Raw genomic sequence first — 59,784 nt, 5'->3', positions numbered from 1 at the left:
AAGAGTTAACGTAAAGATATACAAATAAACCGATTAATTAAAAACGATATTTACTTGCCTGAATCGAAATGTGCGCTGTATATCCTAGAGTTGCTTGTTGTTATCCAGCCTTCTCCTTCACTGCCGCAACACGGGTACGTTTCGCGGAAATCTACCGTTAAACACGTCTCAGAATGTTAGTACCGCCCCAGAGGGAGCACACAACCACCGAACGACAAGGATCTAATTTGAATTTAGACATTTAAGCAGGATGTTTGTATATATATGACCGCAATCCCACTGTTCATAAAGCGCTTCTCGCCATTGTTTTGAATGCGCTGGATCACTAACCGGAAACGTCCTGGGACCAACGACATCACTTCCTTAAGCCGCCGAATAGCGCTTGAAATGGTCTATAAAACTATGTGAATACTTTTTGTGCACAAAAAGGAAAAAATAATGAGTTTATTCAACGATTCTTCTCCCGCTTCTGGGCCTTGAACGTGGTAAGACCCTTGCTTTTTATGGAGAGTCAGAAAGCTCTCGAATTTCATCAAAAATATCCTTATTTGTGTTCCGAAGATGAACGAAGGTCTTACGGGTTTGGAATGACATGAGGGTGAGTAATTCATGACAGAATTTTCATTTTTGGGTGAACTTACCCTTTAATGCTCCATCACGTTTGAAAATAATGTACCACCTATAGTGGTATATCATAGAACTGTAGTAAAAAAATTCACCTTACTAGATGTTTTAACCTGAACCATAATTCGAATTTTGTGAATAAAAATGTATTGATAAATAAATATATTATTGCAAATAGGGATGTAACGATGCACCCCAAGCCAGTTGAAAACTGATACAAATATGTGACGATTTAAGTTGGTTGAGATGTTAAACAAATTGCGATACGAATTGGAGTTAAGAGTTTATATGAATGTATCTCTGAGAGGAACTGACTGTCTTTAGAAAAGTTTAGGTGATATTTTCTTTTCATCTTGCCTCCGTATAATGCATATTAAAGTAGTGTTCATAAGTGAGCCTGATCTAATGATGAAAACGTACATGTGAGAATGTTTTCGCAAGATGCAAATCCGCTATGTACGTTTCGTGACATATTTGTGACCCTGGACCACAAAACCAGTCTTAAGTCGCTGGGGTATATTTGTAGCAATAGCCAAAAATACATAGTGTGGGTCAAAATTATTGATTTTTTTTTTATGCCAAAAATCATTAGGAAATTAAGTAAAGATCATGTTCCATGAAGATTTTTTGTAAAATTCCTACTATAAATATATCAAAATGTAATTTTTGATTAGTAATATGCATTGTTAAGGACTTAATTTTGAGAACTTTAAAGGTGATTTTCTCAGTATTTGGATTTTTTTGCACCCTCAGATTCCAGATTTTCAAATAGATGTATCTCGGCCAAACATTGTCCTATCCTAACAAACCATACATCAATAGAAAGCTTATTTATTGAGCTTTCATATGATGTATATACATCTCAGTTTTGTAAAATTTAACTTTATGACTGGTTTTGTGGTCCAGGGTCACATTTGATGAGAACTGTCCACTTAGTGGTGCTAAAAGATACCTACCAGATAGTATTAACTTTTGTTCATACCTACCAGATGTGAACAAAAGCGAATGTGACGTAAAAACGCAATCATTCCGTTTTAGCTTGTTTTTCGATCTCTCATTTTTCAGCTCTTTCATCGCAAAATGAAATTTGTATTTCTACTTAAGTCCAAATCCGTGCCGGCTAAGCTACCGAGCAAGCTTGTTAAATCCTGAAAGCAAAAAACATAGAGCTATAATCATAACTGTATACGAAAACGTTTCAGTGCTTGCTGTTTTACCGCCTCTAGTGTTCATTTCTGTTGGAAACTGCAGTGATGTGTACTTATTAGTATGTATTTTCAGTCTTGTGAAAAAGTCACCACAGGTACGTTTTCGTCATGAGATCAGGTTGTTGTAAGCGTAACTCTGCTTTGTTTACAGCAGTAATCAAGAAAATGCTATATTGCCGCTGTTCTATAAGCGCCATCTGCTGTCAAAGAATGAGTTTGCATTCTTATTTAGCTCATCGGATGTTTTTGTTTCATTCAGATGTTTTATGTAGCAAAGTTTCATAAAGCTAAAGTCAGATAATTCTGTTTGCATTGTGAGTTGAGTGAATTTTTACATCCCTATTGCAAAGCAATGTTAACGTAATGGATATAAACCCATAAATTTAAATTGTCACTATTTTCATTTGTAAGTTAATCATTTGTTATTTACACTAGTCACTCTCCATTTAAAGCAACCACACAGAAAACAGTTTCCGGTTTGAGTTGAGTAAATGTTCATTTTAAACATGCCTTTTATGACTTTCATTCATGTAGGTTGATTACTGATAAATATAGGATCTTTTACCTTTTGTGTGTATTAACAAACATGATTATGATTGATCTTCATTCAACCAATCCCTTTTTATGTTACATAAAATAACACACAGACACACATCACGCTATACAGTGTGTATGAGTAATTTTAAATTATTTGCAGATTCAGTTTGCTTCTTAGCTCTCAAAGAAATTACAGCATTCAGCCTCACTTCATTCTCTATTACTGCACTACATGTTGCAGATAAAAAGCTTTTAATAACCCTGAAGTATCTAAAACTGAAATAATCTGACCCTGTAATCATAATTTTTTATAAAAAGGAAAGTTGTTGCTGTTTTACTGCCACTAGTGTTAATTTCAGCCGGAAACTGCTGAGAATTTTTAGGAGTTGTAAAAGTAAATTTTTGGAGTTGTGTAAAAATGTAAATAGAGGCACGTATTTCCAGTGAGCCTGTTGCACATTCTATCATTGCAATCTGAAGACTCCCCCCTCTCTCTCTGCAAATTGCAGTACAAGGCAGTGTTTAAATGAAGCTACTTTAGAATGAGAGAATCATTTATGCTCGTCATCCTGCATTCTTCTCCAGTTTGCACACAAGAGCGCTGACTTTTTTTGCACATTGCACTGTTGCTAAGGCGACAGAATGGCCACAATGTCTCGGTGTGTTGCGAGCAAAAGTCACTTCGTTGACAATGTGGCAGCCTCAGCTTTGAAAGCCCCTGTTGTGCACCAGTGAATGAAATAAAATTCAGAATGGTGTATGTCCTTGTGTTCACAGTTATTCCAGTGTTGGTAAATTACATAAACTGGATATAAAGACTGTGTACACAACAGCAACTGTCTGCAGTCGGTTCCCTTAATTATATTTTTGTCTCTTTTCACTCTTTTAGCTGCACAACATAGATGTATATATTTTATACTTGAAATGAGAAACAATAAACATCTGGATATATTCGATTTTTTTTTTTGTATTTGCATTGTTTCGGCACATTTCTTTCCACATGTATTTTGTGCTACATTTCCTCCCACAAACATTTTTTAAGTGTCTCTGGTGCCAGTTCTGCACTGTTTAAAAGCTCCATATGGCGATTCAGTAGAATGGGCATAATGAATTCTTGTAATAATAACTCAATATGAAAACATTCTTCGCTTCAGCGGTTTCTCCTTGGCTGAGTGAAATAGAGGAATGTAATGGCTGAATCTTGACAGCATTCAGTAAACGGTTTCTTTGATGACATTGGTGGAGAAGGTCTGGTTGCTGCAGATGCTGATGGAGTGTCTGGTGAGAACGCGCTTCTGTTTTTTATGGCGGCATGGCAGGATTAGGTAGCGAAGCGTGGAAAAAAAAATTTGCCGGTAATTGGCCGAGACCAGGTTGTAGAGGATGGGGTTGATGGCCGAGCTGACATAGAAGAGCACATTGGTGACCATGTAGAAGTAATGGTAGAAATCGAAGAGGTCACTGTGGAAGAGAAAAAAATGCAGTTTGTTTGTGCAGCATTATCATGCATATAATTTTTTTAATTATTTTTTTTAATCTGAACCATAATCAGAATTTCTGAGTAAAATGTGTATATATGGTTTATCCGAAAATTAAAATTTCTGTTACAGATTCAGTTTGCAATTTTATAATGTATTTACTCTTTTTGAAGTCTGAAAGCTTTTGTTCCCAGTCATAGTAACTACATTGAAAAGAAATGTCATTAAGAAGGCGAGTTTTATCATGTCTTTCATCTATGTAGTTTAATTGCTGATAAAAATAGTAATTTTTACATCACCTTCTGTGGGGCTTCTTTCAACCTATTGTTTCTTTCCCTTTACATACATTAACACACAGACACACATCATGCTATATGGTGTGCATGAGCAATTTCAGCTTTCAAAGAAATCAGTGTTCAGCTTTACTTCTCTCTCCATTACTGCTCTACATGTTGCAGATAAAAAGCTGTTATTAAACTGGAAACACTTTTTGCTAATGGCTGTAAATGACTCACGGTTAGTTCATATCTGTTCATATCTTTCCCCTAAAACATGGTCTTTTTCTCTCTTGGTCTCAATTTCCCTACAATATTCAGAAATACCTATCTATTATATCATATAATATTTTTTTTAAAGAAATGAATACTTTTTTTTTCAGCAATGATGCATAGCATTGATCAAATGTTACAGTAAACACATTTTCAATGTGCGAAAAGACTTCTATTTCAAATATACTGCATGCTGTTCGTTTGATCTTTCATCAGACAATCCTGAAAAAAATGATCATGCTTTCCATAAAATATAAGCACACTGTTAAAAGTGCAACAAACAGTTGCAATTAAAATTATTCAACCTCATTGACCTGCAAGACATTTTGCTGCAGAGAACACAATTTTGTAGAAGCAATTCAACAAAGGCTACAGTACACTATTAGAGAAAGTTTATTAATACATTTGAGTAATTCTGAGAACATAAGTTGATGAATAATGAAAGAAAAAATCAAATTGGCTCTAAATGTTCATGTTCAAAATTATTCAACCCCCAAAGTAAAATTTGCTGCAGAATCTTTTATTCTTTAAAACCACAAATAAATGCTGCTCGGAAGTGCTTAGAAGCTTCTGTCACCTCTACTGCATTCTTGGCCCTCACCTAAAAAAGCTTTCAGATCGCTAATAATCTTTGCTTTTCAATTTTCCACTGCTTTATTCAAATTCAACCAAATATTTTCAATGAGAATTAAATTTGGAGACTGAACAGCCCACTCAAGAACATTCTATGACTGATCCCTAAAGCAATCATAAGTAGATATGGATGTTTACTTTGGAATGGCTGTCCTGCAGGAAAGTCCATTGATCATTAGCTTGAGTAATTGCCAAAATGGCCTGATACTTCAAAGAATCCATGAAGTCCTTCAAACAGTCATGATTTTCACTTCCTACAACAGTAAAACACCACTGTAACAGCACTGGTCCACCTCAGTGTTTGATGATGGAGATGGTGTTCTTCTGCTCATAAGTTTAGCTTTTTTTGCACCAGACATACTGCTGATGATCCATGGGTCTAAAAAGTTCCAGTTTGGTCACATCACTTCATAAAACACTCTTCCAGAACTCCACAGGTCTATCTAAATGAATTTTAGCATATTTATATCAGTGTTTTATGTTCTTCTTGGTCAAGAGTGGTATTCGGCAAGATGCCTCAACATGAAAGCCATGCTTGTCTTGTGTTCATCTTATACTCTGCATTGAAATGTTTTTCCACCTTTCATTGGGTCATCTTGCAAGTCTTTGGCTGTACATTGCAGTTTTTTTTTCTCAGTTGTTCTGATCAAACATTTTATGATATTGTGCTTTTTCTTCAACCCCTTAAAGGTTTTCTGGTAAAACGCATTTTAAACTAAGGAACTTTTAACGTCTTGGAAATCTTCATATAGCCTTAAACTTTCTAGGCCCGGTTTTACAGACAGGGCTTAGACTAAGCCAGGCTTTAGGCCATAGTTCAATTGGGACATTTAAGGATTTTTTATAAACTTGCTTAGAAAAAATAATTACTGTTGTGCACCTTGAGACAAAACAAAGGCACTGATATATTTTAAGATCAGTCAGTGCAAGTTTCTTTTAGTTGAAACAGCTCAAACTTACATTTTAGTCTAGGACTAGGCTTAAGCCTTGTCTATGAAACCGGGGGCTAAGTAATACAATTATTTCTTCTCTATATCTTCTCTCTAGCTTGAGATCTCTGTTGACTTTTTCATATTAGCAACTCAAACTTCAGCACATGCATGGGCTAACTATGTAACAGCTCAAGCTATATCTGTTTTCTTATAGTTTCTGAAGGCTTAATTGTGTTTTAAGACAATTTTGTTCCCCACCAGTGTTATTAGAAAATATTACATTATATATTGACATTATTACTCTTAATATGCCAGTAATCTATTATAGATGCAATTTTAAAAACTCCTGGATCTTCAAAAAAGCTTAAATTTGTAAAGTACTGCATTTTCTGGGAGGTTGAATAATTTCGATTGCAACTGTAGATAATAATAATAAATGTACCTTGAGCAGCATTTACAATGAAAGACAGGCGAATGATGCTGAAAATATAGTTTTCATCATATATATGTTAAAAAATATTTCACAATATTACCCTTTTACTGTTTTTCATCAAATAAATGCATCCTTTGTTAGCATAAGTGATTTTCTTTCAAAAGCATTACACTCAAAATGTTTCAGTTTAATTAATTCAGTTGATCTTTTTTTACCCCATTTTAACATGGATTTCTATGGAGACCGGATCACAAGAGCACCTTAACGAAGTCAGAATCCATCATGGCAGTGCTCATGGGTTAGTCAGGAAAAATGTGGATATACATAAAATGTTTATGTATATGCTATGCCCCATGTAAATTGAAATCTGCTTGTTTGTGATGACTTTGATGCACTGTATGTAATTATTTTGAATGTTTTGTTCTGCTGAGGGAGAGAGCCATTTTTTCCAAGAGCGACTGAGAGTGAAAAAGATTTTGCATAGTGATTTCAGTGTTTGTGGGTAATATTAATGTGAAATGCTTCAAATGAAGGTTATGTTTGACCTGCCTCAGTGCAATCTCATGAACAATCTTATATCCCTTGGGTTCATGTCTCGTCATAGCACACAAAAAAGGAAATTGGGTTTTGACTACACTGGGCAGATGTCATATTCGTAATCCATTATCCCTGTGATATTTGATCAGGATTATGATATGTAGCATATCCACAGAAAACAGAATCACTATGAATCTCTCTGAGGTCAGCAAGGGTATTAACATTCAATGTCACAGTCCTTATATAAAAACTTATATGACAAATAAATATACGTTTTTGGTAACACTTTTTTTTTTACTTTTCCCTTAATAAATTCCTAATTTGCTGCTTATTAATAGTTAGTAAGGTAGTTGTTAGGTTTAGGTATTGGGTAGGATTAGGAATGTAGAATAAGGCATTAATATGTGCTTAATTAGTACTAATAAATGGCTAATATTCTAGTAATATGCATGCTAATAAGTCGTAGTTAATAGTGAATAAGTGTTACCTATTCTAAAGTGTTACCATTTTTTTTTCCTTAATAGCGCTTATTGTAGCAGCGTGGGACCTTGTAAAACAAAACTGTCAACTTTCGCTTGGGGCTGATAAAAATCTGTATGCCAGCCAATCAGATTAGAGCTTGAGGTTTTCAAAAAGCTATTTTGCTGGCAATCTTTGTGTGCAACATACATCAGGCATTTTGTAACCAGCCTGTGGCCATGCCATCTAAGCCAGTAACAGTGCCTGACCTTAATTACCTTAATTCATTTGCTAATAAAAAGCACTACCTATATTTCTGAAACACAGCAGAGGAAAGAAAAAAACACTGCCATCAGCTTAGGAGACAAATGGACTAAATCATCAGCAAAAAGACTTGGACTCTGATGACTTATGAGACTGATGTCTGCCCTTTAGCTCTTCATATATGCATTTTACACGCATTTTTAATTCAAATGTAGTGATTTTATTATCATTTCAGTCTTCACAGATGCTTCTTCAAAGTATTTAAAATCTAAAGACTGTTCTTTCAGCATGAAACCCTTTCAAGTATAAATAATGAGTATAATTCATATGCAGTGTATCTTTAAAGATAATAATTAGTTGGTCATCTTGGTGAGGCTTTTGTCCCTAAGGCGACACTGATGATGAGCCCTGCATGAGAAAAAGCTAAACAGCACTTAGACTGGGAAGAATCATAAATCTGACAGAAAGATCACTCCCTTTTGTGTGATTTTAAGGAATGGTGAATGAATTCAGTGGCTGTATAAGAGGTTGAGGATACGACAACCAGAGTGATTCTACAGCAGTTTAGTTTGTCAAATAAAAAGACCTTAAAGTAATAAAAATAATTTGTATTTTGACAGACATCTTTTTCATTAATTTGACAACTGCTTTCAATAATTTGTCATCATATACCTCCTTTTTCTAAACCTTAATGCTGCCTCTCGTAACATCTTCGATTCCTCTCATATTTTCACTCATCTTCTGTGTTTTTTTCTACTTTACTAAAACATCAAACGTACTACAACATCAAGCACTGCCTTGGCTCACTGGCACATATTAAAGGACTTCTGCTTAAAAAAGTAAACTTTGCAATCAATACTGCAGCTGAAAGTATTAAATTCAGTTATTAATTATTCATCCTCATGTCGTTCCAAGACCTTTATTTATCTTCAGGACACATATTAAGAGAAGAAATTATTCAATCAAGTCACTATTTTTGTTTTGGGTTTTTTTTGCACACAAAAAGTATTCTTGTAGCTTTATAACATTACAGTTGGACTAAAGAATCTAAATTTAAAGAATCATCTATTTCTTACCTTTTTACAATCTAAAGAACCTTCTTTCGCCACAAAGAACCTTTTGTGAACAGAAATGTTCTTCAGATGTTAAAGGTTCTTTATGGAACCAGTAAGACAAAAAGGTTCTTCATTTTTAAGAGGGTACCTTGAATGTGGTAGTTGCGTTGCTGTCTATTTAGGGTCAGACAGCTCTTGTATTTCATCCGAAAAACTTTTGTTGCTGTTCTGAAGATGAATGAAGGTCTTATAGGTTTGGAACGACATGAGGGTAAGTAATTAATGATAGGAACTTTCATTCTTGATTGAACAATCCCTTTAGATCTTTGGTTTAATAAGTAAATTGTGTGGTTTGCAAAGCAGAGGGGTCCTATTACTTTTTGAAACAAAAGCTTTTTTCACCTTGTGAATAAAAAATCTTCAGACCCTCTAGAATTACAATCTAAAACCGTCTAAAATGAAAAAGAAAGGGGCCAGACCTGTCTAATCTAAACTTTTAAATTGAATTTCTAAATCTAAGATGTAATTATTATCGAAAATTATGCATTTTTCAGCAAGAGTTCACATGCCATGTTTTTCCAGACATTGGACTTCCAATGAGATGATATGTGCACTGAATCATAAAAAAACGTCCCATCATTTATCAGCATATGCTTGAGGAAGCTCATCTCTGCAGAAATCTGTCTCCAGTCAGTCACCGATAAAAATCACATGGACAAGCTGACAAGCTGTTCAGATTAGTTTGCGCCATGTATATACTATGGTGTGCTGCTCTGTATGAATTATAAGCTTAAGCATTGGAGCATATGGCACAGATTTATCGATCCAGCCCTGAATCATTGAAGAAAACTCTCAGAAATCACTACCACCACCAGATGCGCTGTGATTTATGTGCACTGCTGTTGGTAGGCGCTGCCCAGAACAAAGCATTGATTTGTTGAGCTATAGTGTGGGGTGAGCTAGCTACAGGCTATAACTTCTCACTTTTATTTTTGACTTTGTGTATAATTTATAAGAAGCTCTTGGACTTCAGCAACTTCGTCTCCAAAAAAACCAGAGGTATTTGATATTGGTTGGGAATTCCAGTTACACTTGTACGTCTATAAGCTCACAATTTGTCCAGTAAGAGAATGCAAATCGAAGATTTGGGAGAATTTTGTTACAGTTTTTACAGTGTTGTGATTTTTCAGTTGAAACTTACGGTGTCCATTCAGTGACATAGCAGTACATTAGTCTTCGGGCATGGTATGGCAGCCAGCACACCACAAAAGCAATGACCACAGCACCTGTGGAGAATAAAAATAAAAATAATAGTTAAAACATAGTCATAATAAGCAGGATTTTCACCTTTGTACAATAATATATGTAAATGAACAGTTTTACAAAAGCCCTGCTGGTGGTTTCAGCATGTAATAGTCGCATTTGGTTGAAACAGATGACTCATAATTTGTTTCCCGACAGAAATGGATTCGTATCTGCCAATTCTCCATAAGCCATTTATTTTCTCTGATCTGTCTCATTCTTTACCGATTTCAATTTATCCACCCCTCCAGGCCTGATCCGAGTCAAGCAGGGATTGATTTACTAATCTCTGTCTGAGGCTCTTGACTAAAGGCACAAGGCTATTGATCTCTTATATAGTGTGAGGCAGTGACAGCAACACATTTGCTTCCTAATTTTGTTTCCTCTCATTTTATGTCCATATCAGTTTTTTAGTTAGCTTCAACATTATAAGCCTTATTCATGAAACACAAGCTAAATGAATTTCTGTGTAAACTGTATGTACAACCATTCTTATGCAAATTGTCACATTGTCAAACAGATGAATATGATCATTTGAACACAGATGGTTTTGCATAGCAATTTAATCATGTGCGGCTGGAACGGATCTGCGGCAGCCATTGAAATGAATGTGAATGTTAGGTCCAGGTATTATTGCCCTCCTGGGTCATGATGTTAAAATCCAATTTATTATTTCATTATAAAAATAAAATAAAATAAATAAGTGTTAGTGTGTACTAGAACACTGTCTTGTTTCTAGTAAACATTAATTCATATTAAATATTTAATTTGTTCAAATACAGTGTCTTCCGAAAGTTCATTTTTTCATGTTTTATGTTGCTGCATGATGTTAAACTGCTTTAAATGACTTTTTTTCACATCAATCTACATTTCATACACCATAATGGCAAAGCAAAGTCTTTTAGAGTACAGTATGATCTGACAAGCTTTGCACATCAGCATTTGGCAATCATCTGCCATTCATTTCCTCACCTCTTCACCTCTCAAGCTCTTCTGCCCAGTCTTAGGTTTTGAATGCTCTGGACTGGTTTTTCATTAAGGCTATCTCAATATATTGCTGTGTTGAGCTTTCCTTCTACTTTGACGAGGCCCTCAGTCCCTGCTGCCAAAAAACAGCCCCACAGCATGAGGCTGCTACCAGCATACTTTACTTTTGGGATGGTACTCTGCAGGTGATAAGCAGTGCTTGGTTTTCTTCATACATGATGCTTGAAATTGAGGTTCATCAGACCAGATCTTGTTTCTCACAGTCTGGGCTTGGTTTTTGCTTTGGTATGCTGTTAGACCTTTTTATTGAGATATTTGTCCTTCCAAATCATAGCCATTCAATTGATTCAAAGTTTAGTAACATCTACAAGCAATATGAATGCTCCCGAGCTAAATTTCAACTGTCACAAATAAGTGTATGAATACCTATGCAATGGAATCTTTTTATTTATTTATTTTTTTATAAATTTGCAAAGATGTTAAAACTTGTTTTTTTTGCATTTAAAATGCATTTTGGATGTTCAAACTCGGGGGCAAAACAGAAGTTTATTATATAGAGAGATATCCTGAAATGTTTCATCAAAAAAAAAAAAAAGACATGACTATCTTGGATGACAAGGGGGTAAGTACATTGTCTGTAAATTTTTGTTCTGAAAGTAAACTACTCCTTTAAAGCAGTTTAACATAAGGCAACAACATAAAATGTGAAAAAAAGAAGGGTTATGAATACTTTCGAAAGGCACTGTATGAGAGAGCACTGTTTAGTACAAACTGACTGTTATGTGACTACCATTATTTGATGTGCTGCAAAATAGCAAATAATTTGTTGTTACACTATTTACCAGAGCTATGGAGAATATAAACTTTGCAGATGATTTTACTTACATTTCATTACGCACCAACTCAGCTCAAGCAAATCTATTCATGACAGCCAAACATTCCCTGTTTGTTTATCTCTTAGTGCCAAAACAGAGAACTAAACCCATAGGCATTTAATTTCTTTCTAGATCAAACTAGTCACCCATTTGTCACACAGATGGTGATTTAAATGGCTGTGTGTGTGTAACATTGTGTGCGCTTGACTCTGAAAGAGAGAGAGATTTATGGAGGGATTCCTCTTCCCTTTGAAATGTCGTCAGAAATGCTGACTCGCATCACATCTCGACTTTTGTGAAAAATATGAAGAACAGTCCTTCTGTTTTGTTCTGCTTTTCTTGAATGATTAAATCTTGCCCAGGGTTCTCCTGGTTACCCACACTGAATTTGTATTTCTTTATTTGAGACGAGAAGCAATTAAAAGATAAAGCCCAAGAGAAGAAAGCTGGAGACAGATAAATATTGGCTTCAGTTTGTTTCTTTTGAAAATGGCAATCTGTCTCAGTTATCAGGGGCTTCCACCACCGGCAATCACATTAGAGTGGGAAGCTTTGTCCTTTCTTTTGATCATTTATTAAGACGCATAAGCAGTCAAATAATTACGAGAGCCAAACATTGCTTATCAGAAGTCTTAGCCCCTAGTACTCACATTATCAAAGAAAAAAGTTCATATTCTTACGTAACATTTTCACAAATGTTGCTCTGCTCATTTCAGCACACTGCAGCAAAATGACTGACCGCTTTAGGCAATTTGGCTGCAGTTCTTTCACTGCGGTTCATTTGAATCCTTCACCACCACTCCAAATGATCTTGTTTTCTTTGATGAATTTCATTTTCTCTTCATTCCACCTGTCTATCTCCTTATCTTATCGCTAATGGAGCAGTAAACGAGTAAGTCACTCTGTATCTGAATGTTAATGTGTCAGGACGATGTTGGCCCACAGCCATGGATGAAATTCTAGAAATTCAATCACGAATACACATTTGTCTGATTAACTTTGAAATGAAAGACTGAATAAATGCATTTGGGTACATGGATGTGTGTCTGTGTTTCAGAAGGCAGTCAGACTTTATTTATTCTCATAGCCTGGCTGATCCCACTCCTCCCAACAGCATTGGATTTATAAAGAAACATAAATACAGATCAGTGACAGATCGCACAGAAGAGGATTATGCCCTTTACACAGCAACAAAAACACTGCCTCAGACAGCACTGTCGACACAAATAAATAATGTGTACAGCATACAAACACACGCTGCCTACACAATAACGCAGTATTTGCAAAGCCAAAAAATAAACTTGTCCATCTCATGTTTTTGTACCAGACTTTGTTGATTTCATTTGAAATCAGTAGATTGCATAAATGCATTTACAAATGACAAAAATCTTGCCTGGTGCTGTTCTTTGATAAGACCTAATTAGTTCTATTATTTTAGGTTGCAAATATGGTAATTAGGCAGCGCTATTGAGTATTTTGTCCATTTAATTTCGCATCCAGCCCTTTTTCATTCTTTTGGGGGCTGGGTTAGTCTCATTCAGCAGATTAAGACTCATTAACTAAATGCAACTTGAATTATTCATGGAGCTTGTGTAAGGCAAATTTGTGAGAGAAACAACTAAATGGTGTATAATATCTTGTGGGAGGCAATTATTAGCATCTGAAAGGGACCAGAGATGTTGCTTCCTCTTCTCAGTCAGAGTGACGCTTCCTGTCACAGTTGTTGCACCGGGTCAAGAATCACATTGCAAGCCAATGGGAATAGATCTTCCTCTCTCTCTCTATTTCACTCTCTCTACAAATGTGAATCCGTAAGTCATGATTTCTCTCTGCTTGCTGTTTGATTTTGTCTCTTTTAGATGCTGCCATACAGCCAGGTACATTTTTAAGGATGTTTTTTTCCTTAAATGTACAGACACTAAAATATATTCCCTCAATGGTGAAAGTTTCTTAGAAAGTAGAAAATTCTGTCGTAACAACATTAAACGTAATTTGACTTCAAGAAGAATGAGCTGGGGACTTCTTTGTAGTAAAGAAAAAAAGTAACACTGACAGGTAGTAAATTAGGCAGATAATTATAAAAGTAAACACAATGAAACAAAGTGGTTGCAGACTAATTATAAATATCCATACTGATGAAAAATGTCCAGATCATTACAAAAGATGGAAAAGGTAAAATATAAGTTGCAATTTCTAGAAATAATTGCTTAAATACTTGTACTGCATATCAGCAAATATGTTTGTAATCTGCAAAATCTACAAATTCCTGTAACTTTATTCTGTTGATATTATATTTAATTTTTTAGTTTAAATATGTCTTAAAATGTTTTTATTTTGTAGAATTTTAATGTGCTTTTGTCAATTCTAATAATCTTTTTTTATATACGGGTATAGCTTTAATGTGTTTTTATTGAAATTTCTTCAGTACTTCAGTTTAAACTTATTGTTATATTTAATATTTTTTGTATTTTTTATTTTCCATTTTATTTTATATATAAAAAACACATTTTTGTCGACATTTGACAGCCAGGTTATCATTATATATATATATATATATATATATATATATATATATATATATATATATATATATATATATATATATATATACAGTCGTGGCCAAAAGTTTTGAGAATTACATAAATATTGGAAATTGGAAAAGTTGCTGCTTAAGTTTTTATAATAGCAATTTGCATATACTCCAGAATGTTATGAAGAGTGATCAGATGAATTGCATAGTCCTTCTTTGCCATGAAAATTAACTTAATCCCAAAAAAACTTTCCACTGCATTTCATTGCTGTCATTAAAGGACCTGCTGAGATCATTTCAGTAATCGTCTTGTTAACTCAGGTGAGAATGTTGACGAGCACAAGGCTGGAGATCATTATGTCAGGCTGATTGGGTTAGAATGGCAGACTTGACATGTTAAAAGGAGGGTGATGCTTGAAATCATTGTTCTTCCATTGTTAACCATGGTGACCTGCAAAGAAACGTGTGCAGCCATCATTGCGTTGCATAAAAAATGGCTTCACAGGCAAGGATATTGTGGCTACTAAGATCGCACCTAAATCAACAATTTATAGGATCATCAAGAACTTCAAGGAAAGAGGTTCAATTCTTGTTAAGAAGGCTTCAGGGTGTCCAAGAAAGTCCAGCAAGCGCCAGGATGGTCTCCTAAAGAGGATTCAGCTGCGGGATCGGAGTGCCACCAGTGCAGAGCTTGCTCAGGAATGGCAGCAGGCAGGTGTGAGCGCATCTGAACACACAGTGAGGACAAGACTTTTGGAAGATGGCCTGGTGTCAAGACGGTCAGCAAAGAAGCCACTTCTCTCCAAAAAAGACATCAGGGACAGATTGATCTTCTGCAAGAAGTATGGCGAATGGACTGCTGAGGACTGGGGCAAAGTCATATTCTCCGATGAAGCTTCTTTCCGATTGTTTGGGGCATCTGGAAAAAGGCTTGTCCGGAGAAGAAAAGGTGAGCGCTACCATCAGTCCTGTGTCATGCCAACAGTAAAGCATCCTGAGACCATTCATGTGTGGGGTTGCTTCTCATCCAAGGGAGTGGGCTCACTCACAATTTTGCCCAAAAACACAGCCATGAATAAAGAATGGTACCAAAACACCCTCCAACAGCAACTTCTTCCAACAATCCAACAACAGTTTGGTGAAGAACAATGCATTTTCCAGCACGATGGAGCACCGTGCCATAAGGCAAAAGTGATAACTAAGTGGCTCGGGGACCAAAACGTTGAAATTTTGGGTCCATGGCCTGGAAACTCCCCAGATCTTAATCCCATTGAGAACTTGTGGTCAATCCTCAAGAGGCGGTGGACATACAAAAACCCACTAATTCTGACAAACTCCAAGAAGTGATTATGAAAGAATGGGTTGCTATCAGTCAGGATTTGGCCCAGAAGTTGATTGAGAGCATGCCCAGTCCAATTGCAGAGGTCCTGAAAAAGAAGGGCCAACACTGCAAATACTGACTCTTTGCATAAATGTCATGTAATTGTCGATAAAAGCCTTTGAAACGTATGAAGTGCTTGTAATTATATTTCAGTACATCACAGAAACAACTGAAACAAAGATCTAAAAGCAGTTTAGGAGCAAACTTTGTGAAAACTAATATTTGTGTCAATTTTTTTTTGTTAAGTATCAAAGTCAAGTAAAATTTAATTTAATTTATTTAAAAAAACATTTATTTTTAAGTTCCAAGTCAACATTTTTTTATTTTTTTATTTTTATAGTGTTAAGTGCCAAGTCAAAATGTCTGTATTTATTTTATTTATTTTAATTTATAAAAAAAAAAAACATTTTTTTTAAGTGGCACGTCAACATTTCCGATTTATTTTATTTTAATTTAATAATAAAAAAAGCGTATTTATTTTTGTTAAGTGCCAAGTCAACATTTCTGTTTTATTTTTTTTTAGGTTTTTTTTTTTATTTTATATATAAAAAAAGTTAAGTGCCAAGTCAACATTTCTGATTTTATTTTATTTTCAAAACAAACAAAAAAAACTTTAGTTTAGAGACCAACTCTCACAGTTAACTAACTGTTAACTATGATTTTGCCCCAATAAAACTCCTAATTTGCTGCTTATTAATAGTTAGCAGAGTAGTTTTTAAGTTTAGTTATATTAGTTTAGTTATAATATTCAGTTCTCACTATTAACTAGCTGCTTTAATTAATTAGCATTGATATTGCTGTCATATTGGCTTTTTATTAGTGCTTAATAAAAAATTATAAAGCAGCTAGTTAATCTTTTTTTAAGCAGCTAGTTAATAGTGAGAATTGGCCCTTAAAATAAAGTGTTACCAGCATTTTTAATGGTTTTAGTTAACAACACAGATGAGCACACACTTCTCATTGTATAAGATTTGTATATACAAAAAAAGGTTTGCTCTGGTTGTGTGTCGCTACAAATCCCACTATCCTACAAACTAATATCTTTCTCTCTCTTTCATTATAGAACTTTAAATACAGAACACCACCAGAACTTTACTGCTGATTTACTGCTACAAACTTCTGTAGATGTCTCACTAAGTGCCTGCTTTGGATCCAGTTCAAGAATGAAAGTGAGTAATTCTGATTCCGAACTCTAACAGCACTCCATATAAATTCAAATTCAGCCGATGTAGAAGCGAGTGGAGCCGACATTAGATAAATTGAGGAGAATGGATAAAAGCACTGCCAACACTTTCTGACCCCGTACGAACCTGCCGGGCACAAGAAAGTGTCCTCTGCAGATCTGCCTTAATTAGAGTCTCTCAGTCAGCAATTTGCAGGCTCTTACATCAACCATGGATCACCTCACCCACTCACGCTGTCACGCTAACAGATGAAGTGTTTTAAATTGCTTGATTCTTAGCAAACTCTGCTGGATCTCTCAGACACTGCATGATCAGAAACAATGAGAATAGAAGGTGAACAACCTATAATGGGATGTTGAAATAATTGATTGACTTTAGGTTAAGTGTGAGTGAACATGCAGTTTAGTTGGGCAAACAAACGCTTACATGCATTAATACTATTAACCTCAGACAGCATTTGAAAACTGATACAATCCCACCTGTGCAGAAATGAGAAGCATTTCTTTTGACATCATTACAAAATGCACTTTTACCTGCATTTTGTGCCATGTAATTCCCTCTGTCTAAATTATTCAGGTTACACTTGGCACCCTTAAAGCGATTCTGACACAAATTCACATTAAACACTTTCTTATGATGCAGGAAATTAAATGAACAGTGGGTTTTAAAAATAATTGTCTCCCCCACAGTGCCGAAAGCTGGTGTGAGAGCAGTAAAAAGTCTTTACACCGGTATACTGACCTTTTAATGGACGCTGCAGTCAACTAGCAAAACAAACTACCTCTGGAGTCCTCCCTGGAGTACATATCTCAACTGCATCTCTAATGGAAAAGTACATGTTCTTCCTGTTTATTATGAAGTCCAAAGTGAATTAAATGGCTTGTTAAATGAAGTTAAACCAAACAGCTATGGCAGTACATATTTTTAGCTCCCGTCTATCAAGCCTCTCCCTTGTTAGACCAGTACAAAACATTTTATAAATCCGAACAATGGAATGGAATCTTAGAAAGTGCTGTGTGGAGTAAACATCATTTTCATCACACGCATGCAATATTCAGTTTTCATTTGTGTGTAAAATGAAAGAATAAGAACTGGGTAAATAAAATAGAGCTGTTTGTCGAAGCAAGCAAGGCAGCATAGAGATCCTGTGCAGTAATATAAGGTTTATAAAAGGTGTCTTTTGTGTTAAACATACATGTGACTCAGCCTGGTCCTGTATTTTATAAATGAAATGCTTTTAAGTGTTTCAATGTGAAGAGTTTATGGCCATATTCATCCATAGAGAGAATGCATTTAGTTAAATGAGAGAACTAGGCCTTTGTTAAAGTTCTGTTCATTGATCAATACGCTCAAAGGGACACTGCACAACATTTATCATGATAATAAGGTCACACACACACACACACACACACACACACACACACACACACACACACACACACACACACACACACACACACACACACACACACACACACACACACACACATTCTCCCACAGAATGAAATAGGAGGGCAAGTGTTTGTTAAGGTTTTCGATAGCATCTCTATAATAGGGGTAAATTGAAGCTGTAGCTCATATAGACATCAAGATCGTTTGTCCTGCAGGCGTGGATGTTTTGTGGTAGTTTATGGATGTTTCCAAGTAATTTTAAAGGGAGAATTCCAACTCAAAATCCTAAACAATAAGGCTACGTTTACACTAGTGCATTCTAGTTTTAAAACGCATAACGTTTGCTGTGGTTATGCCTGTCATTTACATTACTCCGACGTTTTTCGAGCCTTGAAAACTGAGACTTTCAAACATGCTACAGACCCTGTTTTAGGTTGAAAACTCCAGACCAAAACTGAGACTTTTGAAAAGGATGGCGTGGCTGGCCATAATCACTCTGCATATACTTGACAAGTGTGTAAACAATAACATCATGCTCATTTGTTGCGTCTCGTTTAGGAGGCTCATTTAAGAAAAGTAACCGTTAAAGGGGTCCTATTATGCTCTTTTTTAAAGTCTTTATTTTGTTTTGGGGGTGTACTAGAACATGCTTGCATGCTTGGTGCAATGCGAAAAATGCATTTTTTTTTTTACATTATTACAATACCTTTCTCCCCAGCCTGGCACAAATGGCTCGATTAGTTCCGGCTTTGATGAAGGCCCGCCTTCCCAGTGCGTTGTGATTGGTTAGCTCTCCCAGTGCACTGTGATTGGCAAACAGCTTAGACGGCGTTTCAGCACTGCCATGCCCCTTGCACAAAGCAGCAAGTTTCGTCTGCTACCTTATAGTTAAGGATATATTAAGGAATAGTTGACGCTACAGTAGTGTTGGGTCCTATCGTTAGCCTGCCAGATCGCCGATACATGATATTATCGTGCTAATTGATTTAATTATTTACATACTTAGTTTCATTGCCCAAAACCAGCTCCAGCATAAGGCTAAAAGCAGCCAAATGTTTTTAATATGACTTAATTTGTATTTAACATGACAATAACTAAAGGTGCCATAGAATGCATTGATACAATATTTTAAATTGTTCTCTGATATCTACATAGAAGGTATATGACATAGAAAAGGTCAAAAATTCTCCAGAAAAGGTTTTACAGGTCCATTTACAACCCTAGGATTTGTCCCTAGAATGAAATGATCTTTTATTACCTTATTTGGAAGGTTCATGAATAATAATGATGAGCTCTGCTCTGATTGGTTGTTTCACAGAGTGGCTCATTTCAGTAGCTCACACATGGAGGAAAATATATATTTAATCACGGAGCCTGAGCCGCTATTAATATGCAGGTCACTGAAACTGCCGATTGAATGCACAATCATTTTACTTTCACTTTTGAGATTTGCGAGTGCATGTGCTCTGTGTAACGTTATACTACAGTGGCAGTACTTACCACATATTTTACAACTTTAAATGCTTGTTAGTGGTGCTCAGGATCTGTAAATCATTCGCCATCATCCGCGCAGTCATCTCTTCTTACTCTGTTTATGTGGTAAGTGAAATCTACTGCAATGTAACCGCTAGCAATAAGCTAACCATGTCCCTTCAGTGGCTCGCCTTATTTTATTAGAATGCATTATTTGCTTTCCGTGCCTTTCTGAGTACAGACACCAACCCATTCCTGCATTTAACATCCAGTGCACAACCTGGAACATAACATTTATTCCCGTGGCACCCCCAACCATTAGGATTTCCTTAGGTGGGATTTATTTGAATGATATTCTAATGAGCTTTGTGACATCATAACATCCAGAAAACAGTGCTGTGTAGTCCAAATAAGCCGTTCGTTGTAGTTCTTGAAAAGTGATTTAAAAAAAATAATAATAATAATCTTCTTTTGGAGTGGACTTTGAGATTTGTAACTTTGTAGATCTTTTTATGCCCAAACATACACACCACACACTGACTAAAATTCAAAAAGTAAAAAAATGCATAATAGGACCCCTTTTAAATTGCAAAGTAAAAAAATAAATTGCAGTATTTTACACCCCAAGGAATAACAGTCAATTTTGTTAAGGTTACTTCTCTTAAATTACATCCTTAATGAAGCCTGAATAGTCATGTGACATGCGTTTTTGGTTGTGTTCAGATCGTTTCTGAAACGCCAGTGTAGATGAGGATCATTTTCATTTTAAAACGTTGTGTTAAACTAGTGTAAACCGGGCCTAATACACAGACTGACTGGAATGTGGAAAAACAAAGATAATGCACAGCTACACTATATTGCCAAAAGTATTGGGACACCCCCTTCTAATGAACAGAATTTCCATGAGTACAAATCTTAATGTTTAAGCAAACAATGATATTTTAGGGAATTGTGTGCTTATAATTTTATAGCAACAGTTTAGACTGGACCCTTTTATATTCTAACATGACAATGTGCATAAGGCAAGGTTCAAATTCAAATGATTGATTCAGTCAGTGTGGAAGAACTTGACTGGTCTGCATAAAACCAAGTCCTAATCCCAGCTGAACCTTAAATGCTGACCTTGAGCTAAAACACACATCATCAAACACCAATGACTTGTACATAAGGGTACAGTAATTTTAGATACTTCCAAAACTGTTGCAACAGAGATGGAAATACAATTTTTAAATACATTAATTACGTTTCCATATTTGTTGCCACAGTTTTGGAAGTGATCTTTTCTGTTCTAAAGAAGGGGGTGTCCCAATACTTTTGTCCATGTAGTGAATGTACAAGGTGTTTGGTGATGATGTTCAAAAGAACAGCATTTATCTGAAATAGAAATCTTTGGTAACATAATGTCTTTACTGTAACTTTTGACCGATTTATTGCATCCTTACTGAATAAAAATATACATTTATTATATATATAAAAAAAGATAATCTTACTGACCCAAATGTTTGAATCGTAGCATAAGATAATTTATTGATTACTTAAAACAGAAGGTACTATCACTGTTGGAAATTCACCATCACAAAAGTGTTTGATCTTGTTTAATATATCAAATTTTTCTCTTGTTTACTACTGATTGTATGCATATGTTTTATATTAATTTATACCATTATACCGTATACTTGAGAAAATATAATGGTACTTACGCAGCACCATGACTCCGTGGCGCATTGATTGGGCACGGTTGGGTTCAACGGCAACACTGAGCATAGTAGTGTTGCCTCCAATGATACAGAAGCGATTGTCCTGAGCGGACTCCCGAAACATACGCAGCAGCTGACTGGCTATGACTCCATTTAATGCCGAGATCACTGCCATAGGAACCACAAAGGACAGGAAGGCATTTACCTTGAGGAGAAGGAAACAAGGAAAAAGAGAGAATTATTTAGGCAAATGACTTTTATTTATTATTATTTTTTTATTTTTTGGACTGTCATATTTTTATGAAAAGCAGTTTTAGGTTTATTTTGAGACCTGTGCAGACCCTAAAGAACTGCACAATGATATCTCCATTTGGCATGAAATGCCAGGGTGTGTATGATAAAAGACCAGAAGTCAGTTGGACTGAATTTTAATTAAATTAAAGAATGTGTGTGAAAACATTTTAAATGCATGCATTTTATTTATTGCATAATTACATACTTTTCCTGGAAGTCACACATGAGTATGTCGAATAATAATGTTTTTTCTTACTTTTTGAGCCATTATCATTTTTATCATTCTTCCACCTGGATAAGAAGGTCCTTATGACACCTCTTGATAAACTCAACTACCCCAAAATGCATCCACACACACAGACACAGTAATTATTACTGCAAGATGTGTGGGTTTTCTCGAACTGCTCACATTCCTAAATCCATCATTCCATTATGCACTGGCTGATCTTTTGTTCCTTTCCATTTTTTTCACTGTTGCCAAAGCAAATTAATCTCATGCATTCTGACATCTGCACTGCATGACAAAACAGAGATTTTGCCAAGACTACTGAAATACTCCTTAGCGATAATTTAGAAGAACATGGGATTGGTTTAGGCAGTCATGTTAAATTGGTGTTCAGCAGATGATTTGAGTTTAAGAGCCCAGCACTGTTCCTTCCAGACTGAGAAACATAAAAAGGATCTGCAGGAAAAAAAAACTCAGGCATTTTTTTTTCAAAACATCAAAAACCTATTGAAGGGAAAGAGGATGGGAATATTTAAAGTCTCTAATGAGAAAGGTCAGCGATGTTAGAGCTGAACATGTTCTTTTATACTTGTTACTGCAAGGTTGGGCCAGGGCTACTAATTAAAACCAAACAGGACTAAAAAGCGATTTTAAAAATTGCCTTAGGATTTCACCAGTAAGAGGACTTGGGTGCTAACTTGATTTCTGTGCATAGCTTTTTTTGTGCATAGCTGACAAACCATGAGTAAGTACAAATTTGGCTCTAATCGCTTAAAGTTTCCTACAAAGTGGACTTTGTGTCATATTTGGTGATTATTACATTGTAAAGGCCGCAAAGTTTTTCATTAAATGCTTAATTACTTGTTTCAGATGCACATTTAAATGATTTAGACACTTTTAATGATGTTGTTTTCTTCAAACGATTTAGCAAAAAGCTAAATATTTATATGCTTCATCCTTATCCATCATTTTAAAACACATTTTACGTAAGCATTTTTAATTTATGTTCTAACACTTTGTGTTTGCTTATGTACTAATGGCTTTAAGAACTTTAATGGGATAATTACGTATTACATAACTGCAGGCTGTCTCACTAATTATGTTTGTTAGATCAGTCCTCATGCTGAACAAAAAAAATGAGAATGCAGAGAAGAATCCTGTCACAATCTGGCTGGGTTGAGGAGTGGAGATGGAGGAGATCCGGAGTAGATGAACTAAACAGTTTATTAAAAGAAACACTGAAATACAAACAAATAAACAAACCAGGAGCTTCAAATGAGAACATGTAACGTTACAAACGGAAGTAACATAATCATTGACCGACAAACGGGGAGTGCAACACAGACTCTTAAATACACTGAAAAACAAGGCATTGTCACAAACAAGCTAACAAGATGACGAGGGGGAAATACAAATATGGGCAAGACTGAACTAAAACCACAAAACCAAAAGGGGGAGCAAAGGGAAAAACCAAAAGTACTGGAAACAGAGGGGGAAAAACACTAGGAAAACCAGAACAGGACAAAACACAGACATAATCCTGACATTACCAGGTGGTAATGTGGGCGCCCTGGAGACCGCTAGGTAGGGATACAGGGGACACAGGATACAGGGGTGGTCTCCAGGGCGGATCAGGGAGCTCAGGTGGCCATGGCGGGTCAGGAAGCTCAGGGGGCCAAGGCCGGATAAACAGTCCAGGAGGCCATGGCGGATCTGGGGGCTCAGGAAGCCACGGCCGGGTCAATAGTTCAGGAGGCCATGGCCGTGTAAACAGTCCAGGTGGCCATGGCGGATCTGGGGGCTCAGGAGACCATGGCCGAGTAAACAGTCCAGGAGGCCATGGCTGATCATGGGAGTAGCCCCCCCAAAAAATTCTTGGGGAAACTTAAGGTATAGTCCACCCAGGAGAGAGCTCCGGCTCTGGAGGGCGCGCAGGAGAGAGCTCCGGCTCTGGAGGGCGCGCAGGAGAGAGCTCCGGCTCTTGAGGAGCGGGCTCTGGACGGCGCTCTTGAGGAGCGGGCTCTGGACGGCGCTCTTGAGGAGCGGGCTCTGGAGGACTGGATGACCCCAGTGGAGACTCTGGAGGGCTGGGCGTCTCCAGCGGAGACTCTGGAAGAGCAGGCTCTGGCCGCGCGGTCACTGGAGGGCTGGGCGGAACCAGCGAAGACTCTGGGAGACTGGGCGGAACCAGCGGAGATTCTGACTTGACGGTAGCCATCTTGAGTGCACATTCAGGCTTGGCGGCCATCTTGGCCGGGGACTCAGGCTTGGCGGCCATCTTGGCCTGGGACTCAGGAACAACGGCCATCTTGGCCAGGGATTCAGGCTTGGCAGCCATCTTGGCCAGGGACTCTGGAACAACAGCCATCTTGGCCAGGGATTCAGACTTGGCGGCCATCTTGGCCGGGAACTCAGGAACGGCGGCCATCTTGGCCAGGGACTCAGGAACAACGGCCATCTTGGCCAGGGATTCAGGCTTGACGGCCTTCTTGGCCGGGAACTCGGAAATGTCGGCCACCTTGGCCGGGAACTCAGGCACGGCGACCATCTTGGCCAGGGATTCAGGCTTGGTGGCCATCTTGGCCGAGGATTCAGGAACGGAGGCCGTCTTGCGTGCAGACTCTGGCGTGGTAGCCATCTTGAGAGCAGATAATAACATGGCGGCCAATTTGCTTGCAGACTCTGGCGTTGCAGCCATCTTGCTTGCGTGGCGGCCATTTTGTGAGCTGACGCGGCGGCCATCTTGTGAGCTGACGCTGGCGTTGCAGCCATCTTGCTGGCTGGCATGGCGGCCATTTTGTGAGCTGACGCGGCAGCCATCTTGGCTGACGGGCTTGAGCGCGGAGAGGAAGCCTGGGATGAGGACCATCGTGGGGCTTAGGAGGACTTGGGGACACGTGGGGGACAAGGGAGTGAGGTCGCTAGAGTGATATGCGGAGGGTTTTGGCTTTTGGTGAGATGGGGTGACTGCATGTTTCCAGATGGGAGGAGGATTACCATCCTCCACCATGACTTGGAATGGGGAATCACATAAATCAAGAACAAAATTTACTAAATCTGCTACAGGACGGTAGCAATCACTAGGAGTAATCAAATTAAACAAACTATCATCTTTGAGTCCCATCTGGAAACATGCGTTAACCATCTTGTCACTCCATCCCACCAGATGGTAAACGCTCAAAAACTCCTCCACATATTCCTCCAGCGAACGCTCACCTTGATGCAAGTTCCAAAGGAGGTCCTCAGCCTGGTTCATCTTGTATTGGGTCGGTCAATCTGTCACAATCAGGCTGGGTTGAGGAGTGGAGATGGAGGAGGAGATCCGGAGTAGATGAACTAAACAGTTTATTAAAAGTTAAACAAACAAACGCTTCAAATGAGAACATGTAACGTTACAAACGGAAGTAACATAATCATTGACCGACAAATGGGGAGTGCAACACAGACTCTTAAATACACTGAAAAACAAGGCGTGGTCACAAACAAGCTAACAAGATGACGAGGGGGAAATACAAATATGGGCAAGACTGAACTAAAACCACAAAACCAAAAGGGGGAGCAAAGGGAAAAACCAAAAGTACTGGAAACAGAGGGGGAAAAACCAGAACAGGGGTCCGTTCTTCGTACCTAGCTTACTACATCCAAGATCAAATGACACATCCAAGATCAAATCATCGCACTAACTATGAGCTCGCTATTCCGGTTCTCCGAACGCACCTGTTGTTGATGATTAGTATAGCTGGATGAAGTAATCTGAGATCACTGGGTGGTTTAAAAGGGGCTACGTATCGATAGTAGAAACATTGATCGGCAACTCTTTGATTGGTCGGTGAACATGACGACGGAGCACACTCAGTATTTTTCTGCAGCAGACCAAGAACTCTTGAGTGAGGGATTTCAGGAGTTTCAGAGTTTGATTAAAACGCAAGGGAACACTGCAAAGGCTGCAAAAGCAAGGAGAGAGGGCTGGCAAAAAGTAGTGAACAAATTAAATGCGTTAATGCTGCCCATGTTACATGTTACCTTGATATGTTATTCTATTTATATTTTTATTTATTTTTATACACTACCGTTCAAAAGTTTGGGGTCAGTAAGACTTGTAATAGTCTAATTTAAAGAAGTCTCTTCTGCTCATCAAGGCTGCATTTATTTGATTAAAAATACAGAAAAAACAGTAATATTGCAAAATGTTTTTACAATATAAAATAATGTTTTTTTTAATATATTTTAACATACTTTAAAATAGAATTTATTCCTGTGATGAAAAGCTGAATTTTTATCAGCTGTTACTCCAGTCTTAAGTGTCACATGATCCTTCAGAAATCATTCTAATATGCTGATTTATTATTAGAATGATCAATGTTGGATAATATCAACAGTTGTGCTGCCAAATATTTTTTGGAACCTGTGATTTTTTTCCCCCCAGGATACACTTTCTTGCAAGATACTTTTCTTTTCCCACGTGAGTCAGTCCGCGTCAGTCGTGCTCTTTAACCAATCAGATGTGACCTCGCCATTTCAACCAATCATAACCCACCAGGAGCGCAGCCTAAATCCTGTTTACATGAAATAAACCTGCTCCAGAGCAGGTTTAAGCTTGCGCACCTGTTGCTATGACAGCAAGTCCAGGATGAGCTTCGAAGAACCAAACAATCCAAGATCATGCCAAATCGTCAACAATCAAATCCAGCTAACTGAGTTAGCGAGGTACGAAGAACGGACCCCAGGACAAAACACAGACATAATCCTGACACTTTCACAAACACAAACAAAATTAAGAGGGTGGGTCTGCAATATAACTAACCCATGGGTGTATTGGCAAACAAATGTGATTTCTTTAGGGATACTTCAGCTGAGTTCAATGAGATGCAAAAGCCTGGCCAGCCATTATCGATATCTTTAAAGAGATAATGGCATTCCAATGTAGATCAATATGGCAGAAATTACTTTCGGGAGTAAGCAAACTTTTAAAAAATTCTACAAGCCTTGTCAAACAATCTATTATTCAGTCATGGCAAGAAGACATGGCAGAAAAACTTCATGCTTTTATTCTTGTTTGATTGCATAGCCATCACAGATGGAATGTTTTGTGTGTGATTGCACGCACTGTTTCTTTTAAACTTACCTTCAACCTACAAAAAGCCCATCTCCATGGGAACTGCAGAGTTCAGCCACCTTATTAAATGGACAATTGTGTTTTGAGACAATTCAGATTGATCTGAATGATAGTGTTGGTATAATGAAGAACCCCAGCCGCATACTTATACATGATTTATTTATGCATTGTGCAAATGCACCAATATAGGCAGAAGATTCTCACAGAAAGGATATTATGCTTGTTTGTGATTCATGTTTAGAAAGGTGAGGTAGGTCTGCACTGTGACTGTCTATGAATGTTTGTCTAAGAATGTCCTGGAAAAATGACATTCCCATATCATTTCTCTATCAAAGCTTTCCAGCAGGTATGCTCACTTAGGCAACAGTGCATGCACACTCGAATAAGCAAACAAATCATGTGGCAAATCAAATTCCGCTCAAGGGTCTGCTTGTTCGAGGACCCTGTGCTCAGGTTCCTGCAGCCCTGCTTGGATTAGCTACACCTTGACTGAAGATGCTCACTTTCTTTTTATTTAGTCTAGACACTAAAGCAGCAGTACAAGGCTCTGGCTTCATGTTCCAGAGATAATAGTGTTTCATAATAACATTTAGAAAAAATAATATGATTAGGGCTGTGCATAAATTGAAAAAAAAAAAATCTAATTAATTTAATGAAACCCTGATGAATGAATTAAATGAACTGCAAACGATTGCATTACAAATATTTATGAGAAAACCACCAAAATGAAGACAATTCATACACACTGTGGCAAACACGGCAAGCACTGAATAGACATGACATAGAGGACAATTTCTAATTTAGGTCAGTTCTTTCCGAGCAAGCGCAAATGTATGATCCTGGGATCTGCCAGCCTGGTCTCATTGTTTATACATATGTTTAGAACGTTTAGACACAAAACTTTTGTACCCTCTTATTGATGCTGAAATGTACAGTTTGAACATATTTTAACATTTTAAACTTAAATATTGATTTGTATTTTTTAGCTTAAAAACTAAATATTTACAAATCTCTTATATGATTAAGATTTTTAAACTTTTATCGATAAGCGCCTTAACCTGGCATTCACTAAATTCCAGGGGTTTCATTACCACGACGTAAAATGGGCGTTTCTGGGGACGTTGGGAAAACGCCCCTTTCTAAAAAGAAAAATTATTAAGAGAGGTCACCGATCATGCGCAGTAAATCATTTTTTTTGCGTGGGCGTTTCAAAACCTAGGATCAGCACTGATGGATAATGAAGGACAACACAGTCATACAGGTTATTTTTATGTTTTAAAATCTTACATTTAAACGATTTTCGAAAACAAATAAACAGCCCTTATAGAAATGTAAAACGTGTAGCGTCTATTTACGAAAATTAATCATGGTTTACAACATGAAGGGTATCTGGCACGAAACGCTGCCCTCTCTCCGATCGTGGACAGGTATTTCAAGACACTGTATATTATGAATATAAATATGAAGAGTACGAAACCCCTGCGATCGTGAAAAGGTATTTCAAGACACTGTATATGAATATGAAGGGCACAAAACCCCTGCGATCGTGGAGGTATCTGAAGCAAATGGCTTTTCCCCAACTGCTCATGATCGGTGACCTATGCAAATTCTCAAATAGGCCACGCCTGCCTGGTGACGCAGTATCGATTGCACTCTTCTGAAACCCCTGGAAAAAAGTGCATCCCGCCTTAACCTGCCCCCTACTTTTATCAATAAGCCCTTAAAGGGATAGTTCACCCATTGTTGGCGCGTCACTTGCCGGCTGTTGTGAACGCGCTGTCACACCCCTGGACTGATTATATGTTGGTTTCTCCCAGTGTCTCCCCCCGCTGTACTGTGCGTATTGGTTTCTCCCCTCGTTAGCGTGATTCCCTACACCTGTCATCATTAATCAGTGTGTCTTTATAAGTTGGTGTGTTTGCTTAGTTCCTTGTCTGGCATTGTTGTTACCTCATGTGTTTTTGGTGTTCTCCTGTGTTTCCTGTACCTCCCTGTGGATTATTAAAGACTTTTGTTTATATCACGTTGTTGTTTGTCCGTTCCTGTCTGTTATCTAGATTATTATCCTGATCCACTATGTGCACATTTGTCATTCAAACTCACCAGAAACACGGAATGTTGCAATCTCTGACAAAGCAGACGAGAGCGAATGAGCGTTCGATTTTCCTGTCATAAAGTTTCTTCAAGGGACAACTTTTGAATTTGTGTGTCAGCACGGTTTTTGATTGCCAATTGCAGAAATGGTATTCATTTTTAGGGTTTAAAGTGTAGTCTTGTTTTTAACATCATGTATTCTTTGAAACAAGATGGCAGCAGAAATCACAGGAGAATTTGTATCTTTACAATTAGCTAGTTAATGTATGCATTTGCTGTCTTTTTTCTTGAATTCTCTCCCTTCTGTGTTAAATATTAATTTCACAGTTATAATTCTGTTCATTTTTTGTGTCCAATGTGAGACCACCTGAGCAGAACTCATAATTAAGTTCTCTGTTTACTCAGCACAGCACCTTTAAAGCTGGGGCAAATGCATTTTGACTTGTTAAACAGATTAGCTGCCTGTTCATTTTTGTTTTTCATCATCAATGGATTTATAAGCTGCCTCACTCAGTAAAGCCACTGATCCCACCAGGCAACTACATCAAACTGAAAAACCCATAGATAATGGGAATACAACAGAGAGCGAGAAGAGGTTCTTATGAAACAGACGATAAACAGACTAATGGAGCAACAGGCACAGCCGTGCGTGTTAATAAAACACAGTTGTAGCACTGCAATAGGTTGGAATTATTCAAATGAGCTCTTTGTGCCTTGTACACATTTGTTGAAGTCGAGGACCGTGCAGTTTGATTTAACCAATTAATGACCCTTAGAGGCTCTAATGAGGTAATTAGCTAAATCCTGGACTGTGGTGTATAGCTGCAACCTGCAAGTGTGGCCCTTAAGAGTTATGAGCAATATTAATTCATATTTGTTCACTTCAAATAGCAGCACATGTCCATTGTGTGTGTTAAAGCCCAGGGTGGATTAGTGAGGTTTCTATGGTTACTGACAGAACACTGTTTGTTTGTTTATTTGTCTTTTGTCTCCTATGCAGTTTTTCTTCTCATAATCTTAATTATCTTTCTTTCTTAAATACATAGGCTGAATAAAGCCAGTGTTTGTGTATTAGAAGAAAATGGAGTGATTGTAAAGTAAAATGACTGAAAACATTCAAGATGACATGTTCTTGGTTTTACTGCACTCTCAGAAAAAAAAAAGGTTTAAAAGCTGTCACTGGCCGGTACCTTTTCAACCTTTACTAATATGTACCTTTAATGCACCAGTATGCACTTTATGAAAAGGCAGAGAGAATAGACTAAACACTGCATTGCCACAAAGCTTCAGAAACATTGCTTTGTAATACTGCATCAACATGTAATAAATGATCTCCTCTTACTCTGAAATTACTTATGCTGTTGATATCATTCAGCCTGTGTAGGCTATTGCATAAAACACCTCAGGAGCGCCCATATCTAAAGTTGTTTTTAAAGGTATAGTTCACTCAAAATAACTAAATAAACAAATAAATTAAAAAATGGTAATCAAACAGTTTTGGGTTATCATTGATTTCCATTGTAAAAAAGAAAAAAAAACATACAAAGTATCATAAACAGATGACAGTTTTATTTAATCAGCTATTTTTATTTATGTATACATTCATAGAATCTTAAAGCAGATAGTTTTACAAAAAATTTAAATTCTGTCATCATTCACTTTACACTTATGTCTGTCACAAGATTAGCGACTGAGATTGTTGGTGTGGAATTTCGTTAACAGAGCTGTATACCTCTGACGGCTCACCGGACCAGGAATTCTGAGTATTCTCGGCCCAGGGAAGGTAGTAGCAGTGTTGGCGATCGTGACAATATGTCTTTAGGTACTATGTGTTCCTATATTGAAAGTCTGGATAACCAAAACTTAGAAGATCCCAAAAGGTCATAAAGCATTGTAAAATCCAACAAATCCATATGAATCATTCGTTTTATTTATTCCAAGTCTTGTGAAGAGATACAGTACTCTTTATATAATGAACTGATTTAATTAATGCTTTTATTCACATTAACACACATACACATAGGATTCATATCACACATTAATATGCCCCTAATATTAATATGTCACACATTAATATGATCCCAGGGAGACAGTGCATATGGATGGACCAATGTCAATTTAAACAAGCTTCACTTTGTGGCACAGTACTTACCAGATATTATAATCAAATAAGTCGAATATGTTACTTGCTATACTGTATCTTATTTATAGAGCAGTACTAAAGCTCTGTTTGATTTGTGACAAAATTGATGAGGCATGAAAAACACAAGCTGATAAATCAGTCAGAGCTTTACTAAAAACATTCAGGACTAGCGTCACTTATGATGTGAGGAAAAGAAAAAGATTCATCCTGCCAACACTCTGTCTCATTCCATCTTATTTACTTACTAAAAGATATCATGTTGAAAGTTATCCTTTCCCCTCTTTCTTTGGCCTTGACTCCATCTCTCCACCTCTCTTTGACGAACTCTTGGCTGAGGTTTAGATCTTGGCTGTCAGATAGTATCTGCTGCCCTGATGTCTGTGAAGGTGTTTGGAGTAAAGAGAGCACCTGTGATTACTTTGAAGCACTTTGACTGTCTAATTCACACCTCGGACAGGATCTTGGACAAAAGTAACAGCATATCTTGCCACTCAAGGCCACTGAGAACAAACTCAAAATGCAACTGACATTTTACAGATTCGCACGAAAGTCTGTTCTGTGTCACTTTCATTTGCACTACACCTTCACTTCTCCCAAGCATACAGACAGCCAAGCTCTCTGGCTGTGTTTTCCTGGCTGACCACTGATTGTGACAAACAGTAAAAATCTCTGGCAGGTTTATATGAGGGACACAGATGCTTCACAACATGTAATTATAGCTTTATGAATGAAGTGTTGGACAGAGAAAATCAATGCGATCTACCTACAATACCAACAACTGTTAATAACTAGCAGTAATTATACAAAGTGTGCCGTTTTAATTTGTGTTTTTTTTTTATGTTTAAGGTTTTTAGAAAATGTTCCTAGCATATAAATATAGAACTGTTTATCCCAACCTACACTTTTCTAGAAAGCCCATACCAAGTATCTCCAAAATGCACCAAACAACCCGTCTTACAAACAATCTATCTCTCTCTCAGCAGCAGATATACAGATATACACTGTGCACTCTTAGCTCACTGTGCAGAGACACAGACAGACGTCATCTCTATCTTTGCTGATTCTTGTGCTCACTGACATGTGTCGTCTTACATTTATTTCCTGGTGTGCTCGGGAAGCAAATATATTTTTCGGGTGGGCTGTCTAGGCTAGTTTTAAAATGATTTTTGTCGAGACAATTGCAATAGAATATGTCTTAAGTAAAAAATATTATAAAAACGAATAAATCGGAATAAAAAACAGATAAATAATAATAGATAAAGACAAAAGTGGCAAGGAAACCTGTCGAAAGATACAACATGTACACTGCAAGATTTATTTGAAACGGAAATCTAAACGTGTTAATTTCTTTTTACAAGTAAATAAATAAAAAAGTAAAACGATGCTTTAAGAGCCAGGGGTGTAAACTTTTGAACAGAATGAAGATCTGTACATTTTTCTTATTTTGCCTAAATTTTATATTGTTCATATCGTTTCATTTAGTACTGCCCTTCAGAAGCTATAAAAGATACTTACATGTTTCCCAGAAGACAAAATAAGTTAAAAATACCCTGATCTTCAAATTCAAAAAGTTTTCACCCCCCGGCTTTTAATGCATTGTGTTTGAAAGGGTTCAAATACACAAAAATGCTGAAAAAACAAGGAATTTGTAGGACCTGAAGGATTTTTCTAAAGAGCAGCGGGCAGTTTAACTGTTCAGGACAAAAAAAGGTACTCATGAACAACTATTACTTAACAAACAAACAAACAAAACATTAAGAATCAAGTCTATTAACTTTTTATTGGGGTCGTTTTTATCAATTCAACTATTATTTTCTTATATGGACTATATGTAAACACCTTTTATGTGAAATGTCTTATTCAGGTCAGTACTAAATAAAAAATAACATGCATTTTTGTATGATCCCTCTTTTTTTCGTGAAATAATTAACATTTTGCAGATTCTGGAAGGTGTATTTTTTCTATACTAAACACTACTATTAAATACTACTATTATTTTTAGAAAATACCGTATTAAATACCACTATTATTTATATAAAATATTATATATTTAATAAGAATATTCAATAAGCAACAACAACAGCCATCATAAAAGTTTCTAGACAATTCAGTCAAAATTTCATAGGCAGCGCTCTGATATACAGCATTGAATTTACATAAACATGATGAGATTTTGCCAAAACGATTTGTTATATCTCATGTTTGACCACTACAGAGCCATCAGATGTCCGACGTTGACGCAAATTTTCAAATAGACACTATCTTTATTATCTTTTATTATTTATATTTGAACTATAAACAAGTACATTCTTTCCTGAAAACCTCTTAAAACTACATCCCATGACACAAAAACAGTAATATTTATAAAATTATACTGTATTTGGGCGTCCACCATGACACTCGCTAAGACTAACACTCGTAAGAAGTACCACAAGCGGAGTGATATGATTACAAACTGTGAAACGGCTGTTGGAGTTCTGATATCGCTTTAATACCGCACTCCTATTAGCCAATCAGATTCGAGGACCAGAAAGGACTGTTGCACGTTATATATATATATTCCCATTACATTCATGCAAACTGTTTTGACACTGCTCACTCCTCAGCAGTGAAATGTGAAATCTATTTGTGTCTATGCCTTTCTTTGAGATGTTTCTTGCAGGTGTCCTGTTGTGTTGTATCCAGAAAGCTGTGCTTTCTGAATGGTGTTGTACTGTTGAATAAAGAGGGTGAAGTGTCACAAGCTGAAAACTTTGACTCAACCCTCCTTCTCCCCCTCTCTTTACGGTGAGATGAGTTCTAAACATCTGCCAGAACACAGTGCCAAGCCAATATCAGCTATCAGCCACCTATCCTCGCCAACAGCACTGCCTGCTTCTATATATATATGCCAGTCTTATTTTATTTGTGTTTTTATCCATGTACTTTCAAGTGCAGTACTAGAATAATTTTAAAACTGTGCAATAAGAAAGATCACAACAACAAACAGAAAGAGGTGAAAGGTACAGTGCACCTGTACAGATGCTCATATTCAAGAAGCCATTACTGAACAGAAAGACTTTAGTATCATACATATTTATGTCATACCACATCTCAAAAAGCAATAAAAGACCATTTATGTGTTCTTTTCGCAATTTCGTGCCTCACAGGGCACCTGAATTTCAGGTATTGCTCTAGCAATATGTAATACTGGATCATTTTTCATATTGTGAAACCTTCTGTATATAAAAGAGGACATCTTGGGGTTTTCTGCAGTAACCAATTTGCCAAGATTGAAGCATGATAAACTATTTGTCCTGTAGCAAACAGCTGCTATTGCAACTATCATTCCTTTGACTAAAAGATCTCAGGATGATACACACACTCAGTGACTGATGGAATTTGTCAGAACCAATTCAGAATCAACTCCAGTTTTTCTGCATCTTTGCCTCGTTTTGGTGTGCATCCCTTTTTTCTATTTTCATGTTTTATCTCCTTGTTTTTCAGTAATGCACAGCACTCCACCTGATTCAGATCGTGACTCACCGGCTGTGTCTGCTGTGCTATGAGCTCCAATTATCTACATGCATTTCGAGGACTAAATGCTTTAATATTTTTTCATATAGAATTAAGTGTAATTTTCATGTATTTCTTGCCTAGAACTCAACAGGTGTGCTTGTTTTCAGTTTCAACCTGTGTTTTCTTTCTATCAAATATAGAAAGTTAAAGAGCTGAGTGTTACAAGCAGGAGGCCTCCTGTCCTTGTAAATGGATTGTGTTCCAAACTAAATTAGATTCAGTGGTATAATAGAAAAGAATAAGGCAAGCGCAAGGTTTAGGGCTGCAAGGGCAATTTTCCAAGAAACAAAGCATAATGTCTCCATTTCCAGGCAATCAGGATTTACTTTAGGGCACTGTAAGTGCTTTCCATTTTTGTAAGATAGCAAATCTTTATTTTTGAGCAAATTCTGACACCTGTTACTCAAACTTACAGATATGGGTTGCGGTAGACTTACAAAAGGCGACGCAGTTGAATTCATTAGAATGACTGATTTATTTTGACTTTCATGACTATCGGTGCTCACAACAGAAGCAGTAAGGACCCTGCTGCTCCACATTTTAATGTGTTTGAATAATCAACATTTCATTGAACATTTCAAATCAACCTTTCATTTGCAATTCCAAAATAATCACGGGGCATAATACATATTAAATAACTTAACCGGTCCTTGTTTGGTTTAGAATAAAACACAATACACTGCAAACTGTTTTAAATATGACTGAATCAACCCGACTGCATTAGGTTAAATCAACAAAAGTAATTTTGTTTAAACAGAAATAGATACACATTTTAAAGATAGACTGTGTATGTTTTTGTTTATGTTCACCTGTTTTATTTGTTCCTATAATACTGGTGGTTTTGAACTTAACACTGACACCTATTGGCCTGGTACTCGGCTGGCTGTTGCATTGTACTGTTTTGGGTACTGGAACTGCGTAACTGTAATCATGGTTTGTTTCATCACTCCAGCAGAGACTGCTTGTTTGGACATTTTAGTTTTTACTTGTACTTATTCTGTTTGGACTGGCACATCAGCATGTCTGGACTTGCTGACATTTTGTCAACCTGGACTTCAATGTTATGTTGGACATTTTGTTTTTATCTCACTCTCATTTGATTTGAACTGTCTGGTGGATGGCACACATGAGCCATACCGTCATTTTAAGCAATGCTGTTTACTCAGGCTTCCATCTTGTGTAGTGTATGTAGTACAAATGTGACCCTGGACCACAAAACCAGTCTTAAGTAGCACGGGTATATTTGTAGCAATAGCCAAAAATACAATGCATGGGTCAAAATTATCGATTTTTCTTTTATGCCAAAAATCATTAGGATATTAAGTAAAGATCATGTTCCATGAAGATATTTAGTAAATTTCTTACTGTAAATATATCAAAACTTAATTTTTGATTAGTAATATGCATTTTCAAATAGTTGTATCTCGGCCAAATATTATAAACAGTACAAATGGAGACTTCATCTTATGTATTATTTCTCAAATGTGCTGTTTATTATTTATGTGCAAAAACATTTTATACTGTTACTAAATAAACCAGCGTAAAATTTTACGTGGAAATTTGTATTTGATGTTGACAATGTTTGTTTTTAAAATTAAAAGATATTTACGTGAGATACTACGCAACAGGTTGTTACTTTTCATTAGACACTTAAGCGTATACTATTCATGCATAAACCTGCTGAAAAAAAATAAAAATAAAAAATCAGTGGTTTTAATGGTTTAAAGTTGGTATGTAATGGTATTCGTTGTGGAAACCATTAGAATTTCTGTGGTGTTTTTTTTTTTTATTTCAGCAGGAAAGACAAAATCCAACGCAGTTATAACCAAAGCTTTATATAGAAATATAAGGAGATGCTTCACTCATCCCAAACATGCAAAAGTGTTATGCGCGCTCACCTGTAGGACGGTTTTAGCAGTTATCGAGGACACGATTGTGGTGCATATAAATTCATCTTTGATCAGTCGCTGTCCCATGGTAAAGAGCATCGGAGTGGCCAGGAGAAAAGACGCGACCCACATGGCGCTGATGAGTTTCTTAGTGCGGCTCCGCGACATGATGCTCTTCGCCTTGAACGGGTGGCAGATGGCCATGAAGCGCTCCACGCTCAGGCTGGCGATGTTGAACGCCGTGGCATACGAGCAGCCATCCCGCAGAAAGTAGTACCCTTTACAAACAGCCTCCCCAAAAGCCCACGGGTGATGCACCCAGATGAAGTTGTATAACTCAATGGGCATGCAGAGGATCAAGATGAGGAGATCGGATATGGCCAGACTCGCCAGGTGATAGTGCACCGTACTCTGAAGGTTCTGAAGAGATTTCCTCGTGAGAAGTGTGTACAGGGTGATCGAGTTCCCTAAACATCCGATTACAAACAGCACCACGTAAATCACAGTGACCAAAACCTTAGAATAGATATCGGTATTTACGTCCAAATCCTCCTCGGAGACGCTCTCAGTTTCATTGTCCAGAAATGGCTGGGACCGGTTCGCCGAAGAGAGAAGTTTCTGCGTTAAGATGCGCAAGTCCATGAAGTTGCGTCCTGATAGCGTAGTATTAACCTCCATGTTAGTTTTTTTAATATCAACACATAACGAATGTGAAATCAAAAAGCCTGTTCCTTGCCAAGTTTTTCACATTTGTGCATTTGGAAAGCTGTGCGTAAAGCTGTGGTGAACTGGTGGCCACTGCTCTAAACTTACTCTTACAGGTCTGCCAAAGCGTGACGTTCAGAGGCTTTTATATGATGTGGAGGCGTACTAAAGCAAACCTTGAGCAATGACGCAGTGCCATTGAACGATTGGTGTGTTTTTTCTTCTTCTGTGAAACAGCGCTATAACCTTGAATATATGAAAGAGCGTCTCAGTTCTGAGTATTTGATTGACATGTCCTGGATTAAACGGTAAGCAATATGTTGGATGTTGAATTCACATTTTTAGTTTAAGAATAAAATGTTCTCTTCGTTATTTTATAGAACCTTTTGTTCTGACTTGTAACTCGTTTCTACTCAACTTTGTAAGTTTCCAGTATTTTTATCAGTAATTAAAATTAAAACTTAAAATTGAATTGAGTAACATCAAATCCGTAAACATGAATATCGATAGCGGCTGGAACAACGGCATGCAAATTATGACAATTATAATCTCAGGTAGGTTATGTGCTTTCAATGTAAGTGTCTAATGTGAGTTTGAAAATCATATTGCATGACATTTAGCCATACTGAAATCAACAAGATAGCTGACCTCATCTTGAAAATAAATTAATGCAAACATAGGCTACATTAAAACTGCGAACTCAGTACGAACCAACCAAGTTTTTCCAATGACAAAGGTGGTATCAGTCACTCAGTATTTCCTTTTAATAATGTAAAAAGGGTTAAATATTTATGAATTAGATTGTAACCTTGTCCATTTCGTTGGGAGTGCAGTGCACTTTTGCGTTTCTGAATGGCTGTGATTCTGTAACTTCACGCTGTCGCCGATGATAATTGGTGAAAAAAAGACTATAGCTAGCTGCGTTCAGCCGCTTAATACAAACATTTCGGAGGCAAAAGACTAAATATAATATAAAAAGGGTAGAGTGGGGGAAAACGCCCCCTACTGTTCTACCCAAAAAACAAGATGAAACCAAGATTTCCAATTTTAACTGGACTACTCTGATAAGAGTGATGTAGACGTTTTCACCATGAAGTTTACACTGGTGATGTACTGGAGAGAAAACCGATTTCACAGTAAATGATCTAATTTTCAGAAGTAAGAAAAAAAGTGTTTTAAAGCTTGTTGTTTTGTAGAACATCACCAATTGGGCGGGCATTTTACCCCACCCATGGGGGCGTTTTGTCCCATAGGTGGGGTAAAACGCCCCCTTGGTACAAATTTAATTTTCATTAAAAATCTAATTACATGAAAACTCTGGACTACTTTGTTTATAATTCATGTCATTTCACTAAAACTACGATAACTTTTCAGAACACATTTAACTTTTTATTCACAGAGAAAAATTACACCGTCCTTAAGGGGGGGTTCCTCCCATAGAGAAATGGACCTTGGCAGGTTTGGGACAGGCTCTGATCAATTCAGACGTCCGGTTTTCCCGACGCATGAGCAAAGCCGACCTCTACAGTCTCTATGTCTTACTGGAAAACAGTAACTCTCCTTCGAAGAAAACTAGAGCACGTAAAAATAAATAATCCCACATTTCTGGCTCTTCTTCCTCATTCAGGTCCAGCTCCAGCTCCCCGCGATCGAAGAGGACCAATAGGCCATCAGCAAGTCGGGGACGTGCCCCGGACTCCGCCCTTCCAGATCACGTTCCACCTCTCTCATTGGCTCAACCAGCTGCCGCAGCTCCGTCAGGCTTTGCACCGCACACGACATCACACATCAACATCCTGTTTCACTCTTTTCCTAACCCCTCTGCTTTTCCTAACCCAGCTCAGGCGGCAGACGCTAGCGTGAGGATGCCTCCGCTAGGCGCGCAAGCCCAGCTGTCCTCCCATCTCCCTTCCTCCGCTCCTCTCTTTTCTCAATGGCCTTTAGCTCCCAGCATAAACGCAGGCTCATGGCCATCCCAGCCAGCGATGCGAGCTACTTGGCCTCCTTTTTCACATCATTCGTCTCCCACCTCAATATTTGTAAGAAACTTCAAGCTGGGTCTATTAAAGGTTATTTAAGTGGAATCCAATTTTTTCGCAAATTAATTTACGGCACCCCCTCCCCTGAAATAAACAATCCTCAAACCTCTCTCTTGATTAAAGGCATTCAGCAGTCTCACCCTCCAAGCCCGGATGCCAGACAGCTGATTATTCTGGACATTCTTTAAAAATGCATCCATACACTCCGCACAGGCTTCCACTCACTTCAGACTGCTTGTACACTCTATGCTATTTTCATTTTAGCTTTTTTCGGTTTTCTGAGATGCCCAGAATTCACCATCACTTCCAAATTTAAGCCCAAACTCCATCCGACCATCTCTGACCTCTCCGTGCTCGACAGTGAAAACATCTCTTTTTTCATCAAACAAAGTAAAACAGATCAGGAAAAAAGAGGTCACCACATTTATATTTTCAACCTCCTATCACCCATCCAACCGTATCAGGCTCTTTCTTCATACCTTCATTTCAGAGGTTCTCAGTGCACCTCTCCCCTCGACCCTCTCTTCATCGATGACCATCACAATCCCGTCACACATTTCAGCTCAGTAATCCACCAGTTCCGCAAACACTCTGAAACATACGTCATAATCTTGCCTTGCCTACTTTTCACAGTGATTGGTTGTCACCCAGCATTTTTCGCTCAACATTTGCATAAAGTTGAGGAATGCCCAACCTTTTTGATGCTCTCAGCCGCTCTCAAAGCTTTCTTTACGCCACTTTTAATCCCATAATACACCACAAGAGTGTTTAAGCTCAACTTTAATAGGATTGAATTGAAAATGCTTGCTCCGCTGCGCTCGCTATTTAATTTAGAATATAATTAATTAAATAGTAAACCTTTTTTACATTAATAAAACTACATACTGAGTGACTGATAACATTTTTGTCAAATACTTGTTGGTTCGTATTGAGTTCGCAGTTTTAACATGGGCCTATGTTTTTTCAAATATATATTTTCAAGATCTGAGGTAAATTATCTATTGAAGTGTGGTTATAAATGTCACAATATGATATTCAAACTCACATTCTATTCACAGAAATAGAAACCATTTATTAAATAAAAATTACGTGGCTAGTTAGGACAAATACTATGATTAACATGGAAAAGATACCTTTTATTGCATGTCGTGGCGTTGCGCTGTTGCTTTGCTTGTAGTTTGGACATGTAGTATAACATCCAAGGAAATTGTTTCAAAAACATGTTCCGTGAGCAATGCATAAACAATGTTTTGTGGTAACATTTTGATAATGTTATTAAAGATCAGATAACTCTAAAGAAACTTTTACTGAAAGAAGGTTTGTTTATTTTGCCAGAACATTAACCAAAGTTGGGAACAGACCTACTCATTACTGATGTTTGTCACTTTTGCACTTCTTATATTTTACTTATGGACTTGAGCGATCATTTTGGGTAGACGGCAAAATAGGCACAATAATATTTTCAGCATTTTATCAAGTCAGTTTCCACTTTATGTCACTGTCCTAGTCAATTTAATGGTGTTTACTGCATTGTGTGATAATGACCAGCTGGTTGCATATTACCTTGCTTAGGCTACATACATCTTAGTATAAAAGAAATATGCACATAAACTATTGATTTTAATTAAAAAATGATAAGGTTATTATCGTTAGTTTATTGGCGAGAGAGAGGAGAGACAAAATAGCAGCCCAGCTATGCAGGTAACAGCTTTCTCAAATGAGCAATCAAGGGTAATTATTCAGAAATGTTTGTTTGCTGGATGTCGTGATCAACCAATCAGAATCAAGCAGAGAGTTGTGCAACACAGAGAGGTATACAGTAAAGTGGGCAGTGCAGAAGCATGATGGCTTGTATAGCAGAAACTGTTTTTTAATCTACTTGTTCATGATTGGATCCTCCAGAAGCATCTGTCAGAGTCTAGAGGTACATACAGATTGTGTTCTGGATGAATGCTTTTATTATTTTCACAGAGTGACTGGTGTATTTGGTATGTCTAGATATGATTTGATTATTGTTTGAATATGGATAATGGAGGCATAGACCTACACATAGGAACAGTGAAAATTTTCAAAGGTTAATGGCATTTAATTCTATACAACAACTGTCCATCGCTCTGTGTAATTAAGATGTAATGTTATTATGGGTCAGGCCTGTCAGGAATAAGGAGGAGAGATGGTGATGGATGGGAATGAGCAGGCAGTTGTCATCAGACTGGACCGAGTGTTGTGATCTCTACTGTATCTGCTGTCTCAAGAGTAATGGTCTCTGAATGTCCTTTGATTAATAATTCTCTTCACCACCTGCACCTAATTCTGGCTGTCGTGAGGAGGATGAAGATGAGCCCCTTTCTAATGTGGTCGGTCCGTCCCATCTTCATTAGTAGCGACATTATGTAAATCATGCTTATACATATGCCCATTTTTCAAAATTCTATATCATGCCACAGCTGTTTGTTTTAATTGAAAGCTTCATACAAAGCAATTGAATGGAAACTTGATGTTTAGATGATGAGTAATGCACATTAACATTACAATTTAATATCATTTTTAATAGTGCCTGTGTGTTAATATAATCAATGTTCTTGTTCACCTATTACAAAAATTCTAAAATTATATTATCAAAATTATGGACATTAATTACTATGTCAAAATATACACTAGCAGTCAAAAGTTTTTGAAAAGTAAGGGTTTTAATGTTTTTAAAGAATTTCTCTCTGCTCAGGAAGCAGAGAGCATTTATTTGATCCATAATACAGCAAAAGCGGTAATATTGTGAAATATTTTTACTATTTAAAAGAACTGCTTTCTATTTGAATCTTTTTTTTGAGAAAAAAAATAAATGATAGAAATTAATACTTTTATTTAGCAAGGATGCTTTAAATTGATCAAAAGTGATGATAAAGACATTTAAAATGTGACAAAAGATTACTTTTTCAGATAAATGCTGTACTTCTGAACTTTCTATTTATCAAAAAACTTGAAAAAATTCTACTTAGCCAGTTTTCAACATAATAATAAATGTTTTTGAGCAGAAAATCTGAATATTAGAATGATTTCTGAAAGATCATGTGACACTGAAGACTAGAGTAATGATGTTCAAAATTCAGCTTTGAAATCACAGAAATAAATTACATTTTTAAAATATATTCAAATAGAAAACAGTTATTTTTAAATAGTAAAAATATTTCAACATTTTATTGTTTTTGCTGTGTACTTTGGGTCAAGTAAATGCAGGCTTGTTGAGCAGAAGAGACTTTCTTAAAGGGGTCATCAGATGCCCATTTTCCACAAGTTCATATGATTCTTTAGGGTCTTAATAAAAAGTCTATAATATACTTTGGTTTAAAATTCTCAGTAATAGTGTAAAAAAACACCCTTTTAACTTGTCAAAATCAGGTCTGCAAAATATCAGCTCATTTTATTGCATGGGCCCTTTAAATGCAAATGAGCTTTGCTCGCCCCGCCCCTCTCTGTTGTGGGATTACTAGCTGTAATGTTTACTTTAGCCGCGTTTAGCTGCATTAAGCCACGTTTAGCAGCGTTTATCGGTGAAACTTGCCAAGAAGCACATTATTAAGAAAGGCCATTTGCAAAGATGCATAAAAAACCCTTATACTCACTTCTGCTGTGGCTGTAGCTGCATCACGAATGATTCACACAGATGTATATGTAGATCGGGATTGGTCTTTCCTTTTAAAAACCAAAGTAACGTTGTCCTCTGCCTCTTAAGCGGCTCAGATGTCGGGAGTAAATGACTACTGCTGTGTTCATTATTACATCCAACAACAGAACACCTCAAGCGCTCAATTAGAGTCTTCCCCTGCACCTGAGTCACACAATGGCGATTGTATTCGGACTGTTTCAGCTCGCTGAGGGCGGGTCTAAGGTAAGACGCTCATGTCAATCAACTGTGTGTCGTCACACTAACAAGAAGCTGAGAATGACCTGATTTTAAAAAGGGGATATTACTTTTAAAGAATAAAAAAAAATACCACTGGGTGGATTTTTATCATTGTAGGGTGGTTGTTTGCACAAACTGTCAACACACATTAATGTTCAAACAACATGTAAAAGTTAGTTTTGCATCCGATGACCCCTTTAAAAAAACATTAAAAATCTTACTGTTCAAAAACTTTTGACTGGTAGTGTAGTTTAGATCATTTTTAAATTCAATGGTTTGCATTTAGCAATTTAACACTGGAATCAACATCAAATAGCCTACAAAATTTTTCATGTGATGAAATGCATGCAAAAAAGTGGAATATGTCTAGAAACAGTCTTAATAGACTCTTCATTGGATCTGTCTGAAAGATAGCATCTGGAATTTTGTTATTCTTTACGCTTGGATGGCCTCATTATGGTTTTCCATAAAATCATGACTCCTGAGGTTAGCTCTCTCCTCCGGCTCCCTGTCCTTTTTGGTAATAACTTTTGTTTCCCACAATCATAAATCATGCAAAAAAGAAAAAGAACAGAGGAGGAAAAACAAACCAAACCAAACCAAAACTATTTAAAAAATAGATGAGATTACAAAAAACCTAAACAAAAAACAAGATACCACATTCATTTCAGTGTGTTAGTTAATGTCCCATTCATTTCATTCATCATGTCCTAGGAGATTGTCCACAGCAGTTCGCTAAATCTGAATCCAGATGCTTTATGTAGTCTATATAGCTACACTTTGTGGTTTGGCTCCGTTCCGTGTAGATTAATTACCATTTGAATGTAAATGTGACCCCTTTTCTCATGTTAATTAGATTTCACAGTGATCAAGTTTGTAATAATTCTCAGCGGCCCATTCCTGGTAACAATTTTATAATTTATGTCCATTATTAAAAGTGCCATAACCCAGCACTCACTTTATTTCCTATAAAGTGCCACAGCTCTTAAACACAGCAGAAACTCCATTGTTGTGAATGCATTGTTGTAATTAATGTTGTTTTTCTCCCTCGCTGCTTTGCATGTGCTTGTATGTTTAATGAAAACATTATGAAACAAATAGCACATTCTACCTAACTTCACATGAGTGCGGTTGTCTTCTTGACATGGATGGGAAAACATAGGTGTCAAAACATATTTCCATCATCAACCACCTCTCAAGAAGATTACAAAAGTCTTTCTCAATTTAAAAGTGCACAAGTCAAGTGTTCTCACAATGTGTCCCATCATTAATATTCAAATCCCATCAACATCAATTCAGGTCTTGAGAACTGTTGATTGCTTGAACATTTGTCACTGTGTCGCCAGCATGTTATTTTATTGGTTATAACTGAGTTGAAAGGAAGTTTCCCAACGGGAGCTCTGTAATTTCCTCCTGAAGTGCCATGCACCATTGCAATTTTCTTCAGAGGCTGATGTGGCAGGCATATTGGACCTTATTATTGATCTGTGAATAAGAGTGTCATGCAGTCAACAGCGTTTGCCTGCTTGTAGCCTTTTAGTCTGGTAGCAAAGGACATCCTGGAGGCTTTCTCTCTATATGAAAGTTCCTTTTATTCTTTCAAAACCTGTCAAAAATGGCCACTGCACTGATAAGACATCAGCAGAAAAATGATGGATGTTTCAAAATATTGGCCTTCACTTGATGAATGATGCCAAAATGGTGTAGTTACAAGATTTACCACCAGGGGCTCACTGGGGCAGTCAGCCTTGACCTCCTGGCACTGCCAAAATAAATCTAATTTAAGAGATGCAACATAGCAAAGGTCATTGAGATAAAAACAAGCCTATTTCTGTGGGTCATTCATCCATAGCTATAAAAGCAATCGCAGTAAGAGATAAGAAATATTTAAGGCAGTGATTTGGTGCTATAAATACCTTGCTCTCTCGTAAGCACATTCTTTGGACAGGAAATTAACAAGAAATTCATTATCAGCGAAGGTCGAATGATCTGCCATTTGTGAATGATGGATTTTTACACGGTTATAGAATTTTCATTGCCACAGAATTCCCATTGATGCGCCACTAAGTCTGTTTTTCTACTCACGCTCATTTACATAATGTAAATGAACATTTCTTGCCAATGCAATCTCTCACAAAACACATTATCGCTCACAACCATTCACAAAGTAAGGTACATAAAGCACATTAATAGCAATTAGCTAAAAGAAAATGTGCAATGCTTTTCACGACTATGAAGATGATGTGAATAAATGTTATGCTTATAAGAATAACTCAAAATGAGCTAAGGCAACAAGCCCTGGGCATGTAATTTAAAGATGGAAAGATGCAGATGGAAAGATGAAAAAATAATGTTTTTATTAGTACTGGTAGTAATATTCATTGCATTCTCAACATTTTGAATGAGAAAAAAATTCAAAGAACAAAAATAAAAGAACAAAATATTACAAAATATAACATTACAATGTGTATAAATCACATGTTTTTCTAAAGAAAAGATGAAGTTTTTTTATTGCAAGTATAAACAAGAACAACTACAGCAATTAATATAGGAATAATACAGGAAGACAAAGTGTATATATACAGTCAAGCCCAAAATTATTCATAGCCCTGGCAAATTCTGACTTAAAGTTAAAAATATTGCTCAGCTTTTATTTACATTTTAACAAAAAGCAGCATGTCCAAAATGATTCACACCCTTTGCAAACTGTCACAGTTTATGGAAAAATCCAAAGTTCTATACCATTCCAAATAGTCCAAGCTGTTCTAAAGCATCCTAATTACCCTGATTCATTGGGAACAGCTGTTTTAATCAACTCAACAGGTGAAAAACAGAAGCTCTCTGCTGTTGGTTTGTGGACAGTCATGGCTAAGACAAAGGAGCTCACTGAGGACCTGCGGCTGCGCATTGTGGCTGCTGACAAGTCAGGAAAGGGCTATAAGACCATATCTAAATGTTTTGAAAAAAATACAAGATGTTCCGCACTGTGAAAAATCTCAGAGGACGTGGTCAGAAGCCAAAAGTGACACCTGCACTGTAAAAAAAAAATCCGTAAAATTTACGGTAAAAAACTGGCAGCTATGGTTGCCAGAATTTTACCGTAAAAAATACGGTAGCAATGTTTTACATTTTAAGGTTTTCACTTTATAGAAATAAATATGAAATAAAGTGAATAAATTTTACCTATAAATTTACAGGTAAATACCGTAATTTCATACTAAAAAACCGTAACTCATATAATGGTAATGTACCAACTTTTTGAAGAACTGAAATCTGTTTTGTACCTTTGTAATACAATGATAACCACCAAAAGCAGGTGGTGATGACAACATCACATGATGAACCAAAGCCCATCGCACAGAGGTTTTAAATGACAACATATACAGAAGGTGCACAGGGTCATTCACACAAACACTAAACACCATCATGGTAACACACACTTAAATAATGCAAAAAACATTAATTTGACAACATTAGATGTAACATAAAACACTAATGTACAAAACCGCCAAGAAAAAAAATTAAGATGAAGTTATATCAACAAAAAAAAAACATCAAATAAAAAAATGAAATACAGGGAATTCTGGGAATGTCAATTTACGGTTATTCACTGTAAATGTTACGTTTCTTTTTCACTTCCAAAAAGCGAACTTGGGTTCTGCAGCTGGACAATGATCCAAAAAACACCAGCAAATCCACCTCTGAATGGCTGAAGAAAAACAAAATGAAGACTTTGGAGTGGCCTAGTCAAAGTCCTGACCTGAATCCTATTGAGATGATGTGGCATGACCTTAAAAAGGCGATTCGTGGCTGAATTACAACAATTCTGCCTAGATGAGTGGGCCAAAATTCCTGCACAGTGCTGTAAGAGACTCATTGCAAGTTATGGCAAACGCTTGATTGCAGTTGTTGCTGCTAAGGGTGGCCCAACCAGTTATTAAGTTTAGGGGGCAAACACTTTTTCACACAGGGCCATGTGGGTTTGGATTTTGTTTTCCCTTCATAATAAAAAACTTAATTCAAAAACGGCATATTGTTAATGTACATTGTTAATGTAAAAATATAAAATAGATTTTCCCTTTGAATAACACTGGCTTCAGCATCTGTTTTCATGGTCACAAGTGTTAAATGCTGCAACATAACAGATTATAAATATAAACACTTTTGTCTGTCTTTCCTGGATGTTCTCTGCCCCTTCCTCTGAATGAATGTGTAAATCTCCCTCAGAGAGACATTAGCCGAGGCTTGCCTTTGCTCTTTGACTCCCTTTGTCTGAATGCCTCCACGATGGCATTTGGTATTTCCTCTCCTTGAATGCTTTGCTGGTAGCATGAATAATTCATTCTGGTTACATTTGGTGGACTGTGTATTTCTTTTTCATTTCCCCACACAACTGAGCCATTAAGCCGTGAGATGCACCACTGTATTACCTGTTAAATTATTTTAAGTGTCTTTTCTGCTGGCATAGAAAGGAACCCTGAGGCCAGTGTGCCCACTTAAGACCATATGAGGATAGAGAGGTGATAGTTTAGAAAGACATAAGACATATGTTAAAAGTCAACGATCCACCACTCAAGAATGTATAGCACTTTAAAGCAGAATATTTGCTTTATGAGTACTTTCTAATCATTTGGTGAAATGTTTCACCACTGTTAAGCATTTTATAGCTGATCACTTTTTCTTTCCAGAGATCTTTAGATTGCATGCTGCATCTTATTCATAATTTTTGACATTTAAAGGGCACATCGCTTTTGGAAACAGTAGGTCTACCCTTCAATTACTCTGCAGGTGACAAAAGAAAAATGCTGCAGGTTCGCAGCTGTTGGTGCGAACCTGCGCGTCTGACGTCTGTCTCCAACACTCCTTTGTTTTAGTCATTCTTGGGTGGAAAAAAAAGGCCCTAAAAAGAAACTCAAATGAGAAAACTAATGTTATTAGAAAAAAATCAATTCCTGGTAAGGTCAGCTGCGTTTCCTATAAAATGACCAACCACAGTAAATTGAGTTTTTATTTATCATTTGGGGCAGGGCTATCTAAAGGTGGTCTTTTACACAAAGCTAGCTGAATAACACGTTTCAGAGAAGGCTTAGAGTTTACAAAACCAAAGAAATCAAAGCAGGTTGACACTATAAACGCTGTCTATCAACTCAGGGTTCAGTCTCAGAGAGTTTATCATTAACTCTAGAGCATGTGCACTTGAAAATATGATATCTGGAGAAAATAGCCAATCACAGGAAATATGGAGAGTGCAATTGACTTTCAAGAGAGTCAACACAATTCACTTATGTACTAAAGATGAAGAGATTGTTATGAAAAATATAATGCATTTAATAGACATTTTTGTCTACACAGGGTCAGAAAGCTCTCGGATTTCATCAGAAATCTCGTAATTTGTGTTCAGAAGATGAACGAAGGTCTTACAGGTTTGAAATGACATGAGGGTGAGTATTTAATGACAGAATTTTTATATTTGGCTGAACTATCCCTTTAATTGTAACTAGACTGGGTAGCCACTGAAACCAAGTAAACAAATGTTTTTGAAAGTTACATTATTCTTATTTTCTCCTTATTCTCATTAATTATTGATTTATTAGCTAATTTATTTTCTATTAATAGGTTCAACAATTAGTGCTGCAATCATTTTTTTCCACCAACATCCAAATGTTGCATATTGCCTTTTTCTTATGCCAGTGTAGTATAATGCACCTGTTCATGAATTAGAAACAAACAGTCTTGTTCTATTCATTCTATTTTATTCATCAGAGCAACAGCTACGTAACCATCACTGTCAGTATGCTAATATCAGGTCTGCAACAGCCTTTTGTGTGACTGAAAAATCCAAACCATCAAACTAATAAAGCACATGTCATAAATCATTTGATTGAATTAGAAAATTCATTTGCACAGATGGATCACAAAATGTGAAGTCCTGACGCTGTTGTTAGACGGAAGTGATCATCTGTTTTAGTGTAGGAAGTATTTTGTGGCAGCATCCTTCACCCAGCTGTAAGCGATTTCGAATGGTATTCAGAAAAAATAACAAATGATACGCTGAGAAAGAAATAACTATAATGAGGGATCATGCTGATATCTGTGCCAACACTAGTCTATAAACAGAAAGTTAAAAAGTGTAAAAATGGTTTGTTTAGCAAATCAGAATAATTTCTTCCTGTCAGACATTTTGCGCATTTACAATGGAAAATCCACAAATGGGAAGCCGGAAACAGAAAGTGTCAACTTGAAGCATTTTTACTAGTTTCTCAAAAGATATTTTTTATGTTTCACAGAAGAAAGAAAGCCATACAGGTTTGGAATAACATGCGTAAATGATGACAGAATTTACATTTTTGAGTGAAATATCCCTTTAAAGGATTAGTTCACTTTCAGAACAAAAATTTACAGATTATTACTGTCAGGTTTTGGACTGTTTTTGTCCAGTTTTCCTAGTGTTTTCTCCCCCCTTGGACTATGTTTTGATTTTTCCCATTGTCTCCCCCCGTTTCTGTCACAAGGAGGGTCAGAGACGTGCGGATCCATTTGCAGCATTTATTTGATACAAAACAAACACAAAGGGGCAGGCAGAAATCGTGGTCAAAACAGGCAGAAAGGTCGGGGCTGGCAGCGAGAATCAAAACACGGGAAGGAGTCCAGGAATCAAAAACACAGGAAATCAAACACGGGAATAAACGCTTGGAAATAATGACCAGAAGGAACAATAAGACTTCGCAGAGTGGCTGTGTGTGTGTGAAGCTTAAATGCAGTCAGTGTGATGAGGTGCAGCTGTGAGCAGTAATCAGTAAAGTGAGAGCAGGTGAATGCAGTGATTAGTGCAGTGGCTTGTGGGGAATGAAGTCCATGATGTGTGGTGCAAGAGTTCATGATGACAGGATAGACCAGATACGTGACAGAGCCCCTCCCCAAGGAGCGGCTTCCAGACGCTCTAACCACCTAATACAACCTGGAGGGTGGTGGAGCGGAGGCGGAACAGGGGGAGGGATGGAGGGCCAGGTCCATGTAGGGATACTGGAACCACGAACTGAGGCGGAGCCGACGGAGGGAGAAGCCATGGTGGAGGAAGGGTTGGCTCCTCCATGGGGCCGACCGACGGAGGTGGAGCCGGTGGAGCCCGAGGCGGAACCGGAGAGTCGATGGTCCTAGGTGACACTGAGGATCTGGAGGGCCAAGGCGGAACCCAAGGCTCTGGCGACCCCGGCGGAGATGGAGGTCTGGAGGTACGCAGCGGAGCCGGAGTGACAGAGGATCGAGGCTGTGCCCACGGGAGGGAGGAGGTCCACAGAGCCGGCAGGACGGAGTGACGAGGCGCAGCCGGAGGAGTAGAGTCCAGAGGTGAAGGTGGGGCGACGACTGACCGGGGCGGAGCCGGAGAGACGATGGAGCCCGGAGGAGCTGGTGGGCCGACGGCCGACAACGGAGACGAGGGAGCACAGAGCCGGGGTGGAGCCGCAGGGTCGGAGGGCCGAGGTGGAATCCAGGACTCTGAGACTGGAGGTGATGGTGAGGGATCCTTCAGTCTGGACATCGATGGAGACTGGCAGTCCCACGGCAAGTCCTCTGCACCGAAGGTGGGATGTGGGTGACCAGAGGGACTGTCAGGAGACAGAGGTGGCGGGACTGGAGCAGCAGGGAGGGTGGGTGGGAACAGTCCATGCATGAGCTCCGTGACCAGAACCGGGCAGACAGGAATCTCAGGACGACTGGATGGAACCAGCGGAGTCTCTGGAAGGCTGGGCGGAACCAACGGAGGCTCTAGAAGGCTGGGCGGAACCAGCGGAGGCTCTGGAAGGCCGGGCGGGACCAGCGGAGGCTCTGGAAGGCCGGGCGGGACCAGCGGAGGCTCTGGAAGGCCGGGCGGGACCAGCGGAGGCTCTGGAAGGCCGGGCGGGACCAGCGGAGGCTCCGGAAGGCCGGGCTGAACCAGCGGAGATTCTGGAAGGCTGGGCTGAACCAGCGGAGGCTCTGGAAGGCTGGGCTGAACCAGCGGAGGCTCTGGGAAGGCAGCCATCTTGCAAACAGGCTCTGGAAGGGCGGCCATCTTGCGAACAGACTCTAGAAGGGAGGTCATCTTGTGAAAAGACTCTAGAAGGGCATCCATCTTGTGAACAGGCTCTGGGTTGGCAGCCATCTTGCTTGCAGACTCTGGCATGGCAGCCATCTTGCTTGCAGACTCTGGCATGGCAGCCATCTTTGGATTTCCCATATTTGGAGTTCCCCCTCGTTATTGTTATCTGCCACACCTGTCTTGTTCATTTTCTTCACCTTTCTGCCACCCTTTAAATAGTCGTTTACATTTTCCTGACTTAATGTTATGTCGTGGTTGTAACTTCCTGGATTCCCGTTTTGTTTAATTAAATATTTGTTTGTTTTTGTACTCCTGGCTTTTTCGTGTTTCCTTCTGGCTCCTCACCACCAGTAACCCGTGACAGAAGACAGGACCAAAAAGATGAACTGGGCTGAGGAATTTTTGTTCGAGATCCAGCAAGGGGAAAGACCATTGGAGGAGTATGTGGAGGATTTCCTGAGCTTTCCACATCTGGTGAGCTGGAGCGATTCTATGTTAAATGCTTGCTTTCGGATGGGACTCAAAGATAAGTTGTTTTGTTTAATAACTCCTGACGATTGCGCAAACCCCTAGCGGATTTTATTAATTTTGTTCTTGAGCTAAGTAAGTTCTATGTTGATGTGGAGGATTCCCATCCGAAAGCATGCAATTACTCCAGCTCACTACCTGCCAGTATCCTTCATCTACTGCTCCAATGAGCTTGATCCCTCCATGCCTTTCATGCTTCCCCAAGTCCTCCAAAGTTCAATCATTTTCCTCAGCCTAGTACAGCCGGCTACCTCCCCGCACTCAAGCCCGCCGGCCGCCGACCAGCCCTCCGAAAAAGAAAGCCCCGAGCACCGTCCAGAGCTCGCTCACCCAGAGCCCGCGTCTCCCGAGCGCCCTGCAGAGCCTGCTCCTCCCGTGCACCCTCCAGAGACTGTTCTGGCCTGTAGTTTGCTAATTGTCCCCAAGAAATCTTTTTTTGGGGGGGGGGGGCTATATACCTGCAGCCATAGGGGCCGGACTGAGGGATGAGGCCAAGACCGTGGAGGCTGATCTGAACTCTTGTCTGTCCCACCATGGCCTCCGAACTGTCTGTCCTGTCATGGTCTCCTGAGCTCCCTGACCCAACCTGGAGGCTGTCCCTGTCGCCTACCGGCCTCCAGGGCGCCCACCCAAAACGCGCCTTTCTGGGGGGGGGGGTATTGGTTTGTATTGTTTGTATTGGTTTCCCCTTATGCCCATATTTGGACTTCCCCCTCGTTATAGTTATCTGCCACACCTGTTTTAGGATTTTTTTTCCATATAGTGGACTTCTATGGTGCCTGCGAGTTTAAACTTCCAAAATGCAGTTTCAATGCAGCTTCAAAGGGCTCTAAACGATCCCAGCCGAGGAAGTGAAATGATTGGTTATTTACTTAGTTTATCGACATACACTAATTGTATTGAACCGGAGTGCAGAGTATGCATGCGCAGACAAAACGAGCATTTGAGGTTAAAAAGTATTTAAAATGTAAATTAAAAAAAATAAAATAAAAAAACTGGTCATTTCGCTGAATAAAACCGTTCTTCTTCGGCTGAGCTTGTTTAGATCCCTTTGAAGCTGCATTTAAACTGCATTTTGGAAGTTCAAACTCACAGGCACCATTGAAGTCCACTATATGGAGAAAATTCCTGAAATGTTTTCCTCAAATAACAATTTCTTCATGACGTAAGAAAGAAAGACATGAACATCTTGGATGACAAGGGGGTGACTAAATTATCTGTACATTTTTGTTCCGGAAGTGAACTAATCCTTTGAGACTTTCATATTTTTAATCACCAACTTAAGTTTTCACTCACACTGATATGTTAATGCTGTAAATTCTAAATTTCAATTCAATTAAATGCAAAATAGAAGTATTTTCACTAGCGATCTCAGACTTTTGGACTACTGCTTATCTTTGGCACAGCTCTCTACCTCTTATGATGATTGCAATTTTTACACCGCTGCTGTCAAAACTATCATCATTTCTCAGCATGCTCTTTCATGTCCCTACATTCCATCATGCATCATCTTTGAATGAGAACTGATGTGGAGAAGAGAGTACAGAGATGATGTAATATGAGCTGGTGAATTTTGTAATGGAAACATTTGCATGTAATGACAAATGAAATGGTGGTCTTTAAAGATGAAACCACATAACTGAAGCATGTATATTTGTTACTTAAGAGCTTGACAGTTTGCAAAGATCACAGAAGTTTACTCTTAACAGCAGAAATCTCTCTCTTCTGAACAAGCCATACAAGGCTGAACTTCTTTTGCTTTTTTCTACTCCATGCAATGTGTCCTGGTAGATGTGTTGATCTTCAGATGTTTGGATGTTGATATATGAGTGTGTGTGCTGTTGCGTAAGGGCATTTTGTTTAATGGTCACTTAGAGACAGTGGGTACCCTTGAGGAAAATACATTTACTTTGTTATGCTCTTGGTAACATTACGGTTGCACCACTGATGTCAAATGGACTACATGTGACTGTCTTTGCCATGTCAATATGTGCGTCACAATTTGCATATTTATACACCATTCCATACCATTTTTTAGTATAAATTGTGTGCTTTTGAGTATTTTAAGAAAGTGCACTTCTCCAAATGCGTGTATGACACTTAAAGGGATAGTTCACTCAAAAATTTAAATTCTGTCATTAATTACTCACCTGCATGTCTGTCACAATCTCAAGCTGGAGTGTCCATAAGCTCTGCTAGAGGGCACTACATCCCATACCTTTGCCACTCAACCCTGGACTCCGTTTGCCATAACCCCTGCCCAGGAACTCAATCAGGAGGACTATAAATGCTGCACTCTTTCCTTCATTCGGCGCTGAGTATTGAATGTTTGAATGTTTATTCCCAGCCATCCTCGTTTCTCTGTTTCTTCCCGTGTTTTCCTAGTCTTGCCCTGCTTGTGTTTTTGCCTTGGACTATCAACCTTGTTTTTGACTGATTACTGCCTGCCCTGACCATTGCCTGTTTTGTGGATTACACTTTTGCCTTGCCTCTGCCTTTGTTGTTTGCTGGTGTTTTGACCCCGACACTCAAATAATTCCAAAACCGTAAGACCTCCATTCATCTTAAAAAAAATCAGAGAGCTTTCTGACCCTGCATATACATAGTCCATGTGACATCAGTGGTTCAACCATAATTTTATGAAGCTACAAAAATACTTTTTGTGCACAAAGAAAACAAATATAACAGCTTTATTCAATAATTTATTTTCTTCCGTGTCAATCTTTGCCACATGTTCACAAGAGTACCATGACACAGAGAAACAGATGAATGCGTGTGGTGCTGCTGAAGCAGGAAATCATTTTCTGACGTAGAACCCATATGTGCTGTTGCCTTGTTTTCCATAGATATGCATAAGTAGATAGGCTGTCCTTTAGTGTTGCCAGGTTCGCGATTTTCCAGCGGAATTGGGGTATTTTAACACTGTTGCCGCGGGTTGTTTTTCATATCCACATGTCAAAGCGACCTAAATAACGTGATATAATGCAAATTTTACTAGGGGAACACCCCTAGCAATTGAGTGGGTTTTGTTGTAAAAACATGGCAACACTGCTGTCCATAAGAAATAATTTGGCACACTAATAGAGGACAGTATCAACTTTAACCATAGCAAGTTTGGAGTCTCTAACTCAAACTCTCTAGCGCCACCACTTGTCCAAACTTTCACTTTCTTTTTGCTGATAACTTTTGAACCGTAAGCCACAAAATCAAAATCCTTGGGTCATGCCGAGTCGAATGAACACCAAAATTCAAAAATCGTAAAGATTAGTTTTTTTTCTATAATTAATTGTTTGTAAAACCTACCTTTTCAAACTCGTCCTAGACGGTTTGTCTGATTTTCACCAAAATTGGCTCAGTTTTCACTCACACTGATATGTTAATGCTGTAAATTCTAAATTTAAATTCAATTAAATGCAAAATAGAAGTATTTTCACTAGCGATCTCAGACTTATATAAAATGCAAATTTTACTAGGGGAACACCCCCTTCAAAATGCGATTGGTCTAGTTTTGACTAGCAATTGAGTGGGTTTTGTTGTAAAAACATGGCAACACTGCTGTCCTTACTACCATTCTGGGCCTTGAACTTGTCAAAAATATCTCAATTTGTGTTCCGAAGATGAATGAAGATTTTATGCTTTTGGAACGATATGAGGGTGTGTAATTCATGACAGAAATGTAATCATTCACTCAACTGACTGATTCAGAAACACTGATTCATTCAGGAATGAAACAAGTAAATTCAAAATAGCATACAACAATACTACTCTTACTATGTCTTTATATGGCTAACGGTAGAGTAGTATGTTAATGCTATTCCAGCTAAAACACTGAATCACCCGTTTCATTAAAAACACTGATTCATTTAGGAATGGAACACCACTATTGTGTGCTGCTTGGATACACAGTGAATGATGCTTTGAATTTCTCTGAAACAATTTTTACTGATGCTGCAAAAACAGATGAAGTAATGGCCAATATTTTGTCGTTTAGTTATAGACGCATTCAGTACAGCTGAGTAAAAAAAAAAGTAAAAAAGGTCTGAAGACAGATATATACACTTTTTAAAATAGAATATCAATAAAACATTTTCTGTGTCCTGTTTAGTGCTGCAATCGGCTCAGAAATTATACACTTCACTTTTAAGTTGCATTAATCTGATTCATTGATTGAATAAATCCCCTCCTCTCCCTATACTCATAAGAACTATGAATAATAAAAAGGGGGTTAAATACAAGGGTCCTGTGTTGAAGTGGCAATTGTGTGACTTTGAGGTTTTATAAAGAGATCCTTAACCCTGGGTGAAAGAGCTGTTTTAAAAAGCTTTTGAATAATTAATTCTGTTCTGATTTGGAGTCTCCTTTTAGAAGCACAGAACAGAAGATGATGGTATTGTGCAAAGAGAATGGCCCTTGTAAACGAGTGCTGATAAGAAGAGAGCAATCACCGAGGGAAAAAAGGAAAGACACTGAAAGAAATAAGAGAAAATAAGAAGGGAAAGCTCATTTGAGTTTCTTTGTCGTCCACACACTCTCAGCTGTTTTTCTCTTTCATCCTATTATCTCTTCTTCCTTTCAAGCCGTATCTCTCTCTTCCCACATACTGTTGTTGATGCATAAAAAAGGATGAAAACACTGAGTAAAAGACCAATTTCATGTTGCATATAAAATGTCAACAGTGGAAGAGGTTTCATCGGGTGAAAGATGAGTAACAATGTCCATATGTATGCCAGAGGTTTGTCTGGGCTCTAATGGCTCTATTGATTCAGGCTTCCAAGGAAGAGAATTTATTTATATCCAATATTTACCTCACACACACATCATAAGGTACATTACATTTGTGCTTGTTTACATGTGTGTGCTATACCAAGAAGAAGGAGGAGGGAAATGTGGCATTTATTTATCCACTCAAAATCACATTATAGAAAAAAAAAAACAAGAGCAGACAGTTTTCTTGACTAGACTATCTCTCAAAACATGAGTGATACCTTTGTTTCTAGAGCCAGGGTTAAATCATTCCACTCTTTTTTTGCTTCAAATCTAATTTTTAATTGAAAATTAATGACACCCTGTTGCTTGACGACTTTTAAATGTCTGTCAGAGTTAACGCTCCATTATGCGCAGCAAGCATATATGCTGCTGCACCACAGTTCCGATCACAGGATTAATGAGTGAAAATGTGATTTATACAGCAAATTGTATTAACACTCCAGCAGCCAGCAGTGTATTTTGTTTACTCTCACTGCTGCCTTTCTTCGTAATGGCATATCCATTTAGCTGCTCTGAGGCATGCAGGTTAAAATCAACAAGATTCATGAAAATCATTGTGCTGTTTTCTTAGAGAGCTTCAAACAGAGAATAGTATGGCCGTAAAATGAGCCTTCAGTGAATTGGGTTTCTTTAGATCAGTATTTGCATCTAGAGGTTTTAAAAGAGGAAGACTTCTAGAAACAAAAAAAATATTTATTGGCATGTGGTTCAAAGAAGAAACTTTAAAGTGATAAATCACCCAAATTAAAATTCTGTCATTAATTGCTCACCCTCATGTCATTTCAAACCCGTAAGACCTTGATTCTTCTTCAGAACACAAATTAAGATATTTTTTTGAAGAAATCTGAGAGCTTTCTGACCCTGCATAGACAGCAACACAACTTACACATTCAATAGTCCATGTGACATCAGTGGTTCAACCGTATGAAGTTACAAGAAAAGCTACAAGAAAACAAAAATTACGACTTTATTCAACAATTTCTTCTCTTCCGTGGCCGTGTTTGACGCCTGTTCATGAGATTACCACAATGGTTGAACCACTGATCACATGGTCTATTTTATCAGAGTACTTTCTACCTTTCTGGACCTTGAACGTGTCAGAAACGGGTCAGAAACCTCTTGGATTTTGTCAAAAATATCTTAATTTGTGTTCTGAAAATGAACGGTCTTACGGGTTTGGAACTACATGAAGGTGAGTAATTAATCACAGAATTTTCATTTTTGGCTGAACTATCTCTTAAAAATATTTACTGTAGCATAATTGTGTAAGATATTTAGACTACTGTTTTTCTTGTTGTGAATCTAATCTTCAATAAATGTAGTAGTGTAGATTTGTGCTAAAAATGCAATGAAACGATGGAGACGTGAATAAGTGAAACAGTCTTTAATAAATCCAGAACAGGTAGGGAGGAATGACACACGGAAACAACTAGCAGACCCCACAAAGGGGGAACACACAGACTAGAACTTGAATACATGAGGTAATCAACAGAATACAGGTGATTCAAATAGAACTAATCAGACTAAATGAGGACAGAAACAAGACCAAACAAGGGAAAACAGGAAAAAAACAAGTCCATAATCCTGACATATCACCCCCTTCCCGGAAGGCGCGTCCTCGCGTCGAGGAAACAACAGAAGGAGGGACTGGTGAGAACCTGGAAGGAGGTTCAGGAGGTGAGGGGAGATGATGGAAGGAGGAGACAGGAGGAACCAGGGTGAACCAGACCAAGGGAGGAGCCAGAGAAGAGACAGGAATGACTAGGAGCAGGAGGAGCCAAATGGGACCCAGGCCACATCCATGATGATGACCAACGGAGGGAGGAGCCATGGATGAGGAAGGGAAGATGACTCTATCGGGCCGACTGACGGCGAAGCAGGTGGTGGAGGAGCCCCAGGCGGAGACGGAGAGCCAATGAGCCAGGGTGACGAGGAGGATCCGGAGGGCCGAGGTGGAACTGATGGCTCCGGTGTGGAGACGTGGATTCATCAGGCCGCAGTGGAGCCGGAGCGACAGAGGACCAAGGTTGAGCCAAAGGGATGGAGGAGCGAGCCGGAGGGACAGAGGGACGAGGTGCAGATGAAGGAGTGGAATCCTGAAGCCCAGGATAGTCGACACCAGACCAAGGTGGAGCCAGAGGGACAAGGGAGCCTGGTGGAGCCAGTGGACTGCCGGGCCACAGTGGAGAGGAGGGAGCTAAGAGCCATGGTGGAGCGGCTGTGTCAACGGGCCGAGTCGGAGTCCTGGACTCTGAGGCTGGAGGCAGAGACAGGGGATCCTCCAGCCACAACGCCAATGGAGACTGGCAGACCCGAGTAGAGCTCACCATAGGGGATCCATATGGAGGAAACACTCGGAACTGTAGAAACAAAAACACTTGGTTAAAAGCGGAAAACAAACTGGGGGGAAAACACGCAATCAAACCGTGTATGGTCTGGTCTTCTGTCTTCCTACACTGTACGAAAGAACGATGAAGACGTGAATAAGCAAAACAGTCTTTAATAAATCCAGAGCATAGGGTAAATCCACATCAGCAAGGGAGGAATGACACACAAAAACAAATGGTAGACCCCACAAAGGGGGAACATACAGACTAGAACTTAAATACATGGGGTAATCAACGGAACACAGGTGATTCGAATAGAACTAATCAGAATAAACGAGGACAGGAACAAGACCAAATATGGGAAAACAGGAACAGAAACAGGTTCATAATCCTGACAGCTGTAAATTTATGCTTTAAAAACTGATTTAAAAGCTACGCAGGTTAGGTATTAAATATTAAAGTACTTTTTTTTTTAACTGAAAAACTACTGATTAAGCATGTTTTTGCAGTCTGGAAAGGTTGACACTTTTTTAAAATGTTATTTTATTTTATACTTATTTCTTTCTTTATCCATTTTTTTTTCCTTTT

The 59,784-nt window shown here is 38.1% G+C and overlaps 1 protein-coding gene across 1 annotated transcript; it reads right to left on the bottom strand.

Moving 5' to 3' along the window:
* Positions 1 to 1,393: 1,393 nt before the first annotated feature.
* ntsr1 (neurotensin receptor 1 (high affinity)) lies at positions 1,394 to 37,632 on the bottom strand. The gene is made up of 4 exons (XM_073823762.1): positions 36,859 to 37,632; positions 21,533 to 21,734; positions 9,910 to 9,994; positions 1,394 to 3,830 (listed from the first exon to the last, which is right to left on the bottom strand). Exons 1-4 carry the CDS (start codon positions 37,525 to 37,527, stop codon positions 3,581 to 3,583), a joined length of 1,206 nt encoding a protein of 401 aa, XP_073679863.1. The 5' UTR covers positions 37,528 to 37,632; the 3' UTR covers positions 1,394 to 3,580.
* Between the last annotated feature and the right edge of the window lie 22,152 nt (positions 37,633 to 59,784).

Source organism: Garra rufa, chromosome 18 (genome assembly GCF_049309525.1).
Source record: "Garra rufa chromosome 18, GarRuf1.0, whole genome shotgun sequence".
Lineage (NCBI taxonomy): Eukaryota > Metazoa > Chordata > Actinopteri > Cypriniformes > Cyprinidae > Garra > Garra rufa.
This window is presented reverse-complemented; position numbering and strand designations above follow the sequence as displayed.

Bases quoted from the DNA above. Each gene is read 5' to 3' on its own strand.
- ntsr1 (XM_073823762.1), bottom strand. From the start codon at position 37,527: ATGGAGGTTAATACTACGCTATCAGGACGCAACTTCATGGACTTGCGC. The intron at 21,735-36,858 runs GTGAGCGCGCAT...CTTCTCCTCAAG, and splicing joins CTGCTAAAACCGTCCTACAG to GTAAATGCCTTCCTGTCCTT. The intron at 9,995-21,532 runs GTAAGTACCATT...TATTCTCCACAG, and splicing joins CCACGGAGTCATGGTGCTGC to GTGCTGTGGTCATTGCTTTT.